Source organism: Cololabis saira, chromosome 5 (genome assembly GCF_033807715.1).
Source record: "Cololabis saira isolate AMF1-May2022 chromosome 5, fColSai1.1, whole genome shotgun sequence".
In the NCBI taxonomy this organism is placed as follows: Eukaryota; Metazoa; Chordata; class Actinopteri; order Beloniformes; family Belonidae; genus Cololabis; species Cololabis saira.
In genome coordinates this window covers 48,419,306-48,491,394 of record NC_084591.1, presented here as the reverse complement: position 1 = coordinate 48,491,394, position 72,089 = coordinate 48,419,306, and the positions used below count along the sequence as shown (strand labels likewise).

Here is a 72,089-nt window from a genome sequence, read left to right as displayed (position 1 = left end):
TCCATGGTCGGTAGATGAGGTCGACGGGGAAGACCTCCATGCCCAGCCCTCTCTGGATTCCATACACCACGATGTGCAGCCCTTTACTGTCCCGGATCAGAAACCCTGGGTGGTCCAGTTCATACGTCACCTCTTTGAAGTTCAGGTTGGGATTCTAATATAGTGACAAAAACAAAGACTCATCATACACACATTTTTACTATTTTACTCACTAATACTTACATTAAGGATTGTAAGTATTATAATTTTGATTAAAAATGTGGCAGCAAGGAAAAAACATTTGCAATAGCTGATGCAATTCATCCTTTTAATAGATAAATAAGCCTTTTTAAATCCACACACACAGTGTCTATTACAATACAAATTGCCTCCGTGTCTTTCAGAGACAGAGCATGACCCCCTAGCAAATATTAAACTATTCAATTGAGCCAACAATTTACTTACCACTTCTTTGACGATGTCGATGAGTACTTCAACATTCCACGTATGTGCCTGTGAACCGTCATTCTTATCCTTCCCATCGCTCCAGATTCCACTTCCTGGAGCGGAGATGGACTACAGGGGAGACGACAGTGACACTTAAAATCTATGACCCGACAGAAGAGCCCAGGATTGTGCTCAAAGCATCATAAAGCATATTTTAAACATTCAAAGTACTGAGCTATTACTAGCAAAAAGCTGTTTCCTCTCATTTAGCACCATGCAACTCAAAGAAGTGACTGAGTTACAGAAAACCTGTCAGTTTAAATCAATCAGTACGGTTTTATGACTTGATTAGAATGAAATCCCTAGTATCAGTGCCTGGTTTCATCCCTTAATGTCTTCACTTTTTGGATTTGTAATAATTTGATCCATGCCATATAAATTAAATTCCAGTTACCAATGTGTATTTGGAGATCATTCTAATTAGTCCGTGTTCCAGACCAGATATCAGCACCACTCAAGGTGACCAAACTTACTTAATTTTTGAAAAGATCCATGTCTGTAGATGATATTCTGGTATGAAAACCTTCCTGAGTGGCAGCTGGATCAGAGTTATCAGCTCATGAAGTTAAAACCCCCTTCAGGTTCATTGATGATTCTAAATTGGGTGTATTATACATTTCCTGAATCCTTATGGTCCTGTGAGTATTCCAGTTTCTGTATTTTTTTTTTTTTTGTATTTTGTGTCTCTAATGTTTCTAAAACTAAGCTGGTTCTTTATCTCATTGTTATGTCCTTTATGTCGTGTATTTGCAGATAAAGACCAGTTTGTGACATTAGTGGCTGTTATAGTTTCATAGGAGCCTAATGATGCTCTTCTAGTTTAAGGCTCACAATGACCTGTAACAATGATATAGTAGTGGTATATTATACATTTCCTGAATCCTTATGGTCCTGTGTATTTTGTATTTCGTGTATCTGTTGTTCCTAGATGGAACAGGGATAAAAGATAGTATATCATTTAGGCGAAAATGGTGTTAAAATGTGTGTTGTTTATAGTTTAAAGAGCTGCAGTGACCTCTATGTTGGTCAGAAAGATTCACATCTTAGCTTGAATGAAAGCTAAAAATGATACCAAAGACAATATAATGAAACATTGACAGATTTCCTGTACACGAGTCTAAACCAGGATATGCAGCAGCATCTAAAATGTAGTTTTCTGAAGGGGGTGTGTAACTTCATGAGATGATAACTCTGATCCAGCTGCCACTCAGGAAGGTTATCATACCAGAATATCATCTACAGACATGGATCTTTTCAAAAATCATAAGTAAGTTTGGTCACCTTGAGTGGTGCTGGCTCTGGCCCACGGACTAAATCCCATATTTGCCGTACCTGGAGTGGGATCCCGTCGGTGAGGCCAGAGTGAGTGCGAGCCATCATGCCCAGGACCCTGGCCACCTGGCTGGCTGTCACCTCCCTCACCCCATACTGGAGGATTATGTTTCTGCATTCGTCCAGACTGGACACACACACAAAAACAGGCCCAGCACATCATTATACATGTTTATCATTAGTAGATGCATCTGAATCGACATTTCTGTTCAGACATAGAATTCAGTAATTCACTATGTAAGGAGTACCACCTTGGTAGCAGGTATTACATGATGCCTAACAAATGATTGTGATTCACTGAAATGCAAGAAATTATTGTAGACATGGCTGCACTAAAAAATAAAAATACATGACTGGGATCAGTAGGCTGTTAACATCAATTTACCTGGCACAAAAGCCGTAACCAACTTCCTGAATGAAGTCTGCAAGAGAACTCTCCATGATGGTCTTGGCTAACTCCCCCGAGTCTGGTAGGATCCTGTCCATAAGAATGTCCCGTTTTTCAGGGTACAGCAGTGGTGCGAGCACCACAGGGCAGCGCTCCTGGGGGAAATCTGAAACACCACAGAAACATCAGACAAAGCAACAAGAAACAAACGCAACATGATTTGTCCTTTCTATTTAATCTTAAGGTGCTTTCACACCTGTCCCGTTTGGAGCAGTTCCAAAACAGGGAGCGTTTCCCCCTAAAGATCGGTTCGTTTGGTACATGTGAACACAGCAATCGAGCTCGGATGCGGCAGAAAAACAAGCGAGCCATTCCAGACCTGGAGCGGTTCGTTTGGAGTGAGAACAGAATCCACACAGCAACCCACACAACTCCATTCATGTGTATGTGCTACCGCGGCGCAAGGAAAGGAGTCGGTGCAGCCTCCACCACCTTCTCTCCCATTGGACACAACTTTCTCTCTTCTCTCTATTGGACGTGTCGAGATGTCGTCCCAGCGCGGCACGGTGAAATTAAACAATGTTCAATTCGGGCAGGCAGGCGCGGTGCAAACGCCGCGGCAGGCGCCGCCGAGCTCGGCGGCAGAGCCGTCCGCTGTTGCGCCGGTAGCACATATACATGAATGGGATGGCCGGCGGCGTCTGCACCCTCTCTGTGAAAGGGGCTATAACCATTGTTGTTGTTGTTGTTGTTTTTCCCGGGGTACGGAAGAAGAAACTCCTTCCGCGTTCATTTCTGACCAATGAGAGAACAGTTGGTTCTCATGGCATTAGTTAACAGCTTTGAACCGCTACAGACGGTTGCCTTGTGAACAAACGCCACAAACAAAAAACGAAACAACTATCGATTTATGGCGCTTTTCCACTAGCACCTACTCAGCCCGACTCGCCTCGGCACGGCTCGTCATACACCATCCCGGCTCCACCCGCTTTGTCCTCGTTTGTTTTTCAGATGAGAAGTGTGCAGGTTGGGGTGAAGCTGCTGTGACGTACTCGATTGCGCAACACCTTTGTTTGTGTCGGCGCTGATGAGAAATCAGCTGGAGCCGCGAGCGGCTGAGAGTAAAACAGAGCTCCTGGTGGATCTGGTGGTTCCTTATCACCCGTCTACATCACTTTTTTAATTCTCTCCTCAGCCACCAGGTTTATGAACATCTGCACCTCAGAGTTGGATCACCAAACAGACGTTTGCGCTGTATAATAAAATCGCTGCGAGTTGCGAGTCGTTCTCGCGCTGACTCCCGCTTCCTGATTCAAACGTCTGCCGGCCCCCCGACCAATCAGTCGCGTGGAGGGTGGTGACGTCAGATATAGTGCCGGCTCAGCCCGGTTAGAACCTCGGCAGAAAAGATACAGAAAAAGTATCTGCTTGGCACGGCTCCATCCGCCTCGGCCCGTAGCGGAAAAGCGGAAGACGGGGCCGTGGCGGGTAGAAGCGCTGAGTAGGTGCTAGTGGAAAAGGGCCATTAGACCCTGAATCGGAACAAAACCAACGGGCCACAGGTGTGAAAGCAGCCTTAGAGTAGCAACTTTATATGCAGAATCCAGGAGGAAAAAAATAAATTAAGTAAATAAAGACCCTTCATACCTCGGCAAAGTGTTTTGAGGAAGGCGTCAATCTGCTCCTGCCCGACCCCGCTGGCTCCCTTCTGGCCGAACAGCAGATGGGAGAGCAGCAGGTGCAGAACCTCTATAGCGATGTCTTGGAAGCCACCTTCCTGGTTTCCCCCGAGATCTGCGTCAACGTAGGATCTCAACAGGTCTGGAAGCTTCTGCTTGATGAACTGCGCCGCTGAAACAGACAAGACAAGCTTTGTGGATTTTTTTTCCTTTTTAAAAAAAAAAATACTTTTCCTAATGCAGGACTGTCTCAGAAAATTTGAATATTGTGATTTTCTGTAACGCAATTACAAAAACAAGAATGTCATACATTCTGGATTCATTACAAATCAACTGAAATATTGCAAGCCTATTATTATTTTAATATTGCTGATCATGGCTTACAGCTTAAGAAAACTCAAATATCCTATCTCAAAAAATTTGAATATTCTGGGAATCTTAAACTGTAAACCATAATCAGCAATATTAAAATAATAAAAGGCTTGCAATATTTCAGTTGATTTGTAATGAATCCAGAATGTATGACATTTGTTTTTTTAAATCGCATTACAGAAAATAAAGAACTTTATCACAATATTTAATTTTCTGAGACAGTCCTGTATAAGCACAAAACCAGGAAATTAAACTTTACTGTAGACAGATCTTAATATATCTTCATAAGAAATAGGTGTAATTGTAGTTTCTGCTTTAAGTGCGTCTGACAGTGTATCAAAATGGTTATGGACCATGTTTTTTTCTTTTTCTTGATTCTACGCTCATTCCTGCAGCTCTTCATCTGTTGCCAATACAAGGTGATGATTTCTAGTAGTCAATGTAACATTTACCATGCCTTCCTCGCTGGTCAAATTTGTGGTAAATCCAACAATTCTAGCATGTTCATTTGCCCACACCTTAATTTAGGCAAATAGCTGCCAACTGAATTAGGATATTTAAAAAAAAGTTAAAATCAAAAGAAAGACAGTTTTACTCATTTGTAAAGACACAAAGACAACTAAGCCTCTCAAAAAGAAGTATGTATTCCTATAGATCAGCATGGACGGAAAGATATTCCACATGTGGAAAATAAATCAAGTCTGTGGAAAAGGGGCCGTGGCTGAGTAGCCGGAGCGGCCGCCCGCCAATCAGACCGTTAGAAAGTCCAGTCCCTGCCGTGATTTTAGCCACTGCTAAAGACTGAATGGTAGTTTCCTGCTTTGGAAATGCTCAAAGAGACTGCCATTTTTTAATGATGGTATCTGTTCAAACATATTTCATGTTTGACCAGGGTATCCTGTTTGAACTGTAAGCAACCAGTTTCTTAAATAGGCTTTTCCTTGTACATTTTCACACCAAACCAAGAACAGAAAGCAATTCATTGTACTTGTCTTTTCCCTGTATTTCAACTTATCAAATCATTGTACTTGTCTTTTCCCTGTATTTCAACTTATCAAATCATTGTACTTGTCTTTTCCCTGTATTTCAACTTATCACATTTCATTTATCACCCGTGCTGTTCATGGAGCAGTGAGTAACAACAAGCTAAGATACGATGACATCTCACACTCACGGGCTTTGAAATATCTACTCACTCCTGAACAGTGAGCCATTTTTTGGATTAAAACCATGTTCACGTGCATACATGATTTCACTCCCCCACAAATTTGTATACGAGTGAACTACAAACAAAGAGATCATAGACTAATTGGTTTTGCATGAATGTGTTTTAGTGGGTAAGTATGGATTGTAATATAAAGTATATTTAAAACCATAAGTCTTGAAAAGTCCTATATAAATAAATTCAGGCCCATTTACCATTTCACAAGTGCCGATAACATTGTGTCACAAGGAAGAATAGATTACAAAAAATGTCCCAACAACTTGGTACTCTTCACAAAAACCACAAAAAACAGGAAATGCAATCTAATCATGTTTACCAAAGGGTTTAAGCATGTGTGGTGTAATGGAAAACTTACCAAAACCACGGAGGTCTGTGTTGCTGGAGTTGAGCAAAGCGAGTCCAAATATTACCTAAGAAATCAATCAATGGATACATTTAAACAGGCTTTTCTGTATCAAACATGTCATTTAATGAATCCTAGTGCAGAAGTGACTTACTTCTTGGACCTTGCTGAGCTTAAGAACTTTACTCAGCTGAGTGAATAGATGGGCTGATGGCTTTAAACTCTGAAAGACAATTCAATGGAAAATGATTCATAAAAAAGGTGAAACAAGCCCTTAAAGTCTCTTATTCACAATATACAGTGTTTTCTCTGCAGTTACACAAGGTTGCTGGGCTGCCAGTCAAACAACTAATGTTGTTAAAACCACAAACTGAAATGAATAGTTTAATCAACTATTGAACTATGGAAGCATTTATTAAGTATTTTTCCTTGTGCAAATATAAACCACACACACTCACACTCACTCCTGGGGTCAATTTAGACTCGTCAATTAGCCTAACATGCATGTCTGTTAACTGTGAGAGAAAATTCGAGTAAACAAAGAAAAGCCATTCAAGCGTGGGAAGATCTTATGGCACTTTTCCACCAGTCTCGCTTCAGCCCGGCTCGGCGCGGCTCCACCCGTGTGTTTTTCCACAGCCAGGGGAGAAGTGGGGGGGTTGGGGTGAAGCTGCTGTGACATACTCGATTGGAGTATCTATTCTGCTCCTATGAGTGTGTAATAAGGTGGACAAGCAAAGTGTGGACGTAAAGTTGAGTTTTAAAAAAGCGTCCTGCACGCAAGACTTTTGCAGTGATATTCTACCCCGTCTTGTACATGAACAACCCTGGGGAAGGTTGGTGGGGCGTTTGCATATCGCCTCTGTTCTCGCTGAAGTTTACAACTTCAAAATTGAAACTGAAACGCACTATTCTTACCAAAGACGCACCTGTTACTCAGATGATTGCACAAAACCACCATGCTTTGTGCAATCACACTGATGCAGCGCTGAGCCACCTCGTCTGAACTTTCAAAGAGGACCATCAACAACTAAATAAAGACAGCTGTTTGGTGGGTAAAAAGGTTAGACTCATTGAGTTACTCTAAATAAATTAAAACTTTCCCACAAGTACTACGTTAAAATGCAAGATTGACAATGTCAGTCCTAGGCAAGTAAAAGTTTGACCAAATTTCTGATTCTGGCAACTACATACCAGCAAACAGAAGCCACAGCCACAGCCCAAAAAACAAACTGGACTATTGGCCTCGGACACAAAACTTTCATATTAAGGAAAACACTGATGTATATCTGCTTATATATGTATATCTTTATATAAGTGAGAGATGTGGCAGCTGTTCCTTACCTTCTGGTAGTGCAGTGGATTGTCGATGGCGTAACACAGTGTAGAAATAAAGTTTGGCTTCGATATCAGCGACACACACTCCTGGATCAGAAACTGTGTCTTAAACAAGTTTAAGAAATGTTTTTTAAAAATAGAATGGAGGAAAAAAAAAAAAAAAAAAATTAAAGATGCAGAAGAAAGAAAGTCAATGAAAAGAACAAAAGCGGGAGAAATGAGAAAAGAAAAGTCAAGAATCAATATGTAACAAACAGCAAAATGAATGCAGCTATCACTTTAGCAGCATGACTAGATGACTAGAATAAATATCAAACCCCTCAGAAAAACTGATAAATCCTGCTTTGTGGTACACCTTTCTGACATGTTTTTAAAGCAAGTCAGACATGGCCAAACTTTTTCTTTCACTTATTCAAAAAAAAAAAAATATATCACAGAAAGAACCTAAATGTTTTTCCACAAAAAAAAGAAAACTACCTGGTGAAAGTCCTTTCCACTGCTTTTACCATCGCCACTGAAATCCACATGGGAGAAGAGACAGCGTAGTAGATGCCTGTCTGCCTCAGGTCCGTGACGATTCACAATCTGGAGTCGCACAAAAATACACATTTTAGGCAAATCCACCAGCTGAACAATATCAGGACTTCTGAAGTTCTCCAGAAGACTGCAAAATAGGGAGACAAAGTCAGGCTGGACATGTTTGGGTCAGTGACGAATAAGGATTTTCAACAGGTCAATTTAAAAATAATAAAAAAAAAAGAATATCTATTGCAGTAGTTCAAACATTAAGAATGTTGTGTACACATAAATTCATATAAAAAAAATTTTGTCGAGATGAATTGGCACTAGCCTTAAAAAAAATAAAAGTCTTGTGGTGCAACCATGATTCATATTAAAATAAATTAATTTCCAACTCTCTTGACATCTTTTGTTTTACAAGTTTTCAGTATTATACAAAAATTGTTGTTTTTTTTTAAATGGTCATAAAATGGACGTCAGTCAAACTTTGTTTGTATATTATGATGGAAATATAAATACAAATGTGTTGCAATCTTACACACTACAAGACAGTTCAGAAATCATGCCAGATAGAAGAAGATTAATTTTAAAACATTTAGAGTGATTTCAAACAAAGTTTTCAAAACAAGAGTCATGGTCGGACGGTCGCACCACATGACATTTAGACGCTTAAAACAACAACAAAATCCCAAATAACTAGTATTTTTTTGTAAAATTCAAGTGAGTCCATATGTGGGACAGGTAGTTCCTATATATATATATATATACGATATATTTTTATCCATTTAAACCTTTTTTGAATTGAAAAAAAAAAAGTTTTTCAGAAAATATAGGCGTCACGTCATTGACCCATTTGCCTTTCTATCTCTCAGAAGAGCGGACTAAAGGACCTATGAGCAACAGCATATGCAGTAAATAAATATCTATTTGCGCTAAATTATGAATGATAAAAGTACAATGTAATTTTGGTCTATGCATCTCAAAATACAGCTTTAAACCACTGCAGTGTTCCTTTGACATCATTTCACCCAAATTCATCTAAACGGTTTTGCCTGATTTTCAAGGCTAATATCAGTTCAGCGGTCGATCTGTCACTGTTCCCAGGCACAGATTGTTTTATCATAACCTTCCCAGTCCCAAGTACTATCAATCTGGGTCATGGAAAGCAAAGCTGTAAAAAGTTGCTGTTCTTCAACCATTTTTTTTTATTTAAAAAGGCTGTAAAAATGTCTAACTTTGATGACTCTGTATATACAGTGAAAAGTGTTCATGCTGAAGACATTACGATTCTAGTCACTGTCAATTAGGGCTGCTAAATTATGCAGAAGAATTACAATTCAATTATTTCAATCAACACTAAAATCACAGTTATCCAAAACAATTATCCACTGACTTTTAAAGCTGCTTGCTTTCATCAACTTAACATAGAAAAATAGCAAATGCTGGTAACACTGTTCAAATAATTCCTTAAGTGTTTTTGGATATAAACACCAGCATGACTGCTATTGTCTGGGCATCACTTTCCCATGATCAAGAGGAGTCGAAGTTTTGAGTACAAATGTTATTCTGAGCACAAGACAGAATATGTTGCACAGTATTTTTTTCCTTTTGCCTCTTATTATATTATTGTTCCAACAGTTTGGTGCCAAAAAGTGAAACCACAATTAAAATGCAATTCATGGCAACGTCCTCATTGTCCAAGATGCTCTTTAAAATAACTAATAATCTAGAGCTGCATCCCTGATACATTAACTGCTAGATTATAATTAAATAAATAAACCAAGCTTTCAAAGTGCCCGATTGCCACGTCACTCAGTTCAGCTCAACCTAATAGTTTTACAGAAATAGTGCTCAGCATCTGTTCAGTTTTTTCTTGTAGGCCTGTATTACACACACAATTCAGCACAACAGAAGCCGTTCGTTTACACGTTGATGGTAAAAAGCACAACGTCTCAGCATGTTGTTTAATAATCTAAATGGACTCAATTTGTTGATTCCGTTTTTCCACAAACAAGAGTTTAAGGGCCAATCCCAATACACCCCCTACTTTCATTCACTAGCCCTCCCTCACTACCACTAGCCCTAAAAAAGAAGGGACAGATTTTAAGGCACTTGAAATCTTCCCAGGTCTGTCCCAATACTCCCCCTACTCCTACTTTCAGCACCACCACTAAAATCAGGAAGCTGAGAGCCAAAAGCTGTTTTAATTTCAGCTGTAGCGCTGTTAATATGCCACTTTATTAAGTTTTAATATTTTTTCAGGTGGAAAGGTAACCGTTACGATCCTCAACCTGGGCTCAGTTTATCCAAATAACGCCTGTTAAGAAATTTGATCTGATGTTTTCGGAGATAAGAGCCGCCGGCCCGGACCAGCAGCAGCAGCCGGAGTACAGACGTGATCGGCCTCCGCCGTCGTCCCGGGGAGAAACCTGCAGCTCTGTGGAGAATTACCGCTGGCTGAAATAAATCATTTAGGAAGATAAATGTTGGTTTAATAGATGAAATCTAACATGTGGCTAGCCCCGTAAAGAAATTTGCTCCGAAAATTTCGGGATTTCTGCCTGTCGGCTCCAGAGCAGATTTATGGTTCCGCGTTACACCAACGCAGAGCCTACGGTGTAGGTTACGTAACCTACGCCGTAGGCTCTGCGTTGGTGTAACGCGGAACCATAAATCAGCCTTTATTCTGGCGAAATCTGAAAAGACTTCGCAACAACGGGCAAGCGAGTGATTATATACATTCACTGAGTGAATAGTATGAAAGTAAAATATATATTTCTCGCTAGAAATGTATCAAAACGCATTTTTATGCAGAAACTAACTCAAAATATTGATTTTATTCACAAAAAAAATAAGAAATGTCCGCCATGTTTTTTTTTTTTTTGATTCAGTCTGCAAATGACGACGAAAAGCATTCTTGGAAATTTTTCTGTCCCTAGTTCAGCTAGTGAGCATCCGAAAACCCTCGATCCGTAGGGACAGATTCATAGCCACTACACTCGTTCTCTTCACTCCCCCTAGTGGCACTTTTGCACCAGAACTTACTCGGCCCGACTCGGCTCGTCAGGCCTTTACCCGCCTCTACCCGTTTGTTTTTCCACAGCCAGGGGAGAAGTGGGCAGGTTGGGGTGAAGCTGCTGTGACGTACTCGATTGCGCAACTGCTTTGTTCATGTCAGCGCTGATCAGAAATCTGCTGGAGCCGCGAGCGGCTGAGAGTAAAACAGCCCATCTACATCCCTTTTTTAATTCTCTCGTCAGTCACCAGGTTTATGAACATCTGCACCTCAGAGTAGGATCACCAAACAGACGTTTTGCGCTTTATAATAAAATCGCAGCGAGCCGCGGGTCGCTCTCGCTCTGACTCCCGCTTCCTTATTCAAACGTCTGACGGCCCCGCCCCCGACCAATCAGGGGCGCGGAGGGTGGTGACAGCCCCGCCCCCCGACCAATCACTGGCGTGGAGGGTGGTGACGTCGGAAATAGTCCCTGCTCAGCCCCGTATAGAACCTCACTGAAATGGTTACAGAAAAAAGTATCGGCTTGGAGCGGCTCTACCCGTCTCAGCCCTAGTGCAAAAGGGCAAAACGGGTAGAACCGAGCTGAGGTGATACTAGTGCAAAAGGGGCATAGGTGAAAAGAGGAATTGGGACACCACTACCCTCACGGGAACACGCAGAATTTAGGGGTAGGGATGAAAAGTAGGAGTGGGGGGGATTGGGACAGGGCCTAAAACTCTACTTAACTGTTTACTTCCACTAAAGACCGTATTTCCACAATAAATGGAGCATCATTTGTTCAACACAATGCCATGTGAAACTGATGACAAAAGTTTGTATCTGGAAGGGCCAATGCAGCGTGAGTATTAACGCCTCTTAGTGCAGAAGACTCGATATCTTTTATCAGCATCAAGGAATCATCTGGAAATCCACCAACACAGTTCATGAATGAATAAGGGGACCAATATCAATTCATTGATATGCATGATATAGATGCCTCATGTTTGCAAATCCCGCATATATAGTTGGAAAATATCAACACTTTGTTCAGATGATTGATAGGACTGGTGTGGATGATCAGCCAAACATGAGTATTGTTTTAAAGACACCATGTCTACCACGTTTCCCCTATATGAACAAAACCTGCAATACAAATTTACGGTGTTAAAGACGTTCTGCAGGATGGAAGAAAATGTGTTCTAGTTTAGATAAGAAATATACATGTGCAACTTAACTAGTACTAACTTTATGTACAGATATACCAAAGTACCAGTAGCACCTGTTTTAAAAAGACATGTAACAGACGTGGCTACTACTACTTACATGCTGTATTTCTTGCTGGCTGGCTCTGTAGTTTTTCTTTGTTAAATTGTCCACCAGATAGCTGATTTGAGACAAAGCCAGCGAGAGCGAGTCAAGATTCATTGCTGGTTGGGGCGGAAGCAGGCGGCCGAGCACGGCGCAAAATCACCATTATTCCCCTTTTGTCACTTCAGTGATAGGTTACTTCTGCTCCCCCCCCCCAAAGGTGTGACAAATGTTGGCTTCCAAATGTGTTGTCCGTTCAGTGGCTCCCAGTACTAAGGGGTAGAGTCCTTCAGTTTAAAATCAAGTGCAGCATCTGCAATAAAAAAAAGAACATATACAATTAATTTTACAATGCAACACACTTTTTTCCCCCCAGCTGAGCTAAACGTGGAAGCACACCTTTAATTCATGCATGTCAACATCTATATTATTCACTGACAACACTGACAGGCTTTGGGGCCTGCGTGGATGACAGACCCATGGGTGCAGATCCCGGGGGGTACGGGGGGGACATGGCCCCCCCAAATTCTGAAAAACATGAATTGTCCCCCCCAATAAAAATACCCTAAATTATTCAAAATTGAACAAATGTATTTTCAGACTTAAAGGTTGAATATGTAGAATATTTATTAAAAATATATTTCTAAAAAAAATAATACATCCACGGTGCGTTTTGAGGTGTACAGAATTTTTTTTTTAGAACCGTTTACCACCATAACTGTGTTAAAACATGATCAGTTAGTTTAAACAAACTTGTTTAGGGCTCCATATTTCATCCATATATCAATTGATCGTGCATGAAGTAGTCCCATAGGATAAACGGAAGATGGTGAGAAGAATTTGAGATGAGTAGACACTACATGCCCAAAACCCTTAACATGATGATTTAGGAATATAACAGTTAAGTAAGCAGTGACACACACTGTTGGCTGTTTAGGACAAATAAACAAGAAAGGTAAGCACAATAAATGATTCCCTGTGCAGGATTTTTTGGCGAGCCTTTACCAATTTATGGCATGAGTTGCATATTGGCAAAAAATTTAAAATTAAAATCACGTTGGTGTGTCCCCCAATCCTAACATGGGATCTGCACCCCTGGACAGACCCACACATACACAATTAAAATGTCCCTTCACAAGCCATTCATATAGAAATGGATTCTTCAAGTGAGTTCAGTGCAAGTTAAAGTGGCAGTTTGGTACAGCAACTTGCAACTTTCAGGGGAACATGATCCTGCATGCCAGCAGCTGGACTAGGCCCCGGCAGCAACCTAGACCTGCTGCAGAATCAATGACTGGAGGAGCTCACGAGAGAGAAACAACACAACCACGCAACGTAGGGGGGCATCTGCCACAACTAACACTGAGTTTAAAATGAAATGTAGGCAGAAAGAGCTATTACATTCACTCACTGGAACAAAGGACGAGCTACGGCGTTAGCCAGCCCTCCTACCTGCCCACTCCAGCACATTCATGCAGCTCTCCTGTCAACAGGACGCCTCACAGAAGCTTTTCAAGCACTTTCTAAATCTTCAAGCACCTTATCACTGGGGTAAAAGATCTACAGGGATATACAGGACTGTCTCAGAAAACTAGAATATTGTGATAAAGTCCTTTATTTTCTGTAATGCAAAAATGTCGTACATTCTGGATTCAAATCAACTGAAATATTGCAAGCCTTTTATTATTTTAATATTGCTGATCATGGCTTACAGTTTAAGAAAACTCAAATATCCTATCTCAAAAAATTTGAATATTCTGGGAATCTTAATCTTAAACTGTAAACCATAATCAGCAATATTAAAATAATAAAAGGCTTGCAATATTTCAGTTGATTTGTAACGAATCCAGAATGTATGACTTTTTTTTTTTTTTTTTTTTAAATTGCATTACAGAAAATAAAGAACTTTATCACAATATTCAAATTTTCTGAGACAGTCTTGTATATACTCATAATTATTTTTTCTGCTTTTTATCACAATTATGTACATTGTATCGTGTTGTAAACATCTAGTGATGTTTCATCTTACTGATTATATTTCTCCTTGTAATAACTAAACTAAACTAGTCAGATCACAATTTTGTGAAAGACACAAGACTTACAATTTCAAGCACTTTTCAGGCCTTGAAATTCAAGCACTTTCAAGGATTTCAAGGCTGTTTCTTTTTGCCTCTTGATTATTATATTATTGTTCCAACAATTTGGTGCCAAAAAAGTGAAAAAACCACAATTAAAATGCAATTAATGTCAAAAGTCCTCATTTTCCAAGACGCTCTTTAAAACAACTAATAATAATAATAATCAAGAGCTAGATTATAATAAAATAAATAAAACCAAAGCTTCCCAAAAGTGCCCAATTGCCACAACTTAATAGCTGGAACACGAGGCTGGAGGGCGACACTCAAACACTGGCTCAGCCTGATTTATGCTTCCGCGTTAAACCGACGGCGTAGTCTACGGCGTACGGTGCGCGTCGCCGCGTAACCCTACGCCGTAGGATCTGCGTCGTTGTGACGCGGAACCATAAATCAGCCTCTATTCTAGTGGTCGGTGCTAGGCGGCTAGGCTAGCGCTAGCCTAGCCGCCTAGCACGCGTCCAGCTCGCTCGCTGGAGACGGAAACACGGCGCTTTTTTTTTACATTTTAACGTCCAGTTGCGTATATACAAACACACCCCACACGCGTAAAGAACCGTACCGCCCTAGGGTGCTGCAGATGGGTCTAATCCCGACCGAAACAGTCAGTGATTGCATTCACCTTGTTAGCATTAGCTCCCCCCCCTCTCGGGCTCCGACTAGTTCATGGACGCGCCAACACTTACAAATGCCCCATTAAAGTTCAAACAACTCCCACACCAAAATGTATTTCACTGTTATTTTAAAGTCTACTCTTTTGAACAAAAAAAAGAAAAAAAACGTGTAATTTAGCCGTTGTGTTGTAATAAAAAGCATCATAATAGCGTCTCTCTCCAGTAAATAGCCCCCCCCGGGGGCTGCTTGGCCATCGACCATCCTCTGTGTTGAAAACGCTGTTTAGATTCTAACGCACTTCTAACCCGCTTCTGGACGCTTGTTTCATACATATGTAACAAATCTCACCGTTGCTCCCAAAATGAAGTAATTCAGATCCTCATCCCTAATTATTCCCCCGCACAAACTTGAAATGGAAGACTTTGCGGTTCCTCCAGTTCAGTTTGATTTTCAAAATAAAATGGCGTCCGTCCGTCACCATCGCGGCGCGCTCCCGCGGCGCGCCCCCGCTGCTAGACGAGTGTGCGAGCAGCGACAGCTCCGCGCTGCGGCCGGACGACTGTTCCTGCTAGACAGAGGTGTCAAAGGTATTCACATTCATTACTCAGGTAGAAGCAGAGCTGGTAGAGGAGCCAAAAATTGTACTCAAGTAAAAGTACTGTTACTTCAGAATAATATGACTCAAGTAGAAGTAAAAAGTAGTCATCCAAATAATTACTTGAGTAAAAGTAAAAAAGTACTTGGGGAAAAAACTACTCAAGCAGCCTACTGAGTAACTGTTGAGTAACGTCTGATTTATTTTTTTAACACAACCATTCAAACAGACAAAAGTACAAAATAATCACCTTTAGGCAAATTAAATCAATAAAATAATACAATTAAAATTAATTAAAAAATAGCTGAAATTAAAATAATCTTAAAGTAAGTTCAAGTACTTTAATAAATAATAAAATAAATAAAATAATAACAGAATAAAAAAATAAATTAAGCACAAGTTGCACAAAATGTCAAGCCTTTGTACTTTTCTTTTTTAACCAGGCAGAACTAGAACAAACATGAACTTGTGGGAGTGCGGTTGATGTAGGCAGAGAAATGACGGAGATTAATTCCTCTTTGGAGAGCACTCCATTTAATTCAATTAACACAGTGAATAATCAAAAACCACCAAACAGCAAACTCTCGCGCAGGTAAAGACGTGAACACCTCCGAGGTGTGTCTCTACTCTTAAAGTAGCACGTATAATTAAAGGGAAGAATATCCCTTGTAAAAGGAACTAACAAGGCATTGTAACATGGGCGAGGTCGCCGTGAATTATAACTCTGAGAATTAACAATTGTCTTGTGTGTGTATATCCACCACACACGTCCCCCCAGAATTCACAAGAACAGGCCCAGTGAAACGACCAGGGACCCGTATGACCCTCCCAAAGCTATTCCGAAGCCCCTGAGGTAGAAGGGGGCGTGGCCGCAAAACACTTTTTCCCAGCGGAGAAAAATTTATCAGCCTCCCTGGCCAACTGGCGAAAATCAGTAATAGAAGAGTTAGCCAGAGCCAAACGAACCTGGTCAGGCAGCTGCTGCAGGAATATCTCCTGGAAAATGAAACAGGGCTGGTGGTCTCCCAGCAGAGCCAGCATGTGATCCATCCGCTCAGAAGGCTTGCTGTCGCCGAGAGCGGGTAGAGAGAGGAGCTGGCGCGCCCGCTCGGATTCAGAGAGTCCAAAAGTGTCCAGTAAATGTGCCTTCAGAGTGGTGTATTTGTTCCGCGTCGGAGGACGTTCTAGCAGACTCACCACTCTCCCTGCAGTTGCGCTGGTGAGTGATGCCACGACATGATAAAACTTTATGTCATCCGCTGTAATGTCCTTAATGGCGAATTGAGCCTCAGCCTGTGCAAACCATGCGCTCGCGTTTTGTTCCCAAAATTCGGGCAACTTCAGTGAAGCAGACATGTTCAGTAATAATCCCTGGAAACGTCCGAGAGAAAAACGGGGTCACCAATGTGGGAGTGCGGTTGATGTAGGCAGAGAAATGACGGAGATTAATTCCTCTTTGGAGAGCACTCCATTTAATTCAATTAACACAGTGAATAATCAAAAACCACCAAACAGCAAACTCTCGCGCAGGTAAAGACGTGAACACCTCCGAGGTGTGTCTCTACTCTTAAAGTAGCACGTATAATTAAAGGGAAGAATATCCCTTGTAAAAGGAACTAACAAGGCATTGTAACATGGGCGAGGTCGCCGTGAATTATAACTCTGAGAATTAACAATTGTCTTGTGTGTGTATATCCACCACAAACTCATAGAAACTCTGTGTGTGTTTGAGTCTGTGTAAATGTGACAAAACATGCAAAACAAACATTTTTCCCAAAGAATCACCCAGTGATGTCATGAGATTGACGTGTACGTGGATAAAAGGGATAAAAGAAAAGTAACAGCTCAACGTAGCCTAATGTAGCGGAGTAAGAGGAACAGTTTCTTCTTCACAAATCTACTCAAGTAAAAGTAAAAAGTATAGTGATTCAAAACTACTCCTAAAAGTACAACATTTCCCAAAACGTACTCAAGTAAATGTAACGGAGTAAATGTTACTACCCACCTCTGGGTAGAAGTATAGATACTAGAGTTTAAAAATACTCCTGAAGAAGTTGAAGTATCAACTCAAATTTTTTACTCAAGTAAAAGTATAAAAGTACTGGTTTCAAAACTACTTAAAGTATAAAAGTAAAAGTAATGTAAGGGGAAAAAAGCCATTAAGGACAAAAGCCATTGAAATGAATGTATCTTAGTATAATGTAAATATATTAAAGAAGCATATATGTGTACTATTGAGCATTAACATGTGTTTCAGAGAGCAGGAGATATGATGACTAGTTGCCTATAAGTATTGTAATGGTGCAAAAAGTCAAACTTCATGTTCATGTTATCATTTATCCTAACCTTTATTGGAATGTACATCCAAGTTTAGTTGCAGGAATCTGAGGGAACGGATGTAAGAACAAAACTGGACAAGAACATCTGAAACAACCACAACCAAATTCACTCTATCCGGATGGAGCAATTTAACTGGATAGTTTTTATTAAAGGCCCAAATGAAATAGAGTAACGAGGCTGTTTTTAAAATGTAAGGAGTAAAAAGTACAGATAATTGCGTCAAAATGTAAGGAGTAAAAGTAAAAAGTCGTCTGAAAAATAATTACTCCAGTGAAGTATAGATAACCAAAATTTCTACTTAAGTAAGGTAACAAAGTATTTGTACTTCGTTACTTGACACCTCTGCTGCTAGTCTAGGCAGAATTTCTGAAAATGTGCTTATTTAACCCTTGTGCTGTCTTCGGGTCAAAATGACCCAATTTTCTATCCTTCTTTCCTCCTGCCATGCTCTCTCTTTCCTTATATATATATATATATATATATATATATATATATATATATATATATGTATATGTATATGTGTGTGTATGTGTTATTTATTCATATGTGTTGGTATATACAGTTGTCGGAAAAAGTGTTTGCCCCCTTCCTGATTTCTTATTTTTTTGCATGTTTGTCACACTTAAATGTTTAGATCATCAAACAAATTTAAATATTAGACAAAGATAACACAAGTAAACACAAAATGCAGTTTTTAAATGAAGGTTTTTATTTAGGGGAAAGAAAAATCCAAACCCACATGGTCATGGACCTGTGTGAAAAGTGATTTTACACACACACACACACACACATACACACACACACACACACACACACACACACACACATACAGGTTAAAACATAAATTATCTGTGGTTTATCACATTTTTGGAAAGCTGAGTTCAATTTCTGTAGCCACACCCAGGCCTGATTACTGCCACACCTCTTCTCAATCAAGTAATCACTTAAATAGGATCTGTCTGGACTTCCGGTATGGCGCAGCAGGCAGCAGCAGCATAAGTCTCAGGCTCCCAGATGGTCGCACTTATACCCCCACAAAAATCAGTTATCTTTCTTAAAAAGTTGTTTTTATAGCATGAGAGGGGGAAAGACGAGAAGGATGAGAGGAAAGTCACAGCAAAAGTTGAGGGAAGACGACAATTCCAAGAGCGAAAGTGAAGACACTAGCGACGCCGCTAGCATCCACACCGAGCACGAGGCCATGGAGGCTATTCAGGCCAACATCATTGCCGAGATACAAGCGGTTCGCTCGGACATGAAAAAAGAGTTTACTGACACGATGGCGCTGTTGAAGGGGGAATTGGCAGACTTCAGAGGAGAAATTAACCAGAAGTTGAGTGCTATCTGTGCTGATTTAAAAGAAGTCACAGACAGAACTGAAGAAGTGGAGCAGAGAGTGGCGGACGTGGAGGATTGGACCGCAGAATCTAGAGAAGTGCTCTCCCGCACCCTGGAGCTTCAGGAGAGCATCCAAGCCCACCTGACAGACCTCGAGGCACGGTCACGCCGAAATAACATACGCATCCACGGTATTCCCGAGGAGGCCGAGGGGGACAACATACAGGAATTTATTGAAAAGTTCATTAAAACCCACCTGTCCCTTCCCGACCCCTCCCTCGGCATACAGCGCTGTCACCGGTCCCTCGGAGCGAAGCCGCCGCGGGGCTCCAACCCGAGGTCCATCATCATTTATTTCTTGGAGTATAAAACTAAAGAGCTCGTACTCCGATCGGCTTGGAAAAAAAAGGAGATCCACCATAAAGGTAGACGAGTGTTCTTTGAACAGGATTTCCCGACCGAAATAGTTGTGAAAAGAAAGGCTTACTCCGCCTCCAAAAAGGCACTCAAGGAAAAAGGGATCCGTTTTCAGACACTCTATCCGGCGAAACTCAAGGTTTTCTACGAGAGCGGTCAAGTAACATACAACAGCTCACAGGAGGCAGCGGATGACCTGAAGAAAAGGGGCTTAATCTTGGATACCAGCGGAGCTGAGGCCCGGGCGGAGGGTGCGCCTGCGTCGGGAGGGAGACGGCTCCCGTGGGTGACAGCAGGTGCGGCGGCGGGCCGGGGCCGAGGCGTGCGCCTGCAGCGCATCCAGGACAAGCTCAAGGGGTTCAGGCGAGGGGAAGATGCTGAATGAAGACAACCAACAACTATAAATGACTGCGCGACTGGTAAAAAAAACAAAAAAAAACGGGTAAGAATATATCTTGATGCCAGCTCGGACTGCGCTGTGAAATATAAATACAAATTAAACCAACTTTCCTTTCTAAGTTTAAACTGTATATTGATATAGACCGCAGCTGGGAGCCTATGTTGTTTTTATTTTATGCGGACTGCTCTGATTTCATTAAGTCAGAGATGTCGGTTTGCACTGAGAGGGGCCCCTTCACGGTTAAGGGCTTCCCCTCCCAAACTAGAAGTTGAGTTCATACTTCAGAGATGGAAGTCATTATTTTTTTATGTTTATATGTTTAGTTTCATTTTGATTTGCAGACAGAAGTTACAGTGTTCAGGTCATCCAGGGATGTTTAAATGTTCAGGTGAATCTTTTTCTCCTTTGTACTGTTTGAAATGCCCCATCAACATTATAACATAATTACACTGAATGTGAATGGGTTAAACAATCCTATAAAAAGAAGTAAAGCGATTGCCAAAGTAAAAAGGGAAAAACAAGACATAATTTTCTGGCAAGAGACACACCTCTCCAATGTTGAACATGAGAAGTTGCAAAAGATGGGATTTAAAAATTCATATTACTCTTCATTTGAAAAAGGAAGTTCAAGGGGAGTGGCGATATTAATTAAAAACAAACAAAGTAAACTTCCAGTTCTCTTCACAGATCAATGATAAAGAGGGATGTTACTTACTGGTGAAAGGTTTAATTGATCACAAAGAAGTTACATTATTGAACGTCTACAGACCACCAGGAAATGATAAACAGCTGATCAAAAAGGTCTTTAACTTAATAAACACGGAAGTATCAGGCGTGTTGGTGTGTGGAGGGGACTGGAATATTCAACTCAATCCCTCCATTGACTCCTCAAACAAAACAAAAAAATTGAGATCCGAAGCAATACATGTTCAAAAATTACTTAAAGAATTGGGCATGATAGACGTATGGAGAGAGTTACACCCGCTTAATAGACATTTTACTTTTTTCTCCCATCCGCATTCTGTATATTCAAGAATTGACTATTTTTTTATGTTTAATTCAGATCGACACAGGATTACTAAATGTAATATTGGGGTAAGGGATATTTCTGACCACGCAGGGGTATATTTAACACTGCACCTTGATAGTAAGCGCAAGGATACACTGTGGAGACTTAATACTTATCTTCTGAATGACCATCATTGCCAGAAATATGTAAAGGGAGAGTTTCAAGATTATTTGACTCATAATGACAATGGCGCAGTGTCTCCCAGCACACTGTGGGACGCTGCAAAAGCTGTCATTAGAGGTAAACTTATCATGTGGTCAGCTCAGAAGAAAAAGGAGAAAGAGAAACAAATTAAGGATCTGACTGAAAGGTTAAAGTTTCTGGAGAGTAAACATGTGGAATACAAGGATACTGAAGTCTTAAATCAGATTCAGGATACCAAACAATCTTTAAACAACCTGTATGAAAATCAGATAGAGAAGAGAGCCAAACTAATTAAACAAAATTTCTATGAGAACGGTGCAAAATCAAAAAAATTACTTGCTTGGAGAATTCGTAAACAACAGGCCGAGAGGTCTATACATAAATTAAAAGATCCTCAGACCAATAAGATGTGTCATGACCTGGAAGACATACAAACCTGTTTTGAAAAATATTACGCAAAATTATACGCTCAGCCTCAGGCAGCTGAGTCAGCAGCCGTATCAAATTTTTTAGTGTCTTTGGACTTGCCATCTGTAGGAACAGAGCAGAATAAAATAATAACCCAGGAGATAACAGAAGAAGAAATAAACAATGCTATATCACGATTAAAAACGAATAAAATGCCAGGTACAGACGGCTACCCATCGGAGTGGTATAAAACCTTTAGAGAGATTATAATACCAGTTCTTAAGCAATGTTTTAATTATGTTCTTCAGGGTGGGGAGACTCCACTGTCCTGGAGACAAGCAGTCATTTCAGTAATCCCCAAAGCGGGTAAGGATAAAACAGAGTGCGGTTCTTATAGACCCATATCCGTTTTAAACATAGACTATAGATTATTTGCATCAATACTTGCAAAGCGAATGGAAAATATAATCCCAGATTTGATCGATACAGACCAAACTGGTTTTGTAAAAAACAGGCAGACACAGGACAATGTGAGACGGGCCCTCCACCTCATCGATCAGATGACAAACAATAACATGGAATCGATAGCTATAAGCCTTGATGCTCAGCAAGCTTTTGATTCGGTTCGATGGGAATATTTGTATTCAGTTCTTAGACGGTTTGGTTTTAACAACCAGGTAGTTGGATGTCTGAAATCTCTATACTACTCTCCTACAGCTAGAATTAAAATAAATGGGAATTTAACTAAATCAATCTCTCTTGAGAGGGGGTGTCGACAGGGGTGCCCCCTCAGCCCCACACTTTTTGCGCTCTTTATTGAGCCACTAGCACAGGCAATCAGGGAAGATAATGAAATAACAGGTATATTGATTGGAGATACACAACACAAGGCCTGTCTGTACGCGGACGACATTCTTGTGACGCTTAGCAACCCTAATGTTAGCTTACCCAAATTACTGTGTCTGCTTAAAGTATTCGGTTCATATTCCGGTTACAAATTAAACTTACAGAAAACCCAAACTCTTACCTTTAATTATGAACCACAGGACAATGTTTATAGATTGTGTAACTTTAAATGGAAAGGTGACAAAATCAAATACTTAGGAATACAAATACCAAGAGAGCTATCCGCCACCTATGAATATAATTATACTCCCATAACAGCTGACATTAAACCGTTGGTCTTTGTTACCAATGAATATGTATAATCGAATAGATGCTATAAAAATGAATATATTACCCAGACTGCTTTACCTTTTCCAATCACTGCCTGTTGATGTCCCTCCCAAACAATTCAGTGAATGGAATAGACTGATTTCAACATTTATTTGGGGAAAGCAAAGGCCCAGGATTCGTTTTCAGACATTACAACTGCCCAAGGACAGAGGAGGAAGGGCTTTACCCTGCTTAGAAGACTACTATAAAGCAGCACAATTACGTTTCTTGGTTTGCTGGTGTGATCCTACATATGATGCAAAATGGAAAGACATTGAACAAAATCAAATAAACATACCTCTCCAATCTATATTGGGGGACAAATCCCTTCTGAAGAAACATCTGGACAAAGGAACTAAATGGATTGCAGTCCCCTTAAACATTTGGTATAAGGAATTTAAAGACCTAAATTTTGAAAGAAATGCACGAAAATTACGCTGGGTGGCACATGACACGGAATTTACACCAGCTAAATTTGATAACAGATTTAAACTTTGGACAAATGCAGGTATGACTTCATACTGTACGATATCCTCCAATAGAGATTTAGATACCTTCGAACAACTCTCAAAAAAGTATGATTTAGAGAAATGTGATTTCTTCAGATATCTTCAAATGAGACATCATTTCGAAACAAATATTAAAACTATTGGAGAGAAAGGAACGGGTTTGATTAAGATATTTACTGATGCATACAAAGGTAATTCTAATAGGAAATTGATCTCAAAGATTTATTCATCTCTACAACTGGAAAGGGGTCTTTCCACTTTGTATGTAAAATTAAGGTGGGAGAAGGAAGCTAACATAGCTTTGACTGAAGATGACTGGTCAAATATATGTAGGACAATGTGTACAACATCAAGCTCTGACTTATGGAGGGAATACACCTGGAAAAACATTTTAAGGTTTTTTATAACCCCAAGTATTAAAAAAGCGCAAAGTAACAACCCTGAACAAGGTCAGTGCTGGAGAATGTGCGGTAACATGTCAGCTGGTCATTTTCACATTTTTTGGGAATGTCCAAACATATCTTCCTATTGGATAGACATAGTGAAACAGATCAGATTTATAATCAGCTCAGAACTTATCTTCAATTTTAGTGCTATATATTTAGGAAATGTACCGACGGGACTCAATAAACAGGACAGATACCTCTTACAAATACTGTTAGTAGCTAGTAAAAAAGCAATAACCAGGAAATGGCTGAGTAAAGAATCTCCTACAATCCTTGAATGGATTGAAATAGTTAATGACATCTACAATATGGAACGATTGACTTTTTCTTTGAGACATGTTACCAAGAAAGGTGAAAAATACTGGGAAAAATGGAAGTCCTATTTGAACCGAAAATGATTTTCTGTATATGTGTTTGGTAGAAGAAATATGCCATTGTTTTTGTATTTCCCCTCTGCACAAAAAGAATGGACTTTTGAGTTATGTAAGAATGGGAGACATCTTCCATCTTCCTACGGAACGCTTAGGATCTACAAGAAAAGAGTAAAGGATCTAAAATCCTCTAGCACCCCAATCGGCACACATGGACACTAAGGACCCAGTACATTTTGATAAAAATGTAACCCGGACCCATTCAATCTTGTTTTAACAACATGCATTTCTATACACCTGTGATGACCCTGTCTGTCTTATGTTTTGTTTTTGTTGAAAAACCAAATAAAAATAAAATATAAAAAAAAATAAATAGGATCTGTCTGACAAAGCCAAGTAGACCAAGATAAGATAAGATTGTCCTTTATTTCTCCCTCAATGGGGAAATTCACTTTGTGCAGCAGCAGTACACTCAACACACACATGCAGGGAAAGGGTAAGAAAAGTAAAAAATATATAATTACAAAATATAAACAGTATATACATTGGAATGAAAAATAAAAAGTAATGCAGTACGGGAAAGAAAGAAAAACAGTGCAAAAAAAGCAGGTAGGATGTTTATGAGGTGGACAGATTGCACATGTTGTTATTGCACACGTTGTTATTGCCCATTACTACTGTAGCAGGCCTGGTTCTAGAGTCTGATGGCAGCGGGGAGGAAGGACCTGCGATGCCTCTCAGTGGTGCATCGCGGGTGACGAAGCCGCTCGCTGATGGAGCTCTGACAGTCTCATGATGGATGACAGCTAAAGCTTGAGTTATGGTTCTGTGTCAAATCGATGCCGTGCACACGCCGTTTAAATAATAATAAGAATTGTAGATAATATAAATATAGAATGAGTACTTTCATTACCATTATATAGAATTGATAATTTTTAATAGCCTACGTTTATTCATAAGGGGGGCCTCACGCGCGAGGGCCCCCCCCCCCCCCCCCCCCCCCCAGCCATTTCGCACAGGGCCTCGCAAATCTCCCAGGCGGCTCTGTTCATAACCACCTATTTTATGTTTATTGTGATTCTATTAGCCTATTGATTTTACATTGAAATATTTAGTGAATGTATTGTTATTAGCGTATTTTGAAATATTGAGATTTTTATATAATACTTGAGTCAGCTTGCACTCTGTGGGCGTAACATATTTTTGGCGAGCCAGCCAGGAGTGCCCCAGTCCAGCAGCGGTAGTGTTAGCACTCCAGTGAAACAACCCAGAACCTTCTGGCCACCATCAACTCCACCACCAACCGTAAAATCACATCAACGGTATAATAACAGCAGAGGTATGGAGTCTTTACTGACTGAAGTCACTGCCATCCTGTACCAGTTGGACTACGCACTCATATTAAAAGTATGTGAGTACACAAAGGGTCTGATTTACTAAGATCCTAAATAAAGAGTACTAAATTGCGTGTGCACTGAAAAAGTTTGCACGTGCTGTTGTTGTGTGTTTTGCGGGTGATCAACTAAGAATGCTCGCGCAATTGATAACAGGTGCAAACCGCAGTATTTAAATGAGGTGTTGCGTCTTACGGTTTGCGCCATGGAGAGTCTGGATGGAAAGCAGGATAGTCGCAAGCGCAAAATGAAATTTGACGAGTTGGAGTTAGAGATATTAGTGGAAGAGGCAAATAAACACATTCATGAACTACAGCAAAGAAATTTAAACATTACAAAAGAAACGCAATATGGGAGAAAATCTGCGATAGAATAAATGCAGTTGCTAAGACAAAAAGAACGGCAGATGAGGTTAAAAGAAGGTGGCAAGATATAAGGCGAAGAACTAAAGAAAAAGTGGCCTTTAATAAATCTTCTGCAAACAAGACAGGTGGAGGGCCTGCGGAAGAGATGCCTCTAACCAGCATTGAGCAGCAGGTGCAGCTCACCTTCTGCGAGGAGCAGATAACTGGGATACCGGGGTATGACACGCTAGAGCCAACTGCAGAACAGGCGCACAATAAGAAACACTTTTTTCTCCATGAAAACACGTGATTTATTTATTATCACAAATAAAAAAAATGAATGTGCCTCCTGGGGCAACCTTTTGCTGAATAATACTTGTTTTAACATTCAAATAAAATATTTCTCCTTTTGCATGTGGAGAATCCTCACCACAAGTTGAGCCATCCACACCCCAGTCCTCAAATCAGCCCTTAACTCATTCAACAGCTCCATGATGGAATCGCTAGATAGTCGATATGTTTCAACTATCTGGTTTTCATTCATTCCAAACAAATTTACACGAGTCCGAAAGACTCTCTCTCTGCGTATTCTTTGATTTTGGCGATGTCGCCTCCTTGCCACAATAACAGCAGCCATCGGTGCGTAATGCTGGGCAGATTAGCACCTTCCTTTCAAACGTATTAAATACAGATGCAATCACAATCCCTGCAATTACTTTCAGGCTTGGTAAATCTCATTGCGTGTGGTAAATGAACCTATTTGCATTTTCCCCTCCCAGTATTTAGCGCTTTCTGGCAGGTACGCCCCATATTGATTATTTATCAGGGCAAAAGTACTAAATGAACAGCGTGTGCTATTTTGCTCATTTGAGAGGCGCAGTCCTCTTTGCATGCTGTTAGTAGATCAGCTTGCACATTGGTTTGCGGGTGATGTCAAGTTTGCACACGTTTTTACAAACGCAAACCTTTAGTAAATCAGGCCCAAAATGTGCTATGCTTGTTGAGGGGGGGTTCTCCAGCAAGACTAAGAGAGGGCTCATAAAGATCATTGAAAGCGAACTGGAGGAGATGGCAGAAAAGGAAGGTGATGAAGAACGTGTGTGTATGTACCTGAAAGGCCTACTCTCATACATGGAAGAGATGAGAGAGGTGATTAGAGGGCCAAGCAACACTGCACCTGATCAAAGCCACCCTTTCAGCCCCAAGCACCAGGATGCCCGTCAGCATATGAGCATCAGCTGAATGACCGGTTTTCATCCCTCAGCCACCATCCAACCGAGGAGGTAAGAAACAGCGCCCCTCATCACACACATGTGCCTTAAGTCATGCTCCGGAGGGAATTTAAGATCATGGGACAGATAGGGGAAGGAGGACAAAAAGACAAGCTGTCCTACACCAGTGTAGTCCACCAGATCGAAGCAGGCCTCCGGAAAGGACATTCAGAGACGGAAGTGATAGAGGGAGCAATACGAGCAGTCATCCCAGGTCTCCACCTAAGAGATATGCTGGAAATCAAGAGCAATTTAACTTTCTCCACTCTTAAAACCATCAGTGTTGTGCAAGTTCCTACTTCTCATGAACTAGTTCAAAGTTCAGTTCACATAGTTTAAAAATGAACAGTTCACATTCATAGTTCCCCATTTTCATTTTGAACTAGTTCTAATTCAGTTCATTTCAATATTTTTAGGTGAGAAGTACGAATGAAACGCCCCCCTATCCTAAAACTGTTCACCGTATACCAGTGTCCTGGTGCCCTGGGGCCTTATGTACTAAGGCTGCGTCCCAATTGAACCCCTCGCCCTCGTTTTCTTCACTAAAGCCGCTTTTGCACTGGTACCACCTCAGCTCGGTTCTACCCGTTTTGCGCTTTCGCACTAGGGCTGAGACGTGTAGAGCCGCTCCAAGTCGGTACTTTTTTCTGTAACCATTTCAGCCAGGTTCTTTGCGGGCTGAGCAGGGACTATTTCTGACGTCACCACCCTCCGCGCCTCTGATTGGTCGGGGGGCGGGGCCGTCAGACGTTTGAATCAGGAAGCGGGAGTCAGCGCGAGAGCGACCCGCGGCTCGCAGCGATTTTATTATGAAGCCCAAAACGTCTGTTTGGTGATCCTACTCTGAGGTGCAGATGTTCATAAACCTGGTGGCTGTCGAGAAAAAATTAAAAAAGCGATGTAGACGGGCTGTTTTACTCTCAGCCGCTCCCGGCTCCAACTGATTTCTCATCAGCGCCGACACGAACAAAGCGGTTGCGCAATCGAGTACGTCACAGCAGCTTCACCACAACCTGCACACTTCTCCCCTGGCTGTGCGAAAACACACGTGTGGGGCCGTGTAAAGCCGTGCCGAGCCGAGTCGGGCCAAGTAAGTCCTAGTGCGAAAGTGCCATAACCCTAACTTTTGCGCGTTCCCGTGAAGGTAGTAGTGTCCCAATTCCTCTTTTCACCTAGGGGGAGGGGGCATAACGAGGGCGAGGGGCTGAGAATAGCCCCTACGGATCGAGGGATTTCAGATGCTGACTTGGCGAGCGAGGGGGTATGAAAATTTCCCAGAATGCTTTTCGTCGTCATTTGTGGACTGAATCAAAAAAAAAAAACATGGCGGACATTTCTTATTTTTATGTGAATAAAATCAATATTTTGAGTTTCTGCATAAAAATGCGTTTTGATTACATTTCTAGTTGCAAACCAATATTTTACTTTCATAATATTCACTCAGTGAATGTACATAATCCCTTTTTTGTCCGTTGTTCGCTAAGATCGCACCGGAGTAAAGGCAGTTAGGTTACGCCGTAGGCTACGTAAGCTACGCCGCAGACTACGTAAGCTACGCCGTAGGCTCTGCGTCGATTTGACTCGCCGACCGAAGGCAAACAGGCAGACTCGTCTCAGAGAAATAGAGAGAAATAATCCTGTGACTCGTCAGATTTGTTTTGGATGTTTCTGATATAATAGTTTTCAGAAACCACAAAGTAATCCAGCTGTTATCTGGGTAATTTACACACTTTCAGATAAAGTTGCAGAAGATCACGCCAGAATAAAGGGATTTATGGTTCCGCGTTACACCAAGAGCCTACGGCGTAGGTTACGTAACCTACGCCATAAGCTCTGCGTCGATGTACGCGGCGACGCGTGCCCTACGCCGTACCCTACGCCGTACCCTACGCCGTACCCTACGCCGTACCCTACGCCGTACCCTACGCCGTACCCTACGCCGTACCCTACGCCGTACCCTACGCCGTACCCTACGCCGTACCCTACGCCGTACCCTACGCCGTACCCTACGCCGTAACCTACGCCGTAGGCTCTGCGTCGATTTAACACGGACCCAAGCTCCGGAGCCGGCAGACAGAAATCTCTAAATTTCGGAGCAAATTTCTTAACAGGCGTTATTTGGATAAGAAGAAGATATTTTAATCTTTCTTTAAAAGTGGAGAGGAGGAGAAGTATTCAAGGATTTGGGGAATACAAGGAGCTGAGGGGATCCCGGACACCAGAAGCTCTGAAGCCTCTGCTAAAAGCTGTCCATCAAAATCAAAATCACCCCCCCTCCCCCCTGAAATAAAAACGGTCAAAATCATCCCCCCTGAAATAAAAATGAATGTGGTTTTACTGCTATTTCAGCATTTAGTCATCACGAGAAAAATAACAGCAGAAAAATTACTTTTTCAAGTTTCATCTGTTTCAAGTAAATTTTCACTTGAAATAAGTAGAAAAATCTGCCAGTGGGACAAGATTTATCTTCTCATTACAAGCAAAAAAATCTTGTTCCACTGGCAGATTTTTGTACTTATTTTAAGTGAAAATCTACTTGAAACAGGTGAAAATTGTTGTTTTTTCCAGTGATGAGTCTTGTTTTAAGTGTAATGAGATTTTTTTACTAAAATGAGACATTTTAACTAGAAATAAGACAAATATTCTTGTTAAGATTGTGAGTTTTTGCAGTGATCCATGTTACTTATCCTGTGAAGGACAGAGTCATATTGATAAGTTCAGAAAAGTGTTTTTTATTGTTGTGTTTTGATGTATTTGATGTAAGCCCAGTGGATATTTAAAGCTTACAGAAGGCTGCATTTAACTGCTGCTATGTCATTCCTGCAGTATTTCTGCAGGTGTTTTGGTCACTGCTATTATTTGTAATATATTATATTATTTGTATTCAGGACAAATTATCTGTCCCCATATGATAAAATCCACCACCCCCCCTGATTGTTTTTTTACAACTCGAGTACTGTCTACCAGTGAATGTGAGCGTTTTCTTGTGTACACATACTTTGTTTGGAAAATTCAATAAAACAATTTTCTTTTTAAAAATCAGGATAATGTCCTAGTATTTAAATATATCACATAATCATCTGCTGTTACCCACCGCCTAATTTACCTGACATCAGTTGAATAAGGGGAGTACCGGCACTTATTTTTGTCCACTTAAAGCACTGGATAAACTGAGCCCCGGTTGCGGATGTTAAAGGTTACCTTTATACCTGAAAAAATATTAAAACTTAATAAAGTGCCATATTAACAGCGCTACAGCTGAAATTAAAACAGCTTTTGGCTCTCAGCTTCCTGATCAGGGTAGGGATGAAAACGAGGGGGAGTAGGAGAAATGGGACAGGCACCTGGGCCAAGTGCCCTAGATTTCAAGTGCCCTAAAATATCCCCCTTCTTTTTTAGGGGTTAGGGAAGAAAAGAAGGGCGAGTGGAGAAAAGAAGGGTGAGTGAAGTGGAATTGGGATTGGGCCTAAGAGTGCGTGGATTTCAACGTGAAACCGTGCGTGGAATTTACATGAACGCAAAAATTCAGATGTACAAAACTGTGCGTACGCCCAAATCCACGCAGGTACATCACAATCAGCGTGGATTTGAGCGCACATGCGGGAGCACAACACTCCGCCCCGTCCCCTCCCTCAAATACATGTTTGAATATGATAATGAAGATAATTATCCATTAAAAACCGTTCATCCTAACAAGAAATGTACAAAAACAGTTAAAACAAATTAAAAAAAACATCGGCTCTGAGCTGGAATAAATAATTTATTTGGGGGCATTTCTTCCGATTTCAGCTGCATTGCATTATGGGTAATGTTGTTCTTTGCATTGTGTTGCGTTCCGTGAAGGATTGTGGGTTTATTATGATCGTACGGGTTTGTAAATGTTTATGGCAGCGTTAGTGCATCATTACACTCTGCTTTTCTTGTTTGTATTTTAAAAACTGACACCAGAACTTAAGTTGGTGGATGAAAAATAGCTCCTCGTTCCGCTTTATTGTCACACGTATTATATACTAACGGATTAAGACCAATGTACACTTTATTGAGTCTTACACATTGTGGATGTCCACGATCACCTCTCTCATAAGTATAACAATATGAACAATATAAACGTATATTTAAAACATGAAGCATCACGATCTGATTCCTCTGCTGCAGAAATAAAGAGAAGTTGTTCCAACGGGATTATCGAGGTGCAAACGTGAGAAATAAAGAGCAAAATTGATTTAACTCGGAGTGTTGCATCCGCAGAAGGAGAGACCGGTCTGGGTCCCGGTCCATCACCGGAGAAACACTTTCTGGACCTGCAGCTCCTGCAGCCGACTCCATATCAGACTCTGAAAGTCGCCTAAACATTCAATAAAAACTTTATTCATCATTGCTGAATCACATCAGTTCGTACCAACCAAGCTTTCCGTGACATTTTAGTTTTATTTTAAAAGACAACTTTACAGAACCGGTTCTTCGCTGCAAAATGTATTTTAATGTTTTTCTGTCCAGACAAAGTTATGGGATGTTTTAGGATCTGGCTTTAATCTCCAGTACTCATCCCATACGGTCGTCATGGTGACAGAGATGTCCGACCTGTAGCAGCTCCAGCTGAAAGATCATGTTGGTCTGAACCGGAGCAGCTGGTCCAGTTCAGGACAGAGATCCAGAAGATCCTCTTGGTACCTGAACCAGCTGATGGTCCAGTCTTAGTCCTGGACCAGCAGATCCAGACTAAACCAGCTGATGGTCCAGTCTTAGTCCTGGACCAGCAGATCAGAATCAGAATCAGAAAAAGCTTTATTGCCAGGTCAGACATAAATCAGACGAGAGAACTTGACTCCGGTTTACACCGATGGCACCATTAGTACGGACGCCATTTTTAGAGTAAGGATGACACTGGGATGGGAGGGAGGAGGGAAAAAAGGCATCTTCACACTGTGTATTAATACCTAGTGTCAAGGTGCAAAAAAACACCTCAGCACAGAAAAGCAACGTACACACAACAATACAACATCATAAGCTTATGGGTATACGATATGGGCAGGTCGGGGTGTGGGGGGGGGAGGGGGGAGGGTGGGGATGGCGGGACCCGGCACAGGTCCTCCAAGTGAGGGCCGCGGCCATTGCCAGCTGGCGCTCCAACCCGGAGCCTGTGTCAGGAGGGGCTGCTGATAAGAGGGGGGTGCCAGAAAGGCGTTGAATATGGGGAGAGGGGGGTGTGTCAGTGTGTGTGAGAGAGTCTGTGACGCGATAAGTCCGAGAACCTTCGCCCAGAGTGCAGACAGTTCTGGGAGGGAGATCCGCAGTTGTTGTGAGAGAGGGGGAGGGTTGAGTTGGGTGCAGAACGTCATGTTTACATTCCTCCAGGGAGATTGTGACGAAGAGGCCTGCCAAGCCGCTCCATCAAGGCCAAATCAAATCAACAATTTGCAGGCAGCTCAGTAATTTTCTGTCTGCCTTTTCAGTCTTTTGGTTCCTCAATAAACTCCGAGCAGACGAATTTGTGATCAATCAATCAATTCCGGCCAAGCTGAGCTCCCAGTCTCTCCATGTTGTTATCCATCTTGTTGATGAGCTCAAAGACCCCTGCCAGCCTGCGGTTCTGCTCGAGAATCGCATCCAGCTTACGGGCCTGCTCCCCCAGCGTAAAAGTCAGAGTGCTGATCGCTTTGCTTGATCCATCTGCCACGTACGGCAGCCTGGAAAAGTGGCTGAAGGAGGCCGCCGCCGACTTACGCATATGTCGATACATCAGGAAACCCCCACCTCCGATCAAGGAGATAATCAGGAGAAATCCTGCGATCATGTAGGCATCTTCTGCATCCTCGACTGACAATATTACCATACACAACGGCTTCCACGCCTTGTACGCGTCCATTGTGTATCCAGCAAAAAATGTCCCGTCAGGGCAAGAGGGCTCCCTTACCCCCAGTCTTCTTGTTGCAAATCAGTGCATCAGTGTGATCTGATCATCAGCAGGTTCCTCTAACGGAGCCAAAGCTCCATCAGGATTTGCTGGTTCCATCGTTGAGCTCCTGCCTTTAGTTGTTTGTTCAGATCATGTGGTTGATTGTGAGATTGTTGCAGCTCCACTCCTGTGTAACTTATCTGGTGATGTGGGGACTGTCGTGTCCTTCATGTGGTCGTGAACTTATTGTTGACGTTACGTTTCCTCATATTCTGCACTTCACTGGATCAACAGTGAGTGTCGCCAACGGACAAAACCTCAGGAAAGTGCGTACGCCAGCCTTGGTGTGTGAGTGAAGGACAGCAACTTTCTACGTTCAAATCATTCTTTGTACATCCGACCGTGAGCGCTGAAAGTGGCGAACACACGTTTTTTGTGCGCCGCACGTTGTGTACATCAGGCCCCTGGTCCTCAGGACCCTGTCCTGCATGTTTTAGATATTTCCCCTCAGAACCCTGATGACGGCCATTAATTAGAATCATGTGTGATGATGCAGAAACATCTAGAACATGCAGGACAGGGGTCCCGAGGACCAGGGTTGGAGACCCCTGCTGTAAACAATCATGTATTGTCCTGGTAGCTTTTCAACTTTACTCAGGTTATAAATCTCCAACAATGTAGTCCATTATCAGTGTTTCTACCTGTTGCAGGTAAATCAACCCCCTGAAGGTGCAGCAGAGGGACTGGGGTCGTTTGGGGCTGTTGGGTCTTCTTGGTCTTTCTGAGAACTTTTTTGATTGTTAAGGACTTGCAGATATTTTCTCCCACTGGACGGATGCTTTAACTCCACATGACGTTTCAAATTTGAAGTTGACGAGGCAGATGTTCAGACTTGTTTTCTCAGCGCAGGTGGACATCATTTGCACAGAACCGTTAGATTTCTACCGTCGGACTCTTTGGGAGACGATGTGTAAAATTCCCACAGATAATGATAAGGATCATCATCTGACGGCTCGCTGACGCTGCGTCTGCAACGTCTCTCTCTTCACCTGTCAAGGCTGATTTATGGTTCCGCATTACACCAACGCAGAGCCTACGTAGCTCTGCGTTGGTGTGATCTGCAGAATGAACAAGTTCACGTTCAAGTTCTTTATTTGCAAATATGTTGCGTTCAGTTCAACGTTCTCACAGAAATTAACGTGTTCAATGTCACAACCCTGAAAACCATCCTGCAGGGGCACTACAGGGAAGAGAGCACATCTGACATCTACCATAAGCCGGTTAACACCTCACAGGAGCCCAAAGAGTCTGTTCAGACCTTTCTGTTCCGTGCCATCGATCTGAAAGAGAGGCTACTGTGGAAGTCAAATGACGGAGAGGCAGATGACTACTACGGCCTAGAATTAGTGCAGAGAAAGTTTCTCCGGGCGGTCGAGACAGGTCTTCTGAGTGACTCCATAAAATTCCAGGTGAGGCCCTTCCTGAGTGACATCAAGGTGAGAGATGAGACACTAATTGATAAGATGAGTGAGGCTGCCAGTCTGGAGGGAGAGAGGCAGGAGAAGCTGAGGAAATCTACCAATGGTAGGGTAGCTAGTATGTGTGACATACAGGCAGTATGTTCCCAGTTCCCAGTACAGCTCCACCAGCAGTGAAATGCCCCACCCCAGTGACAGCAAAGGAGTCACAGCCTCAGCCAAAGAAAGCTCAGGCGCAGGACTCTGCCACCCATCTAATGTTGGAGCAGCTCAAGGCTGAGGTTTATGAGATGAGGCAAGTGTTCCTGGCAGCCATAGAAGCCACCAACCAGCACTCACAGAGACCACCAACCTCGCACCAAGCCACCTACTAGCCAATCACCTACCAGCCAGCAATGAGAGTGAGGCCAGAGACCAGGCAGAGACCCAGGGGTTGCACAGCATGTCAGCAGGGGCATAGATGAGATCATTGTTTCCGCTGTGGGGAGTCTGGCCATGTCTCCCACGGGTGTAGGAGGCCAAGACAGATGGGAAAAGGGAATGGGCCGCTGAGAGGGGACCACCAGTAGCTCCAGACCCCAGGTCCCACCATCATCCTGCAAGAGACAGAGAGACAATGCCAAGAGAAAGTCACAGCTCACAAGCATTAACTCCTCCACATCTGCACCAAAACCTCTGCATGTCAATTACATCAAGCCGCACCGAAAGACCAAGTTAGTGAGCCTCATGGGGAAACAGTGTCTGGTGAACTGCAGGACAGAAGAGTCCACTTGTCAGCCAATGGGGTGACAACCATCACTGTGCCAGCCCATCTGGGAGCCAAGTTCAAGGGTCAAGAAGTCCTCTTCACCCCCAGTGACCTGCACCCACTACCAGAAGGCCTGGAAGTGAATGAGGGCCTGGTAAAGACCGATATTGGGAGAAAAGGGCTTTTATCAACATCCCCATTGCCAACACCACTAAACACCCAGTTTTACTGGACCAGCGCACCATCCTAGGCCCCCTTGAGACAGTAAAAGCTGTATATGCTGCCACACTTTCTACCGATCAGCCTGAATCCTCAGTCCCAACTTCTACCCACCATACCACCTGTTCTGCAGTCAGCGTGAACCCTCTGAGCACAGGAACGCAGAGAGAGGAAAAAAAAAACATCAGCCCTGGCGAAACACACAGCCTAAAGTGGCACCCTCCTGTTGACCTGGAACACCTGTCTGAGCGCCAGAGGGAAGCAGTGAGAGAGGTCTTGCATGAGGAGTGTGAGGCATTTGCATATGATGACAATGATATTGGCAGTATACCGACACTGAACATGCACATCACACTCAGTGATCCTGCTCCTGTCCAGAAGACATACATGTCCATCCCTAAGCCGCTCTATGCAGAGGTGAAGGAGTATCTGCAGGACCTGCTGAACAAAGGTTGGATTACTCCAGGAACCTGCAGCGTGCCAACCTGGGGCTTGATGATTGGGCCGGAGCTTCGGGAGCTGCGTGCTGGCCTGCGGTCCTCACCCCCGGTCATCCCGTTGCTGCTTCCACCTGCCTGCGGTCCCCACCCCAGGTCATCCCGCTGCTGCTTCCACCTGGAGACGAGAGAGGACGGAAGCAGAGCGGAGCGGAGGTGCAGCTCTGGGAAAAAGGAGAAGCGTTAGTCGTTGGCGGACCTCCGGCCGTGGCGAACCTCTGGCGCGGCGCAGGAATAGGACGCGTTGCTGGTCCCACTGCTGCTGGGGCCGCTGGATGGACCGCCAGGTGGTCGTCTGCAAGGGTGATGGCCTCCTGCAGGGTCCCCGGGCGATGGCAGCGGACCCACGCCGCCGTCCGTAATACAAGAAAAAAGGATGGAGCAGTGGGAGCACTGTCGTCTCCCATACAAGTGACCAGGGTTCGAACCCCAAGCAGGACCAGAAGGATCCTGCTTGGGGTTAGAGGTTAGGGTTAGGTGTTAGGGCCAAGGCTCAGAGGTTGGGGTTAGGGGTTGAGGTCAGGGGTTAGGGCCAGGGCTCGGAGGTTGGGGTTAGGGTTAGAGGTTAAGGTTAGGTGCTAGGGCCGAGCGTAAGATCCGATACCAGAGCGCTGCGCTCTGGACTCTCTCTCCCTGTCTAACTCCTTTTCTTTTCTCGAGCACTCTCCCATACCAGGGGCCGTGCCGCCCGGACGACCGCTCCGGGAGCCAGAACCCACCGTAGAGCTCCAGCCTTGGACCGTGAGGCCCTCCCGCAGCCCGGCGACACACACACGGGACGAGACGACGCTCCGGGAGAAGGAGCCGCCCCCCGTGCGCCACGAGGCAGCTGTAGAGGCCGCGATCAGGATCCAGAGAGCCGGTGTGAGGCTGCTGCAGCAACTGTTCACTTTTCTTTTTGGAGTTAGGAGCAGGAGAGAGACTGAGGGGCCGCTGAGACTGAGCATCCCCGCCAGAAAAGCGATCGGCGGTGGGATCAAAGCCGACCCGACGTGAGCCGAGAGACCGACTGGGAAACTCAGGCGACGGAGCCCGCAGCTTCAGATCCGGACTCCCGAGGACGCGTGAGGCTGTGTTTTGGGGGGCAATCAGTCATTTAGAGCGGTGTAGACCTGAATTGATGTTTAATGAAATTACTGTGTGCATATTACTGTACATTATCATTATTGTGTTCGTTATTGTGGTGACATTTTCCGCCAGTTAAGTTTTAAACACCGGGATCACCATCCGGTCTGATTGCACGTGGCTTGAAGAGGGTTCGCCATCTTTAAATAGGGGAGAACGGGGTGATTTGAGCCTGTGGGGAAGTTGTGCCACCCCTTGTTTATGAACAACCATAGACAAATTTGGTCACGTGACCACATGTGTTTGAGGAGTCATCCATTGTACTCACCCTGTGATGGAGAGAGGCTAGTGGTAAGCATATTTAAGTTCAAAAAACAGTTTTTTGCCGTTCAAAGTGAATTTTTCATGTTCAAGGAGTCGTGATTCTTGCGTCTGAACAATTAAAGACAAGTTCGAACAAATCTCACATATGTGTTAGTGGATTAGGAAGTTATAATATGAGGCTATACTTTTAGCATGATGTTAGCTCTAAACTGCTGGATGATACAAGTTTGTTAAAATGGCAGGGGTGGGGTAATTTTAGCCAAAAGGCCTGGGGGATGTTGAGCCAGTCAGTGGCTCAACTTCACCCATGTATTATTATTATTAATAAAGTATTATGTTACTGTAATATGTACATTGCATTCTTACATTTTATCACCGAAATGATGTGACATTTTGAATTTTAGAGCAGAAACCATCATGCCACGCCACTATAAACGGAAGACAGACAGGGCTTCAACTCCTCTTGTGGATTTGGACAGAGCAGTGGCAGAGGTACAGAATTGGAAGTCCATTTGACAGGTGGCAAGGGACATGAAGATCGACAGGATGACTTTAAAGAGATACATGGATATGAAACAACTAGGAGAAGTGAAAATAACAGGCTATAAGAGAACAGGACATCCCAATCAAGTCTTCAGTGAAGAAATTGAGACAGAGCTTGCAGACCATATAAAAAATCTAGCTGCAATGTTTCACGGTCTAAGGGCCCGATTTACTAAAGGTTTGCGTGTGTAAAAACGTGTGCAAACTTGACAGCACCCGCAAACCAAAGTGCCAGCTGATCTACTAACAGCGTGCAAAGAGGACTGCGTCTCTCAAATGCGCAAAATAGCACACGCAATCCATTTAGTACTTTTGCCCTGATGAATAATCAATATGGGGCGTACCCGCCAGAAATCGCTAAATACTGGGAAGGAAAGATGCAAATTGGTCCATTTACCACGCGCAATGAGATTTACCAAGCCTGAAAGTTTTTGCGTGGATTGTGATTGCGTCTGTATTTAATACGTTCAAAAGGAAGGTGCTAATCTCCACATGCAAAAGGAGAAATATTTGATTTGAATGTTAAATCGAGTATTATTCAGCAAAAGGTTGCCACAGGAGGCACATTAATTTTTTTATTTGTGATAATGAATAAATCACGTGTTTTCATGGAGAAAAAAGTGTTTCTCATTGTGCGCCTATACTTGTTCAGCAGTTGTCATACCCCGGGGTTGTGCCGTATTCAGCACCCCTGCCGTGAAAAGCACCCCCTCGTCTGACAAAAATGATATTCTCATTCCGTGTTCTGTTCATTTTCTGTTATCCATGTTCTGTTTAGCGTCCAGTTTTGTGTTAATGATTCATGTTTAAATGCGCTCATGGATTCGGGTAAAAAAACAAAAATCGGGTAAATGGTTATTGATGTCATTAATTAATAGCCTGCTTACTGTGTTGTCTTCCATAATATTTGTAAATATATATAATATAAACTCCTAAGTATGTGTTTGTGTGAGTGTGTATATATAAATATATTGAAGTGTCAGTGTGTTTTTTTTTTTCTTGGTCTACTTATCATTGAATATACGAGGGGGTGCTTTTCACGGCAGGGGTGCTGAAAACGGCACAACAATTTGCCTCTTCCACTAATATCTCTAACTCCAACTCGTCAAATTTCATTTTGCGCTTGCGACTATATCCTGCTTTCCATCCAGACTCTCCATGGCGCAAAGTTTGCGCCGCAAACCGTAAGACGCGCAACACCTCATTTAAATACTGAGGTTTGCACCTGTTATCAATTGCGCACGCAATCTTAGTTGATCACCCGCAAAACACACAACAACAGCACGCGCAAACTTTTTCAGTGCACACGCAATTTAGTACTCTTTATTTAGGATCTTAGTAAATCGGGCCCTAAGTGCCATGAAATGTCGTGAACTGGCATTTGAGTTAGCATGAAGAAATGGCCTTGATGTCCCTGCGAGCTGGATGAGAGACAAAAAAGCAGGTTAGTCTAAGTGTACATTTATAATAGTAGGGAATATTAATAATTTTTTTTCAGGGAAATGCCTACCATCATTCTTATGTAAATCTCAACGTAAACTGCAATGGTTGAATAAAGGATAAACAAAAAGATAACCATACAGGGGTGCCCAATTCTGGTCAATTCAGCACACCTGATTCTAGTTAAACTACTACAAACTCAATAGCTTGTCTGATTAACATCTAAAACATGCTGGATAGGGGCTCTCAAGGACCAGGATTCGGCACCCCTGATATAGGCTATATATCAACTTTTAACCTTTTATAGGACGTGATTGGTTCATGAGTTTTAGGATGCGCCACCATCTGTCATGCCGCACTCCTGAAGCAACCTCTCTCGGAAGAGCCACTGCCTTTAATAGGCACAATGTGGGTAGAGTTCTTCCATAACCTCACTTCAGTGATGGACAGGTAACATTATGATTGATAGACAAGGCCTACCACATAAACGGACTAAATCTGCAACCTCAAACTGCTTTAAGCTTCTTTGATTAAAAGCACTAATTTTGAATGTTATTTCAGGTATAGTTTCCCTCCACACATGATCTATAACATGGATGAAACTGGTGTTACAACAGTACAGACACCGAAGCAAATTGTAACAGAAATGGGGAAGAAACAAGTGGGTTCTGTAACATCTGCTGAAAGAGGGGAGCTTGTCACTGTGGCCTGTGCAGTAAATGCCACTGGAAATGCAGCCCCACCCATGTTCATCTTTCCCTGTGTCCGTTTCCAGGACCACTTCATCAGGGGATCACCAGCAGGATCCATAGGTCAGGCAACAAAATCTGGATGGATGAATGAAGAAGCCTTTGTCATCTTTCTGGAGCACTTCATACGTCACACAAACTGCTCTATTGATCACCCAGTTCTGCTGATTCTTGATAATCATGAATCTCACATTTCACTGAAGGCTGTGAAAACTGCAAAGGAAAATGGTGTTGTCATGCTCACTCTGCCACCTCACACCTCCCATCGCTTGCAACCCTTAGACAAAACAGTCTATGGACCACTGAAGACCTACTACAATAGAGCCATGGATGGTTGGATGCGTACAAACCCTGGTAAAACCGCAACAATATATGACATTCCAGGACTTGTGAAGGAAGCATTCATGTCAGCAATGACACCGAGGAACATCATCTCAGGATTTAAAACAACAGGCATATTCCCTTTTACCATTTGCATTTAACGTTTAAGTTTAATTTTATTATTGTTGTTTTTCTTGTTAGTTAATGGTTTTATGTTAGTTGCTAGTTAGTTGTAGTGTGCCATCAGGATTATTTGGGGTGTTGCGTTACTATCTTTTTGACACCTGTATGTAAATAAATTCTGATTGATTTTTAATGAGGAGTTGTTTGTGTTTCATACAATTTTGGTCACATTGCCTGTTTGACAGAACCAGTGCTGAACTCTTTAAGAGCCTTCAACATTATTCACCAGTAATAACAGCTCTTACTGTATTCTGGCGGAATAATCCCTAATTTCCGAGACTGATTTTCTGCTGTTAAATTATCATTTTCCCTGGTTAAGGCCCAGGGTGGTGTCCCTACGAGAATTATCATTTTGATCATTATATTTGATAAATAGTCGACTTTATTAATTATTAATAATTCTTGAATAAAATTATTAATAACCTTTGATAACTGATCAGCTAAAGCTCCGCTGTGGCACAACACTTTTAAGCCTGATTTATGGTTCTGCGTTACACCAACGCAGAGCCTACGCCGTAGGGTGCGCGTCGCCGCTAGGGTTGCCACCTTTCAGAAATAGAAATAAGGGACGCCCCGATTTCAGCAGCGCAGACGCCAAAAAAAGGGACATCCCCAAAACTTCTAAACTGCATAGAAATATATATATTTTATGCGAAAAAAACAAAATGCTTTGATTTCAAGTTTAAAGTGCTTTAATAGCATTGAACTTGCATGACTGTACAGACAGCCAACCATATAGCAACTGAAATAGCCTCCTATGCTATGTTTGTGTAAAAGTATGGTAATATATGGTGTATATAGTGTAAAAGTTAATTTATTTCAATACTTCAACTGAAAAGGTGAAACTAATATATTACATAGTCTCATTACATGCAAAGCAATATATGTTAAACCTTTATTTGATATAATTTTGATGATTGAATTGTTTATTGATTTAATAAAATATTCACATTTTTGGAGATTTTTTATTTGGGGTTTTCTGTCAGCCATAATCACCAAAATTATAACAAATAAAGGCTTGAAATATCTCACTTTGAATGTAGTGGGAAATAATACATTTGTTTCACCTTAAGGTGACGCCGTCAGTGACGGCGTCACCTCCCAAAAAGTGTAACTACATGTGGAGGCGACGCAGACCACACGCAGACGAGAGGGCTGTGATTGGTTCGCTTGGTAGCAACGCATTTCCGGTTTGAAGCAGTCGTGAACTTTCAGCGCTCTTTTCTTCGGGTATGTGTGATTTTTTTTGGTTTGGTTTTTTGCACAATAGTTGTCCTTATCTCTTTGATTCACTGTGACCGGAAAAAGTTGGATAAACCATTCAGGAAAAGATTGCGAATTAGCGGTCACGGGGGGTACTGCACCACGGAGAAATGGAGTGATGGAGAAGTCCGAAGGTTCACGACGGCGTCATGGTGACGCCGTCATGGTGACGGCGTCACGATGACGGCGTGTGCTCTGCGTTGGGTTGACGCAGAACCATAATTCAGGTTTAAGAAGTAGCCTTAAAGCAGGAAAGTCATGCTGAGTTTCAGCAGCTAAAATGATTAAAAACTATCTCCGGGCTGCATGGATGCATGGGCAAAGTGATTGAAAGGTTTGCGGCGATGAAGAACCGGCTGATCGTTAAAGGTGTACCCACCCCCCCCCCCCCCGGATGTAAATATGTTTTGATGTGGTTCTCCGCCCACCGCTGGATGAAACCATCATTGGTAAGCTGTCATAATATTAATTATTTCTGATAACATTGTCATGACGCTGAATATCAGGCCTTTCCTATATTGTTTGTTGCTGTTTGACCGCCGTGTCGCTCGGTCATTGTGTTAAATAAATGTCGTTGCACATTGTAAACTGTTGTGTAGGTTGAACACGTGTGTCTGAATTGATCTACTCAGCGAATCCGACATCTATGGCTAAGATGAAAACTTAGCCTTAAAAATAAAAATATCCCCACGATAAGTCATAATTATGAGATAGAAAGTCAAAATTATGAGATAGAAAGTCGAAATTATGAGATAGAAAGTCATAATTATGAGATAGAAAGTCGAAATTATGAGATAGAAAGTCATAATTATGAGATAGAATGTCGAAATTATGAGATAGAAAGTCATAATTATGAGATAAAAAGTTGAAATTATGACTTTTTTTGTCATAATCATGACTTACCGTGGGGATATTTTTATTTTTAAGGCTAAGATTTCATCTTGTTTTTTTCTTTTACTGGACAATGAGCTTCCATAGACATCACTGGATGTCATTTGATTTTTATCTCCAGTTTGATACTTCTATCTTAAAGTCTGCATTAGGCTTATAATTAGGTTTGACATAATGACTGCTAAATCCATGGTGCTGAAACCTCATGTGATGGTTCTGACCGTGTTCTGCTGCTGTGGTTGTGTGTCAGAGACGCTGATCTGTGGCATTTTTTTAGCGATTATGTTTTAACAGGGATGTTTATGTCATTTTGTTTCGGCCAGGATAAACGGGAAAGAGGAGCGTATTGTATTCCTTGTTCTTGTAGTACCAGCCTGGGGCCAGATTCACTAATATGTTCTTAAGAACAATCTTAAGAAATGTCTTAAGATCTAAAATTAAGAAGTTCATAAGAAAGTTCTTAAGTGAAATTCCTCCATATTTTCTTAAGAACCGTCTTAAGAACTGTCATTTCTTACGAATGTCTTATTTTTCCTACTTAAGAACTTCTTAAAATATGTCATTGCATTGCACGCGCCAACAAACAACATTTATACAGGGAGTTTGGTCTTAACCGTCAGTCACTCACTAAACATGGAGAAGGAGAAAAAGAGATGCAGGAACTTTTCAAGGTTATGGTGGATGAGATTAATGTGTTGAAAAAAAAAACTATTGGGGAAAATTCATAATAATTAACTACCACGCTAACTAATATGCTAACAAACAGTTAACAGGCTCTTTGTGTAATTAATTACAAAGTATATCCTCAAACTATGACCTACTAGTCTAAACTTATCTAAAATGTGTTGAAAAAGGTGATATTAGAGGATTATTATTATTATTATTATTATTATTATTACCTTTTCACAGAAGACATTTTAAGACAGGTCAAGGTTGTCTTAAAGTTAAGAAAAAAGTCAAGAACAAATTTGAGAACTTTTATTTCAAGAATACCATGTATTTGGAGAATAAGACATCTTCTCTTTTTTCTTCTTAAGACTGAACTTAAGAAAAAAATGACACTAAGATTTTTTTTCTTCAGAATGTTTTGTGAATCCGGCCCCTGGTCCTCCCCGCCGGCAGGGGGCGGGACTGCACCGGCCCGCGTCCTGCCGTCCGCCCCTCACATACACGACGACGCCGGAGAGCTGCTCTCCAGTCCGGTGTGCACCTTCCCCCCCAGAGATTTAGAACCTGCTGGATTACCGTCGCCAGGACTGTCCCCCCTTCCGTCTTTGGACTTTACATTCTTGGGGCGAATTTTCCGAGCGAGTGCGATGTCGTCCTGGTTGCAGTCCCCTGTGGGCGGCCGGGGGCCGGCGGGAGCCCCCAACGGAAGGTACGATCCCCGGCTCTGCTGCTCTGCTGGCTCCGGGCCGTCCGTGATAACCAGGCTGATTTATGGTCCCACGTTACACCGACGCGTGCCCTACACCGTAGGCTACGCCGTCGATTTAACGCGGACCATAAATCAGGCTTCAATAGCTCAACATGAAATCGCCTTTAAGCGAACTAGACAGGGTCAATTTTCACAAAATCAGAACCCCGAAGGCATTTTGCGAATATTTATAACTGACAACATTTCTAGGGGTATTAAGGGGTGCTGAATCCAAATCTGCTGTGCTGTATATAAAGCTTAAAAATGTCCCAAAATGAGAAATCCAACATGGCCGCCACTGCCAGGCTGATCTGTTTTTCAGTATATCTTTTTGACTAAACAATGTACAAACATGAATTAAATGTACTTTTGTAAGTTTTCCTACATGGGCGATTCGATGCCATATTCAGAATTGAGATGTAATGTGAAGACACTGCTTAGATATTGCAAAAATAGTTGTTTTTAACTATGAATAATTACTCAGTTATTATTATTGTTATTAGGCTACTTTTACTTACCTATTTTGTTTTGAGGTCAAATGTACAAACAAATGTACAAAAAGTTACGAACTTGAATTAAATGTTCACAGGTTTTCACACATCCTGTCCTGATTTAGATCAAGTGTCAATAATCAGCTGTAAATCACACAAGTCTAGAGAAAAAGGTGGCCATTAGTGATAAAGAAGTTGTCATGTAGGAAAACTTACAAAAGTACATTTAATTCATGTTTGTACCTTGTTTAGTCAAAAAGATATACTGAAAATAGATTTCAGCTTAGCTGTGTTGGATTTCTCCATTTTGAGGCATTTTGGGACATTTTTGAGCTTCATATACGGCAGATTTAGATTCAGCACCCCTTAATACCCCTAGAAATGTTGTATATTATAAATATTTACAAAATGCACTCTAAATAAGCACATTTTCAGAAATTCTGCCTAGTCTAAAACCTAACCCTAACGTGTGGTTGTGGTGCAGCGGCCAGCAGCTGCGGCTGCTGCGGAGAGTAGCCCCGTACCCGCAGAGGGAGGACCGGCCCGAGGAGCCCAAGGACGCCCTGGACAGGTACCGCTTCACCCGCCATAGACATAGAAACGTACCCGCCCCGTCGAGCACTGCTTCTGATACGTCAACGTCGCCGCCATTTTGGATGGGGCAAGACTGCGCTGTAAACTAATACAAGTAAATGGACTTATTTTCATAAAGCGCATTTCTGCAAAGAAATGTACATTTCAAAACAAATTCAAATTTTTTCAAATAACAAAATAACATACTTGAACCATTTTTCAGACAATAAAATAACATTTGAACCATTTTTCAGACTATAAAATAACTGTAAAAAAATTTCTGAAAAATGGTTCAAATATGTTATTTTGTTTAGGGCTGCAGCTATCCAATATTTTAGTAATCCAGTATTCTACTGAAAATTCCATCGATTAATCGAGTAATCAGATAAAACATATTTTTTAGTTAAAGAGCAATTATAAATATACATAAGATGTTAGATGTTAATTGACATTACTAAGACTAAATTATATTATCCAGTAGGTTCATGGATGTGCATTTAAAAACCATGAACTTACACCAGTTGACCAAATTCACTGCCTTCACTCAAAAAACTAAGGATCTTACCAAGAAATGTTCTTATTGGTATCACACAACACGTCAACCTCGCAACACATAGCAAAGGTCACATTCTCGATTTAATCTGCTGCACAGACATAACTCCCGCCAACCTCACTATCATGGACTTCCCCATCTCGGACCACAAAGCCATTCTTTATGACATCCACACCCATTTGCACAAAGTCAAAGAACAACGGATCATCTCCTTCAGAAACATCAAACACATCAACCCCACAGATCTCTCTACCCTTATCAGCTCCTTCCCCAATCCCCCCTCATCCTCCTCCCCTGCCGATCTGGTACAACACTACAATAACTGTCTCTCCTCCTCTCTCACTGCCCTGGCTCCACTTAAAACCCGCTCAGTTTCATTTACCCACTCTGCCCCCTGGTTCACCCCCGACCTCCACCAGCTCAAATCCACAGGCCGTCAACTGGAGCGACTCTGCAAAAGGACCGGACTCACTGTGCACATCCAAATGTACTCCGATCACCTTCAGCTCTACAAAAATGCACTTAATACCGCCAAATCATCATACTACTCCAACCTCATTAATTCTGCCACAGGAAACAATAGAGTCCTTTTTTCAACCGTCAACCGCTTACTTCAGCCTCCAAAAACCCTCCCTCCAGACATCTCCACTGACCAGTGCACCGCCTTCCTGGACTTCTTCAGCTCCAAAATCAACATCATTCACCATCAACTGGCCTCAACACGCTCTTCCACAAATGACCCACCATGGATAACCACCACCAACCAACCCCTCTCCAGTCCTCTCACCAATTTCACTCCGGTATCAGAACACACCATCTCAGAACTAATTCGTAAAGCCAAAACCACCACCTGTCAGCTCGATCCCCTCCCCACCCTGCTTGTCAAAGCATGTCTGCCATCCATTTCCCCCATGATTACCAAAATAATTAATTCTTCCCTCACCACTGGAACCGTTCCCCCAATCCTCAAACTAGCTGCCATCACACCCACCCTAAAAAAACCAGGTGCAGACCCATCTGACCTCAATCACTACAGGCCCATCTCCAACCTTCCCTTCATCTCCAAAACTCTGGAAAAGGTGGTAGCAGCACAATTACAGTCCCACCTAAATTCAAATAAACTCCACGAACCCTTCCAATCCGGTTTCCGCCCCAATCATAGCACTGAAACAGCCCTGGTTAAAATCACTAACGACCTCCTCCGTGCAGCTGACTCCGGCCTACTCACCATCCTCATCCTCCTGGACCTCAGCGCAGCCTTCGACACCATTTCTCACCCAATACTCCTGGACCGCCTGGCTGGCATTGGGATCACTGGTGTTGCACTCTCCTGGCTTTCATCTTACCTCACTGACCGTCAACAGTTTGTCCAACTACAGAACCATAAATCCGGATGCACGGGTGTCACAATGGGTGTCCCCCAGGGGTCAGTACTGGGTCCACTTCTCTTCACCATCTACCTCCTACCCCTGGGTTCAATTCTCCGTCACCATGGGGTCCATTTTCACACTTACGCCGATGACACTCAGATATATATCTCCTCCAACCCCACCGCTGCCATTCCTCCCGCTTCCCTCACCACCTGCCTACACGACATTAATACCTGGATGAGCAATAACTTCCTAAAACTCAACGGCAATAAAACTGAGGCTCTTCTCATCGGCTCCAAATCCACCCTCACCAAGTCACAACCCTCTCCCGCCCCTCCCATCATCATCGACGGCTTCCCGGTACCCTTTTCCCCCCACGTCAAGAGCCTCGGCGTCATTCTGGACAATACACTCTCATTTGCACCTCACATCCACAACATCACCCGGACTGCATTCTTCCACCTCCGCAACATCTCCAGACTGCGTCCAGCACTGTCCCAATCCAGCACCGAAATTCTGGTCCACTCATTCGTCACATCCCGTATCGATTACTGTAATGCTCTCCTCACTGGCCTCCCAACCAAACTCACCAACAAACTACAACTCATTCAGAACTCGGCCGCCCGGATCATCACCCGCATCAAGTCATCTGATCACATCACCCCCGTTCTTATCCAACTCCACTGGCTCCCAGTCCAATACCGTATCATTTATAAAAACCTCCTCCTCACCCACAAAGCCCTTCATAACCTAGCCCCCACCTACCTCTGTGACCTACTGAAAGAATACACCCCCTCCCGTACCCTCCGCTCAACCTCTGCTGGACTTCTTTTCACTCCCACCTCACACCTTAGCAGCATGGGTGCCCGAGCTTTCAGTTGTACGGCACCCAGACTCTGGAACTCCCTCCCCCCATACATAAGACAAATAGACTCCATCACCACATTCAAAACACAACTCAAGACTCACCTGTTTAAACTTGCCCATTCAATTTGACCGGTCACCACACACTACCTCCCACCATACTGTTCTGTTATCTGTACTGTTGCTCCTTGATTGTATGTATTGTGTATGTGTGTATGTATTATAATTTCTACTTTATTATTATTGTATTTCCTTTATTGTATTGTTTTGTTTTTATTCTGTAAGGTGACCTTGGGTGACATGAAAGGCGCCGTTAAATAAAATGAATTATTATTATTATTTCTAACCTAAAAATGCCATTACACCTGATAACACACATCACTTAAAAGGTTAGGTGTTTTTCCCACGTGTTTCAATTGAACTTTCATTTGTGTCAAGCACATTTTAAGTTCTAGTTAAGTTTTAAGTTAAAGTCTTTAAGATTCTGAGTTTTGGCAGTGTTCAAAATAAAATGATGAGACCTGCTGTATTGGAGCACATTTTCTTTTAGTTAAAACTGCAGCGGGAACAGATGTTTTGAGGAACCTAAGTATGTACCGGGTGAAGGCTGATTTATGGTTCCGCGTTACACCAACACAGAGCCTACGCCGTGCCCTACGGCGTAGGCTCTGTGTCGATTTAACGCAGAGCCGCCTCTTTCTTCCCCCTTCAATGTGCGCGGCGTCAGCGCGTTGTGCCGCATGGCCTGTACTCGCACTGATGTGTGTATACTGTAAATTTGTAAGTGTATTTTAATGTGCTCTAGTAAAACACACTTGAAAACATATAGCTAAAGACGATCCAAAAAAAGGCCAGCGCATCTTTTTTTTTTCTCCCCCCAAATGATGTTTTACTGTTTTTCAGTATGGGACAAATCCCATGGTAACGGAGCACACGTTGCAGTGGGTTTTAAAGGAGCTGTATGTCAGAGCAATAATAAAACAAATCATAAAATGACCCCGATATGTCAACAGACATTTAAAAATCATGTTCATTTCAAATACTTATGTCACTGACAACAGCACTCAAGCCAGGATATTCCAGTTTAAAAAGAGGAGTTGCAGCCCTCAACTGATGTTTATGTTGTCATTTTTTGTTTTGGCCTGAAGCTCCACCCTCCACCTATCTCCCAATCACCAAGTCAGTATTGTTTCTGAAGCTCCACCCTCCACCTATCTCCCAATCACCAAGTCAGTATTGTTTCTGAAGCTCCACCCTCCACCTATCTCCCAATCACCAAGTCAGTATTGTTTCTGAAGCTCCACCCTCCACCTATCTCCCAATCACCAAGTCAGTATTGTTTCTGAAGCTCCACCCTCCACCATCTCCCAATCACCAAGTCAGTATTGTTTCTAAAGCTCCACCCTCCACCTATCTCCCAATCACCAAGTCAGTATTGTTTCTGAAGCTCCACCCTCCACCTATCTCCCAATCACCAAGTCAGTATTGTTTCGGCATCCGGGTTGCCAGCTCGGCTCTAATTATCGCAGCCATGGCAGCCTACGTTCCTGCTGCATTCTGCAGCCTACCTGGCAACCTCTGGTCGGGGGGAGGAGGGGGAGGGTACACGCCGCTCAACAATATTTTGAAAGTGACTGCAGTAGCAGTTTTGGACATTTCTTACAGACGGCTCCTTTAAAGTAACTATCTGGATAAATGCTGGAGAAGAGACTCTCTCCCCGGCATAACCAGTCACTTTGATACAAAGAGGAAAAGGCATGGAAAACAGTCTTTTGTGAAATAAGTGAGCAATACCACTTTTCTTTCAGCTATGAAGAACTGGAACAAATGCAGAACTACAGCAGTACCGTCAAATTTGAAGGTTATAAGCACCCGCCAAATGGTGAGACATTTTATGTATATACTATATGCAAGAAGACACTAAAACATTCCCACAAATATTTAGAATTCTGTCCCTCTAAAGCAGTGTTCTCCAAAACACATTTATTTAATTATATATTCTGTCAAATGTTTTTAATGCTGGTGCTGTCTAGGAAGGAAGGAAGGAAGGAAGGAAGGAAGGAAGGAAGGAAGGAAGGAAGGAAGGAAGGAAGGAAGGAAGGAAGGAAGGAAGGAAGGAAGGAAGGAAGGAAGGAAGGAAGGAAGGAAGGAAGGAAGGAAGGAAGGAAGGAAGGAAGGAAGGAAGGAAGGAAGGAAGGAAGGAAGGAAGGAAGGAAGGAAGGAAGGAAGGAAGGAAGGAAGGAAGGAAGGAAGGAAGGAAGGAAGGAAGGAAGGAAGGAAGGAAGGAAGGAAGGAAGGAAGGAAGGAAGGAAGGAAGGAAGGAAGGAAGGAAGGAAGGAAGGAAGGAAGGAAGGAAGGAAGGAAGGAAGGAAGGAAGGAAGGGAGAAAATAAGGAAGGGAGGATGGGAGAAAATAAGGAAGGGAGGATGGGAGAAAACAAGGAAGGAAGGGAGAAAAGAGGGAGAAAGCAGGATGAAAGAAGGAACGGGAGAATTAGGTCATTTTGACCCAAAGACAGTACAAGGGTTAATAAGTGTTTTTTTTTTTTTTTTTTTTTTTATTATTATTATTATCTTGAAGTTTTTTTTATGTAACTGCTGCTTTATTTAATTTCAGGAGGGAAAAAAAAAAATCCAACGTTCCAATATTTCTCCTGTCCTCTGATCACTGTATGTCTGTCATTTCCCTCTGAATCTATTACCATCTCCAAACTCTCCAGCCAAGTCGGAGCTCTGCACCCCGGCAGATAAACGCAAAGGCCTGTACCAGCGCTTCTACCGGCAGGTCCAGGAGGACAAGAAGCCGGCCGACTGCGTGGTCCTCTCCGTCACCACGGAGTGCCTGTAAGTACTGGCAGGAAACATCCCAACAACACGCCAGCAGCTCCGGTGTAAAAGCTCTGCCTGCGTTTGAAGGCTAGAGGGTTCAACGCTCTGATACCTGGCTGTTCAGCAATGGCTGGAAGTTGATAACGGGGACTGTTGTAGATGGGACTTTAGGCCACAGGACAGGTTTGCGTGTCAGGGGCAATGGTGAACAAAAGAATTGCAGTGCATGAGAAGTGTTCTTACTTAATGTAACATTAGTATCTTAATTGTATCTGACTTTTTCGTGTAACGTTAAACAAACCCAGGGAATCTTTGTGTGGACTGGAAGCTGGCCACGTGACTATGACTCCTTCATCTTGTAGAATTCTGTACTGAACTATGGGATGTAAAATGTAAGGTATATTGATCAGCTGGGCACTAGAAACGTTCACAGAAGTAGTAAACCATCTGGGTACCTAACAGGGATGCAACGGTTCTCGTATAAAACCCAACCGCTCGGTTCGCCTTACTTTGCATACCCGGTACTACACACTGCAGTTTAGCTAAATCCACATGCGCTAACGGTATCATGTGCAAGTTTGTTGGTTTGCGACAAAGGTCACGTTTACGTACGACTTTAAGCTTCAAGTTGGACAAACCGCTGCTCTTTAGACTAGACAACTTGCTATGTTGCAATTGGAAGTCTTGAAATTGTGGTGTTGACACTCAGTGAATGACGGGCTGTGACAGAGACACGGAGACTCCAAATAGCATCTTGATTTTGGGAAAATCAAGACGTGTGGGGAAATAGGTATAAGAATACCTAAAACAGAAATTGATTATTTGAAAACTTGTCCTAGAAGTCCCTCCTTAATTGTGGTTGCTTGTTAAGCTGAATTAAAATGCATAACCTCCCCCTGGAAAGAAAAAAGAAGGGAAAAACACATTGTGGTGTGTAATGAATGTTTGAAGTTTACTGTGTAGCCATCTCTGACATCTACAGGTCACTTTGGGGCTTCAAAACATTTGTTGTACATTGGCTTCCAGCAGGAATCATCCTAGTATTTTCATCGTGTTCTTTTTGCCCTTGTTATTTGTTTCTTCCTCGTTGTTTCACCTCTTGACGAGATTGATTCATGCCTTGTCTGTTCCTCCTTCTACATTGGAAGAATGAAGCTTTGTTTTTAAAATACATGTCCTCAGACTTCCCATAACAGTAGGATCTACAACCACTACAACCTCCACTTCTATGTTTTGTTACCACTTAAACCGTTTTCTTTCTTTACAAGCCTTTCAGGTCAGTAATGTTTCCATTTTACTGTGTAGAAGAAACTCCTACACACACACAGAAATGCTCCATTCTGAAGCAATAACATACATTAATATCGATGTTTTTGTTTTGCTACACAATGAAATATAAAACTGATGACGTGATTTGCTGCTTGAGTTTTTAAGTGGTAAATCATCTGTAATCTTTTTTTTTTTAAAGATCACTTAATGGAGATCCCTGCTGGGATGTTTTAATTTACAATTATTAGAGCAATACATGCCACTCAAGTTAAACTGTCTTTTATGAAATGAACAGCAAAGTTATCGACTTCACAAAATGTTTTTGTTTTGTTTATTCATTTAAAAAATTGCATTATTTGAGTTTTGAACATGAACATATGTCGACGTTTATGTGAAGTTTTTAAAATATATATTTTTTTAAACACACACACAATGCTGGGAGTTTTCCTTCGTGTTTGACGGGTTAAGTTAATTTCATAAGGATATTTCTTTCTTTGTGGTTAATTTTAAACACTTTAAAGTAGAACTGATGTGTTTTCTGGTGTCTCAAAAACAAATACACACTTTCACCAAAATTTTAAATGACTCTTAAATACATGCTTCGGTACCGTAAGAACACATCCTTTTACAAACAGCATTATTTCTACAGCTGCTTTTACTGGAGACCAGCCATGTGCTGCAGCTGGGAAATGTGTCATAAAAAACACACTTAAAAATAATAAATCCACACATTGCAACATCAAAGCTGAACGTGCACCAAAAACATCTGCACACATGACAACTGTGAGGTTTTGGTTGCATTTAACAAATGTGGTGACTATACCAGAATTAAACTGTAAAGCATTAACTACATCCAAAAATACTATATTGATCTTTTTGAGAGCCAAAGTACAATATGTTTCACATCTCTTAAACTGTTGCTTAGAAACCACAACTTGCCTAAATGTATTGAGCATTTAGTTGTCGTTTAAAAACATACACGGAGAAGTAGTTTAACTAAACTTACATAGTGTTCATTCCAGTTGGTCTGTATTCAACTAACGGCTGTCAAAATAATGTACATTGATCTGAACTAAATTGGGCATTTTCAAGATTTTTGGTGTTTTTTTTTTTAAAGAAGTCACATTCATCTTTAATCAAACATTCATGAACATTCTCAATGAGATTTCCTCTTTGATCTGATTCCTAACACACAAACACGGGGGTGGAAGTGAGCTGGTGTGGGATCGGGACAAACTATTCTGGCAGTTGTGGCAAGAAATGAAATCTTTCACCCATGCACAATCGTACATAACTACACAGCAATGGCAGACCATAATAATAATGTGTTTAGCCCTTTTCAGACATTATAGGACTTCCCTGGGGGGATTCACGGCTTTGAAAACTATTTATAATTATAATTATATATTATTGTCGACTCTGTTTGTTTAACCCTTGTGCTGTCTTCGGGTGAAGGAAGGAGGAAAGAAGGAAGGGAGGGTGGGAGGAAAGAAAGAAGGGAGGGTGGGAGGAAAGAAGGAAGGGAGGGTGGAAGGGAGAGAGAAAAGAAGGATGGAAGGAAGGGTGAAAAGAAGGAAGGGAGAGAGGAAGGAAGGAAGCAAGGGAGGGAGAAAAGAAGGAAGGGAGAAAAGAAGGATGGAAGGAAGGGTGAAAAGAAGGAAGGAAGGAAAGAAGGGAGGGAGGAAGGGAGAAAGCAAGGTAGGGTGAAAAGAAGGAAGGGAGGGAAGGAGGGAGGGAGGGAGGAAGGAAGGGAGATGGAAGGGGAGAGCAGAAGGAAGGAATGAAGGGAGAAAACAAGGAAAGAAAGAAGGGAGGAAGGAAGGAAGGAAGGGAGAAAAGAAGGAAAGGAGAAAGGAAGGAAGGAAGAAGGAACAGGAGAATTAGGTCATTTTGACCCAAAGACAGTACAAGGGTTAAAAAGGGGAGAGCACAAAAAAAACAACAGAATCTCTACACCCGATTATGTGCAACAATCTTTTATTTTTATTTTTGTCCCCCTTGTTGACCACAACATTCTGAACGAACAATCCCTAATAAGATGATCTGGTTAACACACCTGAACTTGTATATCGAGGAACATGCACAATGAAATCTAACATGACTTGAAATATTTACGACAGCTGCCTTTCATCTCTGTACAACAGTAGTCTGCAAGTCGGGCTGCTATAAATCATCATGACCTACACTGCAGAAAACTAAAAACAATCAACTAGTAAAGTCCTGTAATCCATGTCTGAAAAGGGCTTTTAATTTCACGCCAAAGTTGAAGACGATTTGGTTCTTCATATTTTTCTTGGTAAATTACATTTTAAGTCGGTACGTTTTAATCTTTCCCCTTCCAGAGGTGTAAGTGAAGGTTCCTCTACATGCCAAAGAGAAATGAAGTTAACAAAGTGTTTTTTTTCCTCTCAAAGGGAATACCCCAAATCGCTAAGCCAGTGCTTGCAGGAGCGCGGCCTGTCAGTGGAAATGCTCTACCTTCAAGTGGAATCGGGCCTGACCCGGGCCCTGCAGGATGTCCGAGCAGTCGGTTCACCGTTATGTATACTGGTGGAGCAGAAAAACATAGCTCTGTGCTCCTGCACGGTTATCATATTCTCAGAATCCCTCAAAAGTAAGTCCGTACCCCTCGTGTTACTACAAACTAGCCCAGACAACCTCAGTTACAGCCCTCCATCCTTCAGTAGGGCTTGTGCGGTTTACACTTAATGTACTTTGCTCAACACACAATCTCACATGCACTTTGTGTCAAACTATTCAATAAAAGATCATTTGAAACACCAACTTGCAGGAAACCCACAAAGCTGAAATCACCCACCCAGAAGTTGAGACATCTTTGTGGCATTAACGCAAACATGATTTAAAAATCAACATAGGCTCATGAAATATACACGCTTTTAAATCAATGTAGCATTATAAGAAGTCTCCTGGCACCCTGTCCTGGGGCTTCAACATTGATTTTTTTTTTTTACATGTTTTATTTACACAACAACTCGTATTAAATACGTTAATGTTTTTTTTTCTTTTAAAGAGAGAACTTTGATTTGTCACAACTTGAGTTTCTTGTTTTGTTCTTTGGAATATTGCTCATCTGTTCTACTACTAAACCCCATCTTTGCATGCTCAGACTTTATGCAACTTCGGGTTATTGCTAATATTCCGGTTAAGCCGGGCATACACTGTGCGATTATCGGCTCGTTTTGAGACGATTTTCCATTCGTGCGACTATTTTTTGGATCGTGCCTTGTGCAGTAAACGTGGGGCAACGACGAGAGATTCACGACGAGAGATTCACACCTCACGACGAGAGATTAAAGGCTGAATTATGCTTCTGCGTCAAAATGGCGCCGTGCCTACGGCGTGTGGTTTGGATCGACGCAGACGACACGCCGTCACCTGCGGCGTCACTGACGCGCACCTCCCGAAAATTGTAACTACGCGTCGAGGAGACGCAGACCACACGCAGACCGAGAGGGCTGTGATTGGTTCGTTTGAAGCATTTCCGGTTTGAAGCAGTAGTGAACTTCCAGGGCTCTTTTCTTTGTTTATATGTGATTTTTTTTGTTTTGGTTTTTTGCACAATAGTTGTCCTTATCTCTTTGATTTACTATGACGGGAAAAAGTCGGATAAACCATTCAGAAAAAGATCGCTAACTAGCGGCCGCGGGGGGTACTGCACCGCGACCAAATGGAGAGACTGAGAAGTCCGAAGGGTTCAGCACGGCGTCACGGCTGCGGCGTGTGCTCTGCGTTGGTGTGACGCAGAACCATATTTCAGCCTTAACACTTCACGACGAGCTCCCGATCACAAATCGTGTGCTCGCAAGAAAATCAAGCGTGTTTTGAAATCCTGGTCGTTCCTCGTGAAGGAATCACAGTTGAAGCAGCTACGACCCGATTTGCCTCATCCTTTCACAGAGAGCATGTGCAATCTCTGATGTCACGTCAAAAACTATTATTTGTAGTTTAAGTGTTGCAAATTCACATTACAAATCATGTTTTAATAGCAGAAAAAAAAGACCGCATTTCCCACGTACGGTGCGGGTCGCCGCGTACCCTGCGCTGTAGGCTCTGCGTTGGTGTAACGCAGAACCATAAATCAGCCTTCAGGGCAAAGCAGTCACAATCTGCCTCTGCAAACACGAGTCCCGGCCCAGGCACAGCCCCCCTGTTATTTATAACGCCTTATAAATGTTGCTATTTAACAGTGTGCACTCTGCGCTGTTCTGAACACACAGTGTTCATTGTTGTCTAAAAATGATGCGCAGTGCCCACCCGATCAGAAACGGTACAGATATTTTGGGATTTTTTTTATATATATAAAAAAAAAAAGAATTATAAAAAAATAAAGGATCCCCATAACCTTTGATCGGGTGGGCAGGACGCACGTTTGGGTGGACACAGCCCACCCCTGCCCCAAAACCGGCCTCGAGTTCCACTAACAGAGGTCAGACGGGAGGATTATGATCGTATATTGAGAGCAGATATGAGGATTATGATCGTATAGTGTGAGCAGACGGGAGGATTATGATCGTATAGTGTAAGCAGACGTGAGGATTATGATCGTATAGTGTGAGCAGACATGAGGATTATGATCGTATATTGAGAGCAGACATGAGGATTATGATCGTATAGTGTGAGCAGACGGGAGGATTATGATCGTATAGTGTGAGGATTATGATCGTATAGTGTGAGTAGACGGGAGGATTATGATCGTATAGTGTGAGCAGACGTGAGGATTATGATCGTATAGTGTGAGCAGACGTGAGGATTATGATCGTATAGTGTGAGCAGACGGGAGGATTATGATCGTATAGTGTGAGCAGACGTGAGGATTATGAACGTATAGTGAGAGGATTATGATCGTATAGTGTGAGCAGACGGGAGGATTATGATCGTATAGTGTGAGGATTATGATCGTATAGTGAGAGCAGACGGGAGGATTATGAACGTATAGTGAGAGGATTATGATCGTATAGTGAGAGCAGACGTGAGGATTATGATCGTATAGTGTGAGCAGACGGAGGATTATGATCGTATAGTGTGAGCAGACGTGAGGATTATGATCGTATAGTGTGAGCAGACGTGAGGATTATGATCGTATAGTGTGAGCAGACGGGAGGATTATGATCGTATAGTGAGAGCAGACGTGAGGATTATGATCGTATAGTGTGAGCAGACGGAGGATTATGATCGTATAGTGTGAGGATTATGATCGTATAGTGTGAGCAGACGGGAGGATTATGAACGTATAGTGTGAGCAGACGTGAGGATTATGATCGTATAGTGTGAGCAGACGTGAGGATTATGATCGTATAGTGTGAGCAGACGTGAGGATTATGAACGTATAGTGTGAGCAGACGTGAGGATTATGATCGTATAGTGTGAGCAGACGGAGGATTATGATCGTATAGTGTGAGCAGACGTGAGGATTATGATCGTATAGTGTGAGCAGACGTGAGGATTATGATCGTATAGTGTGAGCAGACGTGAGGATTATGATCGTATAGTGTGAGCAGACGGAGCATCCGAGCATCGGGTCGTACAGTGTGAGAACATAAATCGTGGGCTCTGAACTTTTGAACTCAGCGATCTAGTCGTGCAGTTTGAGATGGGGCTGAATCAAACGATGTAAAATATCACACAGTGTCTGCCCAGCTTTACTGAGCCATTGGGAATATTCCGTTTACATGGTAATTCATAATTTGGGATATCTGGATCAAACCAGCGACGCACGGAGAACATCATGACGCAATTCCCCTCATTTCTGCTTCTTCTTCCTGTATCCAAATTCAAAACAAATGCTGCTTCGCACAACTTTACTCTCACCTTCTTGTAAATCTTCTATCCCGGTACTTTGTACCGTCTACAAATGCAGAAATGTTCATATCCTTCATTACATTTATGAAGTGATTAGTCTCCTCCTGGTCTTGTGTTTCTCCGTGTTTATAAGAACTTCCTGGACTCAAAAGACCAGGATTCCTTGTGAACAGAACATGTGCAGAAAACAAATTCCTGTTCCGTTTGAGGGGATATTCTGTTTGGTGTTTACATGACCCAATATTCAGGTTTTAAAAGGAGTAACCCAGGGCTCATATTGGGGTTTTTAAAAACCTGAATATGAGCAAATTCCGGTTATTCAAAGGGGTTATTGGTGTTTACATGGCCGTGCAAATTCGGGTTATTGCCAATATTAGGGTTTTAAAAGGGTTATTGATGCATGGAAACACAGTCACTATTTGACCTGCATGCCTGGATTGTGCAGTGAAGATCCCCTGGTCTGCCGTCCACGATGAAAACCTTGTTTTTCAGTCTGTTCTCGGGCCTAAAAAGGAAGTTGTTGAATCTGAACGCATCGACGGCTACAGATCTCGACAAATATGTTGGTGTTCTTGCTTTTGAGAAACAGAAGAAGCTCATAATCAACAGAGCAGATGACTTAAGCCAATGATCATACATTAAAACTCAAGTTGTACTAACAAGTTCTTTTTACACTAGAATGTCAGGACATTTTATGTAATTTCCATAATTAAACATTGTCTCTCACTTTAATTATTCCACTGTGCCCATACATACCTGCATAATACAAATCATACTTTTAAATACGATGGCATCAATAATTATCATGATGCTACTTTGTAGCTGAACCAAACATCTCCCCTGAAATACACAGAATCACATCCATGAACAAATAACAATGAAATAAAAGCAACATAAGGTGGATATTGATTGCACAAGAAAATGAAAAAAAGGAATCATTTTACGTTTACTCATCACACCGAGGTGGGACATATTGAGATGCACATTGTTGTATAATATACATATAATCAAGTATTGAATATCGAGGAACATGCACAATGAAATCTAACATGATCTCTAACTAGTAAATTAAAATAATAACTGATGCTCCTGCTGCTGTCCCCTGAGCAAAACATTCACCGGAGAAATAGCTTTTCTTTTTTTTTGTCTTTAAACGGTTCACGTTTTAAAAGAAAATAAAAATAAAAACATATCATAGTGACCTGAGAAAGATGAAACCCCACAGTTTTCTCTTCTGCTGTGGATTTGTTTTTCCTTATTTCACATCTTTTGTTTCTGTTGGTTCCTCTGATATCGCACCGTTAATACTCCTCCCCCCTCATCATCAGTCCACCGCAACATGCCCAAAGACCAGGCCATGGACTTTGTCCAGGCGGAATACAACCGCAGCCTGGCCAAAGAGCGCCCCCAGAAGGATCCGTCCGACATCGCAGCCGAGGCGTCGCAGCTGCTGGATGACTTCCTGGACCGAGAGAAGATCGCCCGCCACGTGGTTCCCCCGGAGACCAAGCAGCTGCTGCTGCTGCTGGCCGACGGGGTGCACCTGTACTCCGAGGAGCTGGACACCGTCTCCGAGTTCCTCACCGCCCGCCAGGAGCACCTGCAAGGTGAACCGAGGGTTAACACCCGCCTAGGGCTGGGGATCCAGCCCATTCTTAACATTCACAATCAATTATCAAGATATTATTCAATCCGATATTGATTTGGGTTAGTGTTATTAAAACTGTTTTTTGAGCTGTTGCATGAATGATATGACTGTAGTTCTGCAACATATTAATACTGGTATTATATTGAGATTCAACAGCAAGTATTGCAGCTAATGATGCTGTAAGGACCAATCAGCTCCCAGAATGCTGACATACAGGACTGTGTCAGAAAATTATATATATATATATATATTTATATAATATTGTGATAAAGTTCTTTATTTTCTGTAATGCAATTTAAAAAAAAAAAAATAAATAAATAAATAAATGTCATACATTCTGGATTCATTACAAATCAACTGAAATATTGCAAGCCTTTTATTATTTTAATATTGCTGATTATGGTTTACAGTTTAAGATTAAGATTCCCAGAATATTCTAATTTTTTGAGATAGGATATTTGAGTTTTCTTAAGCTGTAAGCCATGATCAGCAATATTAAAATAATAAAGGCTTGCAATATTTCAGTTGATTTGTAATGAATCCAGAATGTATGACATTTTAGTTTTTTTAATTGCATTACAGAAAATCACAATATTCTAATTTTCTGAGACAGTCCTGTATATGACTGTAGTTCTGCAACATATTAATACTAGTATTATATTGAGATTCAACAGCAAGTATTGCAGCTAATGATGCTGTAAAGACCAATCAGCTCCCAGAATGCCGATAGAACTGCAAACAGAAACATCGTGGTGCAGAATTACCAAACAGATCCAGGGAGGAAACAGAGACGGATTAAATTAGTTTTAGTTTTTTAACACATTCCATTTTTATTTTTTCCATTTTCTGTCTTTTACGGTTTTTAATTTTTGAGAATTCTGTTTAGCATTTTATGCAAATGTAACCCCAAGACAGTATATAAAGTAATGATAACTGAAAACTTTTAATGTTTTCATACTTTTTTAAACATATTTAAAGGCAAAAACATAGAAGTAGTTATTCTCGTGTCCAACAAAACATTCTTTTTTTTGGGCATAAACAAAAAAATTCCAAACGTTATTTGTGTGAAATAAATAACTAAGAAATAAATAACTCAAATATGCCTTTCAATATAAATTTAAAGTGCAAATAAAGAAATTGCAACAGCTCAACAGCGCATGTGTGAACTAAATGACGTGACTACTGGGTTAAAGTTCACCGGGGCAAAAATGTAATAATGAAAAAAAATCGATCTTTAGACATACGAATCGAGGAATTAATAGGAATTAATATGAGAATCGATTTAGAATCGAAAAATCTTTTTTTTTGTTTTGTTTTCCAACACAGGCCTCCCTACGGTGGCCGAGGCCCGCCATTGCTGAAAATAAAAGTAACGCTGCAAACAGAAACAAACGCTGCAGCAAATAAAATAAACGCTTAGCAAATGTAAGAAACGCTGCAAACAAAAAGAAACGCTGCAAATAAAATAAACGCTGCAAATATAAATAAACCCCGCTACAAATAAAATAAAAAAAACGCAAATAAAAAAGCCACAACGGAAGTGAATTACCGGGGACTATTTTTGCCGATGCACCGGTGTTGCACATTAAAAATGACACGTAGCGATGTTGAACACTAACCTTTTCACTTATTCTCTCGTTCGTTGTTCTTCTTATTCCTCGCTCCTCTTATTTCTTCCTTTTCACTTACGTCCTCTTCTTCTTCTCCTCTCACATAAAATCACTGGTGCATCAGCAAAAATAGTCCCCGGTAATTCACTTCCGTTGTGGCTTTTTTATTTGCAGTGGGGTTTCTTTATATTTGCAGCGTTTCTTTTATTTGCAGCGGCGTTTGTTTTTATTTGCAGCGTTTCTTTAATTTTCAGCCATGGCGGGTGTCGGCCCCCGTACCTCCCGGCTACCCGGAGGTTTTTGGCAGCACGTCAGCGTGACTGGCTGCAGCGTTTACTCCCCGGGTCTCACTGGTCACGCTGTTACTCTCTATCTCTGATTCAGCCTTTAACTCTGAGGGAGACAAGGACAACGCGTTGCCCCAGGGACTGGGGAAACCTCCTCCTCTGCTCCCGACGCCCACCGGGCCGTCCCCGCTGCAGGCCCTGTCTGTAGGAGGGGGGCCCCTGGGGGCCCCGTCTCCACCCGTACCACTCCTGCCAACACCAGGTTAGTCTGAAGCTTTTATCCAGCTGAGTCATGTTTAACAGAGTTACCGTATTTTCACGACCATTCGCCGCACCGCGTGAAAAGGCGCACCCTCAGTTTTGTGTGTAATTTTTGGATTTAAAACACACATACGGCGCACCGACTGAAAAGGCGCAGTCTACAGACACGGAGCCGCACACACGCGCGCGCCGCAAAACACACACGCACACACACACACACACACGCGCGCTGCAGAACACACACAAGCACACAAGAGTGCTTATTTAAAAATAGAGCGGGAGCAAAACTTAGTTTGATTGTATTTTATTTCAGTTTTTACATTAATCAAACCCTTCAAAGTCCTCATCCTCTGTTTCTGCATTAAAGAGCTCCGCTGAATCAGCTGTGCCAGTCCGAATTTCCTCGGTGTCAGAGTCACTTTCTGTGCCGTGCGGCGCCTCGGAAATGCCGGCTTTTGCAAAAGCCCGAACAACAGTCCCAGCAGACACGTTAGCCCACGTGTGTGGAAAAAAAACCACCGGGTCGCCGCACACAGACCTGCCTCAGCCACTCTATCATCATCCCTTCATCCAGCCAGCCCTTTTCATTCGCCTTTATAATGACTCCGGCTGGAAAAGTCTTTAGGCAAAGTTTTTCTTTTAAAAATCACCATACAGTTTCTGTCCATCAGCGTGGCAGGCAAGCACAATAATAAATTAAAGCTGCAAGCAGCGATGAACGGGCCCTCGCACTCACGTCCACCGCCCCCCATAAGCATATCAGAAATGACACCACCCACGACTCTCTATGTCAAACCATTCAAAAGTTATAGCAGAAAATCGGGACAACCAATCAGAAGAAGGGGCGGGGCTAATTCAGGCCAATGAAGGTCAAGGACTCCATACAGAGTCTGATGACACCACCCACGACTCTCTATGTCAAACCATTCAAAAGTTATGGCAGAAAATCGGGACAACCAATCAGAAGAAGGGGCGGGGCTAATTCAGGCCAATGAAGGTCAAGGACTCAATACCGAGTCCCATGACACCACCCACGACTCTTTATGTCAAACCATTCAAAAGTTATGGCAGAGAAAAGTATTCTAGGGGGCGCTGTTGAGCCGTTAGGCCACGCCCATTAATGCAAACCATGAAATATCAAATGTATCGCCAGGCCTGGCTTGCATGCAAAATTTGGTGCCTTTTGGAGAACTATCAAATATGGACCAATCAGATGAAGGGGACGAGCGCTTTTTCGCGTCTAGCGTCGCCACGGTAACACTTTTGAAAGAGAAAAGTAATGTGCGTCGTCACAGGACAGAGACGAACATTTTGATGTAAAAAAAAACACAAAAATTGCTGACAAAAATTTCGGCATATTGCCAGGCTTGAACTCCCAACCTCTGGCACCAAAGACCGCAATAATCTGGCTGAGCTAAGTCTCAGCTATTCCTTTCATTTGACCTACTGGCTTAGGACAGACCAACATAGCGATAAAATATCTGGAACTTTTTTTTCCTAATTTTTTAAATATTTGTAAGTTATAAATATTAGTAAAACCCTACTATTTTAATTATTACTTTTTCTGTAACCATTCTGCCAAGGTTGTAACCGGGCTGAGCCGGGAATATTTCTGAGGTCACCACATTACAGGGAACTGATTGGTCGGGGGGCGGGGCTGTCATCACCCTACTCGCCACTGATTGGTCGGGGGGCGGGGCCGTCATCACCATACTCGCCACTGATTGGTCGGGGGGCGGGGCCGTCATCACCCTACTTGCCACTGATTGGTCAGGGGGCGGGGCCGGTAGATGTTTGAATCAGGAAGCGGGAGTCAGCGCGAGAGCGACTGGCGGCTCGCGGCGATTTTATTATAAAAAAAGGACAACCAATCAGAAGAAGGGGCGGGGCTAATTCAGGCCAATGAAGGTCAAGGACTCCATAAAGAATCTGATGACACCACCCACGACTCTCTATGTCAAACCATTCAAAAGTTATAGCAGAAAATCGGGACAACCAATCAGAAGAAGGGGCGGGGCTAATTAAGGCCAACGAAGCTTAAGGACTCAATACAGAGTCCCATGACACCACCCACGACTCTCTATGTGAAACCATTCAAAAGTTATGGCAGAGAAAAGTATTCTAGGGGGCGCTGTTGAGCCGTTAGGCCACGCCCATTAATGCAAACCATGAAATATCAAATGTATCGCCAAGTCTGTCTTGCATGCCAAATTTGGTGACTTTTGGAGAACTATCAAATATGGACCAATCAGATGAAGGGTGGGTGCGCTTTTTCGCGTCTAGCGTCGCCACGGTAACACTTTTGAAAGAGAAAAGTAATGCGTGTAGTCGCACGATGGAGACGCACATTTTGGTGTATAACACACCTAGGTGCACGTTACGGTTCGGGCTGAATTAACTGCCGAAGGAATGGCATAAATTGCGCCAAAATTACACAATTAATTCAAAATGGCTGACTTCCTGTTCGGTTTCGGCCATGGCTCCAAGAGACTTTTCTTTAAGTTGCGACATGATACAGGTGTATACCGATTTTCGTGCATGTACGCCAAACCGTATCGTGGGGCTTGATGCACAAAGTTTTCCGGGGGGCGCTGTTGAACCATTTTGCCACGCCCATTAATGCAAACCATTAAATATCAAATTTTTCGCCAGGCCTGGCTTGCATGCCAAATTTGGTGCCTTTTGGGGAACTATCAAATATGGACCAATCAGATGAAGGGTGGGTGCGCTTGTTGGCGTCTAGCGTCGCCACGGTAACACTTTTGAAAGAGAAAAGTAATGCGTGTTGTCGCAGGATGGAGACGCACATTTTGATGTATAACACACCTGGGTGCACGTTACGGTTCGGGCTGAATTAACTTTCGAAGGAATGGCATAAATTTTGCCAAAATGACACGACTAATTCAAAATGGCTGACTTCCTGTTCGGTTTCGGGCATCACGCCAAGAGACTTTTCCTTCAGTTGCGCCATGATACAGGTGTGTACCGATTTTCGTGCATGTACGTCAAACCGTATCGTGGGGCTTGAGGCACAAAGTTTTCAAGGGGGCGCTGTTGAGCCATTTTACCACGCCCATTAATGCAAACCATTAAATATCAAATTTTTCGCCAGGCCTGACTTGCATGCAAAATTTGGTGACTTTTTAGGCATGTTAAGGGGGGCAAAAAGGCCATCACTTTGTCAGAAGAAAAATAATAATAATAATAATAATAATAATAATAAAAATTCCTGCAAATACAATAGGGCCTTCGCACTGCAAGTGCTCGGGCCCTAATGACAACTTTTCATACCCCGTTGTGCCGATCCCCCACCACGCTGGTCCCGTCCTCTCCACCACGCCGGTCCCGTCCTCTCCACCACGCCGGTCCCGTCCTCTCCACCACGCCGGTCCCGTCCTCTCCACCACGCTGGTCCCTTCCTCTCCACCGTGCTGGTCCCGTCCTCTCCACCACGCTGGTCCCTTCCTCTCCACCGTGCTGGTCCCGTCCTCTCCACCACGCTGGTCCCTTCCTCTCCACCGTGCTGGTCCCGTCCTCTCCACCACGCTGGTCCCGTCCTCTCCACCGTGCTGGTCCCGTCCTCTCCACCACGCTGGTCCCGTCCTCCCCACCATGCTGGTCCCGTCCCCTCCACCACGCTGGTCCCGTCCTCTCCACCGTGCTGGTCCCGTCCTCTCCACCACGCTGGTCCCGTTCTCTCCACCACGCTGGTCCCGTCCTCTCCACCACGCTGGTCCCGTCCTCTCCACCACGCTGGTCCCGTCCTCTCCACCGTGCTGGTCCCGTCCTCTCCACCACGCTGGTCCCGTTCTCTCCACCACGCTGGTCCCGTCCTCTCCACCACGCTGGTCCCGTCCTCTCCACCACGCTGGTCCCGTCCTCTCCACCGCGCTGGTCCCGTCCTCTCCACCACGCTGGTCCCGTCCTCTCCACCACGCTGGTCCCCGTCCTCTCCACCACGCTGTTCCCGTTCTCTCCACCACGCTGTTCCCGTTCTCTCCACCACGCTGTTCCCGTTCTCTCCACCGCGCTGGTCCCGTCCTCTCCACCATGCTGGTCCCCGTCCTCTCCACCATGCTGGTCCCCGTCCTCTCCACCACGCTGGTCCCGTCCTCCCCACCGCGCTGTTTGTGAGCTACTCTCACAAAAACATGCAACAGTCCTGGGCTCTACTGCCCCCTCTGGCCAACCGGGGAACAGATGGGGTGGGAGGATCCAGCCAGAATAACGTGATCCTTCCACGCGCTACGTCCGGCCGGAGAAACCCCACCCTGTGAAAAGATGCTGCTGCTCACTCCTCAGGTTAAGGAGGAGACCTGAGCTCAGTGCAGGAACTCCCGGGGTTGGTAGAGGGAGCAATGCCCAGGACTGTTAGGTAGGAGCACTGGGTGATAAAATGGGGAAAAAACCGGGATAAAATATTTAAAAAAAAAAAAAAAAAAAAAAGGAAGAAGGAAGGAAGGAAAGAAAGGAGAAAAGAAAGAAAGGGAGGAAGAGAAGGGAGGAAGGGAAGAAAGAAGGAAGGAAGGAAGGAAAGGAGTAAAGAAGGAAGGAAGGAAGGAGAGTGAGGTGATTTTGACCCAAAGACAGTACAGGGTTAATGAGGATCTGCCATATTGACACTTTTTCTCTCTTTTTTTTTTTTAGGCTCTCATCCCAAAACCAAACCCCCTCCGCTGCTGTCCCTGCAGCGGCTGAGCGGTCCTCCACTAGGGGGCCCGGGCCCCCGCGGCTCCATGCCGCTACACCACCCGTACGGTCCTCCCGGGGTTCTCCGGGGGCCCCTGTTCCACCACGGCCCTCCGTCCCACCCCGGCCTCAGGGGCCTGCACTGGCCCCGGCTCACTCCCCCCTCTCTGAAGAACTCTCGTCCTCCACTCCTGTCTTCACCAGGTGGGTCTTTCACTCTGGTCTGGAAATAGATTGTTGGCCATTTATTTGTGCTGTGTGCCGCAGTGTCACCTATAGAGGGAATGTGCATGACGTCACAGATGAGACTTCACAGCGGGTTACGATCCCTGAGTGTCAGAAAGACTGAGTGTTCGGAAAGACTGAGTGGCAGAAAGACTGTCAGAAAGTGTGGTTCTTGGTAACTGTACCAAATATTAATGTCCAAGGACCACTGGTTCTTGGTAACTGTACCAAATATTAATGTCCATGGACCACTGGTTCTTGGGGTAACTGTACCAAATATTAATGTCCATGGACCACTGGTTCTTGGTAACTGTACCAAATATTAATGTCCATGGACCACTGGTTCTTGGTAACTGTACCAAATATTAATGTCCATGAACCACTGGTTCTTGGTAACTGTACCAAATATTAATGTCCATGGACCACTGGTTCTTGGTAACTGTACCAAATATTAATGTCCATGGACCACTGGTTCTTGGTAACTGTACCAAATATTAATGTCCATGGACCACTGGTTCTTGGTAACTGTACCAAATATTAATGTCCATGGACCACTGGTTCTTGGGGTAACTGTACCAAATATTAATGTCCATGGACCACTGGTTCTTGGTAACTGTACCAAATATTAATGTCCATGGACCACTGGTTATTGGGGTAACTGTACCAAATATTAATGTCCATGGACCACTGGTTATTGGGGTAACTGTACCAAATATTAATGTCCATGGACCACTGGTTATTGGGGTAACTGTACGGGTCACTGTCAAGTCCAACTGCTTTAATTTAAGCCCATAATCGTCTGTTATCCCGTCTTCTCCACTAGTTGCAGTTGTTTTTGCTGATGTTTTTCCACTCAGTGCCAATAAGGGTCCAGTGGGGAAGTGACGTCCATGCATTCCCTCTATACGGGTTCTTTGCAGCATCTATGTAGAAATGAAGTAAACTCAATTAAACATTGAGGAGAAAGTGGAAAAAAACCTGAATTAATGTTGTATTATTTTTTTGTCCTTCCTCCCTTCCCTCAGGCCTCCCTTTTCCACGTCAAGCCGGCCTGCGACACTAGGAGGACGACGTCCAAACACCGTCATGTACTAGTGGCAGGGTTTTAAGCATTTCAATTACATTTAAAGGAGAAGATTCCAAGCGCTTCCAAGAGGCTTCCCTAGCTAATGTTTCGTCCCCAAGAGAAGGAAGACATTTCATTCAGTTAACAGTTACATTGAAAATTGATAGACAGTACTGTATTATTGTAAATGGATGGTATGGGGTGTATAAATTGGCAGTTTTTAGTGTATTTTCCTGAGACCCCTATCACCAGTTTTTGTGTTTTTGTTTTTTTTGTGTTTTTTTTTTTTCTCTATCTGTAATGTTTTGAACACTGTGATGTCTCATTAATGCTTCCAGTTGGCTGCTGGTTCTCATTTAAAGCCAGGCCAGGTGTATTTGTGGTGACATGACTTCTTATTTTTGTGTATGTTACGGAGGATCCGGCCTGCTGTCTTAGGTTTTAAAGATGGTGCTTAAAATGGACAAACAGACCTAAGATCGTTTTCTTTCAGCACTCACAAAACATGGTTTCTCTTTCACACACACACACACATACATATATATATATATATGTATATATATATATATATGTGTGTATATATATATGTATATATATATATATATATATATATATATATGTGTGTGTGTATATATATATATATATATATATGTATATATATATATATATATGTGTGTATAGCGATTTTAAAACGTTTCCTAGCTTTGTTTGTGTAACAAACCATTACTTTTTTCTCAAAGTTTTCATTCTGCAGACAAACAGAAGTCTTTCCTCCTACAAAATCTGTAAATATTCAGCCATGTGACATTCAGAAAGGTTTTCTGTGAATGCAGCTGTGGCAGTGTTCAGTTATTGGTGGTTCATGATAACAATTTTCAAAGATGTCTTAATGTTTTGATATTTTTATTTTGGATGTCAGACTTTTGGTGTTTAAAAAAAATAATAAACTTTAAAAACTGACAAGATATCAACGTTGCTTTTCTACTTTTTTTTACAAATTTTTCTGCCTCAATGAATCATTGTGGAAGGTTTTTTTTTTGTATGAACAAAAATAGTGATTTTTTTTTTCTTCCGTTAGCGTGTACAGGACTACGGAGCCCCTAAAGGGACACGTTTTTTTTTTTTTTTTTTATAATGAGTTTTAAGCGTGCGCGTGAAACCTTTACGCGCGCGCGTAAAACCTTTAAGTGAGCACGTAAAGTTGTTTACGTGAGCACGTAAAACGTTTATGCACTCAGTAAAAGTGAGCGTGTAAAAACAAGTACATGGGAGTATTGCTGGAACAGGAGACCCTCCAGTTGCGCCCTGCTCTGTTTATGAATGGAAATGACATTACAGGATTTAGCTGAGCTATATTTTAACCTGGGACTCCATTATAAGGACATTACCACTTTGCTTGCAAGTAAACAACTTTACGTGCTCACTTAAAGGTTTCACGCGCACGCTTAAAACTCTTTGTAAAAAAAAAAAAAAAAAAAAAAATCCGTGTCCCTTTAGGGGCTCCGTACAGGACTGTCTCAGAAAATTAGAATATTGTGATTTTCTGTAATTCAATTACAAAAACAAAAATATCATACATTCTGGATTCATTACAAATCAACTGAAATATTGCAAGCCTTTTATTATTTTAATATTGCTGATCATGGCTTACAGCTTAAGAAAACTCAAATATCCTATCTCAAAAAATTTGAATATTCTGGGAATCTTAATCTTAAACTGTAAACCATAATCAGCAATACTAAAATAATAAAAGGCTTGCAATATTTCAGTTGATTTGTAATGAATCCAGAATGTATGACATTTTTGTTTTTTTATTGCATTACAGAAAATAAAGAACTTTATCACAATATTCTAATTCTCTGAGACAATCCTGTATATATGATTGAGAAAACTCCATTAACAGGTGATAATTTACTTTTGACAATAACTAGTCTGCAAGCTGTTTAAGAAAAGAAAATTCATTGCAAAATTGATTTGGCTATTTCCTATTTAGCTAGTTAGACCTGATGGATAAATTAGTGACAATAAGGGCAGCTGACAGTCTTGCCGGGGCCCGGGACAAAACAATCTAAGATGGGCCCCCCTGCGCACGGATCTCTCCTTCTCCCTCTTCCTCTCCTCTCCCTCTGCTCTTCAGGTTTTTATACAAGCTAATGGACGTTAACATTAGAGCTAGCCAGTTAGGTTAAGTTACAAGGTTGGTAAACGTTGGCTGCGCTGTTTCTTACCTTGCTCTATGAGGCCTCCATTTTCTTCTTCTCTTCTTCTCTTTTCTCTTCTTTTCTGAGCACCGGACTTGTGCTGACCGGACATTTTGACCATTCTAATGGTTGAATTAAATAATATCAATTTTTTTTTTTTTTTATTGAACTTTTTAGAAAAAACATACAATGATAACATGGAAACATGTAATCAAAGATACGCATTATACATTATACATTGTCCCCTTTTTTTTTTTTTTTTTAAACACACAAAACCTAACTAAGGAACAGAGTCTCTGTAGCGTTAAATAATAAATAAACAGATGAGCAAGAAATGATCAAAGGAGGAAAGTAATGAATGAGCAAAAGTGCATACAAAAAACAAATGCAGTGGTAAATGCAAATGCCCATCACTGATATCCAATTAAATGGAAATAAATAAAACATAAAATGCAACATAAATAACAATAATAAAAACAAATAAAGGAAATGAAAAGAAAATTAAGGGAGGGGGGTCAGTCGGTGGGTAGAGTCTTCAACGAGTTAAAGTGATCTACGAAGGATTGCCATTTATGAACAAATTTAGCTGAGTTGCCTTTTACTGAGTATCTCACCTTTTCCAATTTGAGAAAAAACATAACATCACTAAGCCAAAGAGAAATAGACGGAGACTTGGGGGATTTCCATGAAAGTAAGATACGACGTCTTTCTAAAAGAGATGTGAAAGCCAATACTTCTGACTGTGTGGGGCTGATATGTGAGGAGTCAATGGAGAGTCCGAATATTGCTAAGAGAGGGGCCATAACAACATTTTTACCCAGAACTTTAGACATGATCACAGAATAGTCACTCCAAAATTTCTGTAACCTAGGACAGGAGAAAAACATATGACTTAAATTGCAGGGAGAGCCCTGGCATCTGTCGCATAGGTCTGCAACATTCGGATATATTTCAGATAATCGGGATTTTGATAGGTGGGCTCTATGCAGCACCTTAAATTGAATAAGTTCAAGTCTAGCGCAAGGCGTGCTAGATCGTATGCTACGGATAGCTTTATCCCACAGCTCCCCTGTGAAGTCAAGGCCCAACTCTCGTCCCCAACCCTCCCGAGCTTTATCTACAGAATGATCATCAATTGTCATACACAGTGCATATATCCTAGATATCAGAGACTTTTGACTGAGTTTCATAGTTAGAAGATCATCCCACGGTTGATTCGCAGGAAGGGAAGGGAAGCATGGAAACAGAGCAGAGGCACAGTGTCGAAGCTGGAAGTAGCGAAACAAATGGGAGGCAGGCAAATTGAACTTTGACCTCAGATCTGAAAATGTGGAAAAGATACCATCCTTATATAGATCCCTGAAGTGCTTAATGCCGCGGCTGTACCAAATCATAAAAGGGGTGTCTATTAGTGATGGAGGGAACAGATGATTCTTAGTAACAGGTGTATAGGTGGATGGAGAAGCAAATTTAAAGTGGCGCCTAAACTGTGACCAAATCTTAAGGGAGGAAAGTACCACAGGGCTATTTGTAAACTTAGAGGGATTCAATGGTAAAGAGGAGGAGAGTAGGGCCGTTACAGAGGATGAAGAGAGTGACTGAGCCTCCAATCTGCACCATAATAACTCAGGAGACTGAAGCCAATAAATTAGTTTGTGAATATGCGCTGACCAATAGTAAAGCAAAAAGTTTGGTAGTGCTAGACCCCCATTAAATTTAAATTTTTGGAGAAGCGAATACTTCACTCTGGGTGTCTTACCGGCCCATAAAAAGTTGGAAACAATTTGGTCAAGTGATTTAAAAAAAGATTTTGGTAGAAATAAAAGAGTGCATTGGAACAAAAAAAGAAATTTAGGCAATACAGTCATTTTCACTGTGTTAATTCTTCCTATCAGCGACAATTGTAGGGAGTTCCACCTCTGTAAGTCCGCCTTCACTCGAGTTACCAGTGAGGAAAAATTAGCGGTGAAAAAAGAGGGCAGGGTCACATTAATCCCTAAGTATCTAAAGCCCGACGGGCTGAGTTTAAAGGGGATATCAGATTGTTTGAGTAGTAAAGTAGAAGTGTTTATGGGGAAGCATTCACACTTGTGAAGATTGACCTTATAGCCGGAGAAGGATCCATAATTCTTCAACAGAGATAATATTGGTGCAATGCTGGTTAAAGGGTCAGATACCGTATTGTCCCGGATATAAGACGGTATTTTTTTCGTTAAAAATATTGTAAAAAACTGGGGTCGTCTTATAAACAGGGTTTAACCATAGACACATGCTGGTGACCAACAGCAGAGGGCGCCAGTT

The 72,089-nt window shown here is 42.4% G+C and overlaps 2 protein-coding genes across 7 annotated transcripts in view; one reads left to right on the top strand and one right to left on the bottom strand.

The window, feature by feature from the left end:
* The window catches only part of cnot1 (CCR4-NOT transcription complex, subunit 1), a 55,728-nt gene extending 40,496 nt beyond the window's left edge, over positions 1-15,232 (bottom strand). For 5 of the 6 annotated variants that reach the window (XM_061722323.1, XM_061722319.1, XM_061722321.1 and 2 more), the window contains exons 1-11: positions 15,087-15,232; positions 12,004-12,301; positions 7,641-7,748; positions 7,170-7,268; positions 5,980-6,048; positions 5,838-5,892; positions 3,854-4,057; positions 2,204-2,372; positions 1,819-1,945; positions 445-555; positions 1-154 (exon numbers count right to left, since the gene is read on the bottom strand). The exon at positions 1-154 is cut by the window's left edge and continues 17 nt beyond it. In XM_061722323.1, the coding sequence (XP_061578307.1) occupies positions 1-154; positions 445-555; positions 1,819-1,945; positions 2,204-2,372; positions 3,854-4,057; positions 5,838-5,892; positions 5,980-6,048; positions 7,170-7,268; positions 7,641-7,748; positions 12,004-12,105 (1,198 nt within the window). In that variant the 5' untranslated portion in view covers positions 12,106-12,301; positions 15,087-15,232. The remainder of the gene's footprint in view (positions 155-444; positions 556-1,818; positions 1,946-2,203; positions 2,373-3,853; positions 4,058-5,837; positions 5,893-5,979; positions 6,049-7,169; positions 7,269-7,640; positions 7,749-12,003; positions 12,302-15,086) is intronic. The other variant, XM_061722325.1, reaches the window with a different exon arrangement.
* A 28,548-nt stretch (positions 15,233-43,780) lies between these two features.
* On the top strand, positions 43,781-68,119 carry si:ch211-216l23.2 (uncharacterized protein LOC565061 homolog). The gene is made up of 9 exons (XM_061722318.1): positions 43,781-43,994; positions 45,009-45,095; positions 49,693-49,766; positions 50,604-50,727; positions 54,396-54,595; positions 59,130-59,408; positions 61,444-61,608; positions 66,255-66,500; positions 67,547-68,119. The coding sequence occupies exons 1-9, from the start codon at positions 43,933-43,935 to the stop codon at positions 67,582-67,584; spliced, it is 1,275 nt and encodes a 424-aa protein (XP_061578302.1). The 5' UTR covers positions 43,781-43,932; the 3' UTR covers positions 67,585-68,119.
* Positions 68,120-72,089: the final 3,970 nt, after the last annotated feature.

Bases quoted from the DNA above. Each gene is read 5' to 3' on its own strand.
- si:ch211-216l23.2 (XM_061722318.1), top strand. From the start codon at position 43,933: ATGTCGTCCTGGTTGCAGTCCCCTGTGGGCGGCCGGGGGCCGGCGGGA. The intron at 43,995-45,008 runs GTACGATCCCCG...GTTGTGGTGCAG, and splicing joins GCGGGAGCCCCCAACGGAAG to CGGCCAGCAGCTGCGGCTGC. The intron at 54,596-59,129 runs GTAAGTCCGTAC...CCTCATCATCAG, and splicing joins ATTCTCAGAATCCCTCAAAA to TCCACCGCAACATGCCCAAA.